Source organism: Populus alba, chromosome 10 (genome assembly GCF_005239225.2).
Source record: "Populus alba chromosome 10, ASM523922v2, whole genome shotgun sequence".
Classification (NCBI taxonomy): Eukaryota; Viridiplantae; Streptophyta; class Magnoliopsida; order Malpighiales; family Salicaceae; genus Populus; species Populus alba.
The window spans coordinates 20,084,923-20,155,879 of NC_133293.1; the positions used below are offsets into that span (position 1 = coordinate 20,084,923).

Here is a 70,957-nt window from a genome sequence, read left to right on the forward strand (position 1 = left end):
TAAATTATCCTTCAAAACTATAACTCGAGTATGGCTTCGAAACGAGTTTTATATCTATAATCCACTCACCAATACAAGGACAGGATTGTTTTAGTTTAGTACTGTGGATAACTTATTATAAATGTTATTCCATTCCCTTTGTTGTTAAATCATTGTGGTTGTTAGTCATGGCTTTTGCACAGCTCACCATCATGTACATGCAGCAAACTTGGTAAAATGTCAATGACATGTTTGCAGCATTTTTAAGATTATTAAAACAGGACCGAAGTGGCATTTTTCTCTTTTTTTATATGATTTGGATAATCTCCATGAAATTAAATCTTGTTTGCGCTACTTGATTCTGGAAAGAACCACCCTCTTCTCTTGTCCTTCATGGAGGAGGAGCTTCAGTGGGTCCTGTAATCACAGGCGAACTTGTCTTATTGGTCGGTCAGCCAGCTAAGCAAACCCGCATTGAGCACATGAGAGACCACCAAGCAAGACCCAACTAACCCATACTGACCTCACAGTGTTTTGTCTAACAACTTTGTTAATTATGTTTAGTCATCAATTATTTTGATTTTCCTCGTTAACCAGGAACTTGATCATACTAGGGGGGGAAACTGAATACCTCCCCGTCCTTCTCTCATCATCCCCTTGAAATTCATAGAGTTGAGAGAATTCGAAGCATAATTATCATGTTCGATTTCAGAATTGGTTAGGAAAAAATCATTACTTGTCAAAATCAACTTATAATTCATCAAGGCAGCCCCTTTTTTTACTCTTTTTTTTTAAAAAAAAATTCAACTCTTTGGAAGATGAAATGTTCGAGTCAGATTTAATGGCTATTTGAAAATGCATTAACTTTTTAATTTATTGGTGTTATATATATATATATATATATATATATATATATATATATATATAAACTTGTAAAAAATAACTATGGCGACAAGAACAAACAAACATATAGAAAAACCGATGACGTAAATAAGGACCTACACGGCGACCAAGCCTCTGGCTGTAGCATTTGGCGGTGTTCAAGGATGTCGGTAAATCAAGATAGCCCCGGTTCACGAGGACATGGCTTTTACTTATCCACGATTGTGATTCCTGTATTTTATTTGATGCAAGAAGGCATGCACAGTAAACCCATGCTCCGACAGGTAACTAGAGCCGGCCACCCGCCGAGATGATGATATGCTAATTTAATTGCAAAGCAATCATTTTCTGTTTTTTTATTTATTTAAGGCAACAATTTTTCTTTTTGTTCACGTCCAAATACCATTGCATAATATCAAGTGATATAAGATTCTGTCACAGGATGAATTATTCGAGACAGCTCGGAATGAAACTTCAAGGGAAAATCAGTATCCTCATTCAAATCTCTGACATATTTATTGTATTTAAAAAATAATATAAATTATATATTAAAATATTATTTAATAATTTATCGCTTTTGAGTTTTATTTGAGGATTTATATTAAAAAATAATATAAATTATATTTTAAAATATTATCTAATAGTTTAAACTATTGGTTAAATTGATTTTTTTGACCTTATAAACACTAGTTATAGCAATTGATTTTTTTAATTAAAAATATATTAAAATAATTTTTTAATTTTTGATATTAATATAACACAATAATAAAAAAAAAATCATTTTGTTTTTATAAAAACCAACTTGAAAAATATTTTAAAAAATAAAAAATTACATGTTACCCACAGAATATAATTTAAAAAAATTAAAGCTATCAATCATGTGATAAACAGTAATGATGATTAGAAATCAACATCGAATCTCATAAAATCAAACAGACATTTTGCAAGGAAAAAAAAGAGATTGATATCCTGGAGATGCATGAAAATAATAATAACAACGTGTTTCAAATTTGGCAAACCGACAAGCACAGCCAACTTTCGACAGCCAACAACTGGTTACGTGCCAGGGCTTGAGTCCTTTCCATCCTAGTTCTTCAAGGACTGTCACTGCCGACTGGACTTGAAGCATACCAGGTGTCCAGACATATCTTTATCGGTAAGTTGCTTTATCGTTTTCACTTGGGTTTGGTCGGTTGATTCATTGCCATTACTGCTTAAAAGAGAATTCAAATCCTACTTAAAGAGTGGAAACGAAATGTAGCACGTGACCTTGATATTAAAAGGGTTGGCTTTGTACCCAGGAGAATTCAAAGACTTTTGGTGAATAAATGCTTGAGCCTGACTCCTAGACATGGGAGTTGCAAAGATGCAGGCAAGCAAGAGTTTGCGATCCCTAGAGATGCTAGTCTTGTTTTCTAATTCAAGCCATCAATTGAAGAGTAAAAAGAAGTAAAGATCAAAGCCAGGCACACACGGCAGGCCTTGTTAACACATTAACAATAATTTTATTATTATTGTGATAATATTTATTTTTTTAAAATTTTTTTATTTGAAAATATATCAATATAATATTTTTTATTTTTAATAATTTATTTTAATAATAATAAATAAAAAAGGATGTAAAAATACAAAAACTTGCGAAAAGGTTACTATCAGACTCCCGGGAGTTAGGTACGCTTACTTTTGGTTTAAAATTAACCCATTCTAATTTTTTAATGCCCTTTTATTAAAATTCAGCATATCTCCATAAAATTAATTGAGAGTTTTGGTTCCGCAACTCAAATCCACAATCTTTGAACAAGCTTCATGACGGATAACCCTGTATTAGCATCTCAATAATCTTCTTAAAATGAAGTTATTCATACTAGGACTGGAGGATTTGTAAGAGATTATTTCATCTATAATTCAGTCCAATAATCTGCAGGAGTAAATAAAATTCACTCTAGAATCAAGGGAGAGTTTGAACTTATTATGTGGCGCGGCTACCTCCATGATATCATCTTGTGGGGTTTCGTTATCTTTTTTCCATGACCACTGACAAAGATGGTTAACCGGTGGGTTCTGGCTAACCTAGATAAAACCACAAATGGAATTATCACGACAAACCAAAATAATTGACTTGAGACAACACAGGTTTCTTTAGCCAACGTTGCCGGCTCCTGCCTGTAACGGGAACGAGAAAATAATGACGTTGTTACAATACAAGTTTTATTAGCCAACGTCGCCGTCTCCTAGACAATCACGAAACCCAGGAAACAATGGGTTGTTCAGTCTTTGTTATAATAGGATTGTAATAAAAAAAAATTAGGAAAACAGTTTGAAAAGTCAAAAGAATCACCAGAGAGTCTGTCTCATGTGTCATTTCGAGACTTCAGAATTTCAAGCGTCATCAACAACTCATTTTTTTTTAATAAAAAAAAAAAAAAAAACAGGATAGAAATAATTGTATTAAATTTTTTTAAAAAACTATTTTAAAATTTAAAGAATAAATATTATCTTTATTACAACTACATAAAATGTAATAAAACTTAATAAAATCACTTCTATCATATTTTTTAAGTAAATCAGAGACGACACCTTCTACTCTTCAAACCGTGATATTTACTAAATAAGTTTTCGTGTTATTTCCCAGAAAACTTTTCTTACCTTGCTAGCTCGAAAGAGAAAAAAGAACTCGTGATAATAAAGTTCATTGACCAGCATTAACGTCTCGTGAAAATAGTTATTTCCCCAGAGAGTTTCAAGAATACAATTTGCTGGACCCCTCTAGAAAATTTATGAAACTTCAAGCTAGCCGTTATCAATTGCAGGCTCCTTCCACCTTACAGTCGGCTAAAATAAATACACAGAGCTTTCAACGGGGTCCATGTCTTCAAGGCAGCAATCGGTATATTCCTTAATTTTCAAGTAAATTTGGTCCAAGCTTGAGGAAGACAAAAAACCCGTGGGTTCGATCCAAAGGCACAGTACAACTTACATCTACTTGTTGCTACCACTACAGTTTTATGACCTGAAGTCAATCACGGTCTAGATTTCGAACAAAGCAAACCACCCAGTAACACATGAATCTTATTTTTCACTAGAATAATCCTCTCCTTTTCCTTCTTTTTTCCTGAAGCAAAATGATATCATTAAGCATAGAAAATCCAATATCAAGTAGTTGGGCTTGCCTTTTCTTTTTCTTTTCAAGGTTTCATCAAAGGAAAATAGCATTCCAATTATTCCCAAGCAAAACAAACCTTCTCATCTTTTTATGTCATATCAAATCGTGAAGGGTCATAACAGAGATCCTGTAGACACCAAAAAGAAACTTTCCACAAAAAGTTGAACATTAAAGAAACAGATATCACATGAACACAGTTAGAATCCAGTAATAGACAGAATCTTTTCCTACCACCCTATAGTTTAGGAGGACTTGAACCAGAAGAATAAAGGAGATTATATTTCACTACATCATTGTTAACAATAGCAAGGAACAAAATAAAGATTGTTAAAAAAAATTGGCATATACAACAGCTGGACTAAGATCATCATTGTTTTCATGGTTATTCGTGAAAGGGAAATAAATTGGATAACCATAATGTTATTTTAAGGACATGCAAGTGCACATGCCATTAATTCAGCCGCTCACTTTCGTCCAATGTTAGCTACTTAAGCATGAGATGCATGAACATTAAATGTAAAGCTCTTTTTTCCCGCCAATCATCTATAAAAATTTACCAGACATCATGCGTAGTTAATCCTGCAAAATACCAGGCAGACAACTCTACGGTCTCAGTGTAAAGCAGTCAAAGGAAATTATTCCTTGACCGAAATACCACCACATATCCTTGCAACAATCAGAGGTACAATAACTTTGCAAGACTCAATGTACACCCCTATTAGAGATGATGACCAGTTTAATTTTTGCACTCAAATCTTTGTTTTTTCAATTAGTAACTTTCAAATACTTTCTTAAAAGAGGATAAAATCCACTTTGTTTTTAATGTGTCAAGGAACGACATTTCGTTTTCGAATGAAAAACCATGAAAGGGCGCTTTTAATCACAAACTGGCTTCTGTACAGGATATACATAAAACCCAAACCTGGAATTCTGACACGAACAATGTACATCGGGTACAGCTAACAAGTTGGCATGGAGGTGACTGATGATGATGTTTGGTTACAAGAGAAATGCTAACCAGCTAAGTGAGCATTGAGCATTTACAAAAACAGAAGAAAGAAAAGGAGTTTTGAAAGTTAAGCAGAAAACCCAGATTCCATCGCTTGCAAGATTGCAGCAGTATCAAATCTAAAATTTCTGAAGCTCTTGCCAGGGCCCATGTCAGGAGGATGAGCATCAAATACAGGCTTAGTTAAATGGCTCTCTGTTATCACTGTGCCGCTCCCTAGAGAAGTGTTCTTCGCTTTCCACACACACGTAGCTTGACAGAAATTAAAAAAAAAAATCATCAGAGAAAGGGGCTGCCACTTCATTGATCCTGTTACTATCTTAAGAACAGAGGATCACGTATAAGACCATCCTATATGAGGCTTCACATCCTCATAAGATAGTAAATGCCAACATTTAGGAAAGTGTAATCATTGATATCCTAATATAAAAGGCATAATTCTCCACTAAATCTATTAGTATATTTTAACATTCTGAGACTGGAAAGAGAGGTCAAACCTTTGAGAGGCATATCAGGTCTTGGGGCTGCAGGGGGCTGGTGTGACAAAATCCACGATTTCAAAGACCTGTATGTAGACATAATATTTATCAAAAATAACAAAAAAATAGTTCAAGGCCTGATACGTCTGTTCATATAGTGTACCAAAGTACTCACGCTAAAAACGGAGCAACCATGTAAAGCTTGAGGCCAGTGATGCTGCGAGATATTACTTTGTCACTTGCTGGCTGAAGTTCATCAAGCCGCTGCCATGCAATTTCCTGCAAGCAGACAACATAATTGCAAAATTCTACAACCAGCCAAGATTTGATGCTCATTATATACAAGCTAGAGATGGATTATCACAGGCTAATTGGTGAAAACATGCAACAAATACAGGCGAGGCCTATAAAAAAGTCAAACAGGTCATTCCTCATTGACGAAAACAGACGCAGACAGTCCTAAGATTCTTCAATCGAAGTAAACACCCATTTTATTGATGTCTGTCAGCATCCTATATCATTGTTTGGTCAAGTAAAGAAAGCCTTAATTAATGATCTGAGACCATTTTTAATGTTTCTATTTAAGTAGATACTAAGATAATGAAATTACAAATAAGGCTAGATGATTCTATACAAGAAGTCACATACACTGATCTCCTTTTTTGTAAGAGGTGCAAAGGCAGTGTCATCCTTCACACCAGCAATTATGTAAAGCCGAACCCTCTGCTGTCCAAACATCTCTTCAATGTAGTCATCTTTGTTAAGAAGATTTGAAACATCAAAGCCAGTTTCCTCCAGCACCTATATTCCACAACAGAAAAGGCAGGTTAATAACTAATTTGTGTATGTGTTTGTGGGGGTGGCAATCATTTGCATCATCCTAACAGTTCTTTTAATCACTTTTCTGAAGAAGTATTCAAAAGCATACAGCAATCAATTAAAGCCCTTTCCTAAGAGAAGGTCTGCCCCCCAGCCATCCGAGAATCAACTAAAATAATTTACAGTGATGCTTGTGCAACAAATGGATTAAAATAACTTTCTATCAGTAATAGAACCTTTTTCAACTGAAAAATAGTTGAAGAAGAGCTTGTCAGCATTTGGATTGGAAAATCTAAACATTCTAAATCTAATGATGCAGCCAAGGAAAGAGAAATTTATAAATTATTTTAAATTGATTATAGATTTTAAAATTTCTCATCAAACTAGTCCATGTAGGAATTCATATACTCGGGAATAATTGATAATAGTTAAGATTCTAAGCTTCCCTAAGAAGTAAAATATTAATTATGAGTTTTCTAATATTTATGGTTTTCTTTTCCTATCTGGATTTCAATTCCCTATTTCATCTGTTAAGGCTTTTAGAGCCTCCAGATGGAACATCTAGTCTATGTAATCAAACGACTTCAATAATGGAATTATGAGTATTTTAGTTTAGTTTAGAATTGTCGCCTTGAGTTTTTTTCTCTTTTCTTTTCTTTTCTAAGCACTGTTTTCTTCTATTTCTTTCTTGTAGGTAACTTCGGTTACTATTCACTGTTACATTAGAAACCCTAATCTCTTTACTAAAATCCCTGTAATTCCAGATCTAGCCCTGCATCATCTAATAGCAGAATGCAACATGGACGTATCAAAGTATGACAATTTAAAACCCACAAAAGAGAACAATTTTGAGCCTGGCAGGTATTGGTGATTAGGTCAATGCAACTTATGGTCAACAAAAGTAGAAAGATGAAGGACAATTAACAAAATACTCCTTCAGAGACAAAATGATGCGGATCAGCCCATTGCGTGATCACGTGGTTTGCATCACAAAACATAATCTGTCTCTTTCTTCCTGCAGATATCTCCAAATGGGACAGAATTTTAGGATCCCAAGCCCATTGTTGCATGCATTTATCAAGCTGTCCACTATTGAAACATCTATAGCCAATCTGTGTTTCACTGAATCAATAGCACCATTCAGCACAAAAGTAACTATCACTGCTAATATCTAAAACCTTTATAGATTGTCACTATCACCAACACCCTGATTTGGCCAATTAGGTTATTGCAATCATACCAGATTAGAATGCTTTCTAAGATAAATGAAGGAGCACACAGACATTCATACACGTGAAAAAAGCTTACTTCTCGGATAGCACAAGCTTGGTCTTCCTCATCTTTGTTCTTTTTTCCCCTTGGGAAACTCCAGCTCGTCCCTTTCCATCCCTTCACTAGCAAGCACTATCAATTACACCAACCAAGATAGGAAAGTTGATAAAGGGAATTCACAAGTTCACAATAATTAACTAGAGTGCGGAGTAAATCTGAAAAAGTAAATAGTTTAAATGTATTCCTTAAATCATTCAGAAAAGCCTTCATTGAAGCCTCGGAATTAAAAGTTAAAACAGGGACTCAGGTAATCATGCTTTAAACTTCAGAACCAAAATTTACTAAGCTTGCACAAGTTATTGCCATACACACAAAGTAGCGATGCTTTAAGAAAATAGACATCATCTTAACTATGTCCACAATTTAAAACACTTGGGTTCCCCGAACACCTAGCCTCTCATCTGAGGATCATTTTCCCTTCTTTCCTTTCACTTGCAAAGATTCGATACTCTCGTCTCAGCAAAGAATATATCTCGTATCTGTGGAAGATAAATGCACCACTTGCACCCATTCACAAAACAATTTGTGCCATTGAGCTTCTGAACCTGAACTAAAGTTTTCTCCAGCTAAAAAGTACCAGACCCAACATCACTAATCCTCCAAGCTTCTTATTAAAATGTCCTTAAATTCAGTCCAGCGTCATAATAAAACTCCCATTAGTTCAAAATTCAAAATCTTGATCATATACCAAGTACACTGATTTCCTCTCATTCTTTTTAAATTAGTATCACAATAGGAATGACTTTCTTCCCGCCTTTTCTTTAAGAACTTGAAAATATTAACAATCAAGCACCGAGTAACCCAGACAAAATATGAGCAAAAACTCTAATTCACCGCAAATCAATACAAAAACAAATACGATTACTAGCACTACTACGAATCACTATCTTTCACTAACAAAAGTCCTCACCCGTTCAAAAGTCTCGTCCAAAATAATCGCACCGGTCACCGGAACTTTAACTTTGTAAGAAGTAAAATCCTTAAAAATATCATCAATATGAGCAACATACGGTCTTAAAACATCACAACTGTTAAACACTGCATCTTATTAAGGAAAGGAAAAAAAACCTAAAAAATCAGAAGAAAATAGCCAAAAATTAAAGAAACGATAAATTTTTTTAAAAAAAAGATACTCAAAGAAGTGAATTCCTTCAAAGTGAAGGACTTTAATGAGGGATTTTTCTCGACAGAATTATCTTCATAGAACCAATACGCGGACTCGACCAGAAATAGAATTCTCTCGAACGATTGCTGGTCTTCTTTTGGAACATTTAGAACAAGCCTACTGCAGAGATCGTCGAGGAGTTCTTGTGGAGGAAGACAGCCGTTCTTAAACGGAACGCTACTTGATCGATTCAGGCCGGACATCAATTTCTCGATCCCTAAACCCTAAATTTTTATTTATTTTAGTGGAGTAGAGAAGGAGCTCGCTCTTTCAGTCTCTCCTTTCTTAGGGAATTCGGGATCGAGTGAGGAGCTTCCAGTTCCACATCGAATAATTTTATGCCTCTGAAGGAGGGGAGAGGATGTTGATTCTGAGTATAATTTATAATATTGGGATTTCATAGTGGGCCGGAGGTAAGATTTCTGGACCGGAATGGGCTGGATGAGAATGAAGGCTGATCGGCCCATCATTCATGTAGTACAAGCTAATTTGTTCATATGTAATAATAACCCATCTCCAAGAAAGAATCGCTGAGACCTGTTTGTTTTTGTGGATTTAAAGTATTTTTATAAAAAATAATTTGTTTTAAATTATTATTTAAAATTTTTAAATTTTTTATATGGTAGTATCAAAAATAAATTTTAAAAAATAAAAAATATTATTTTTAAATATTTTTTAATAAAAAAATACTTTTAAAAAAACAACTGGTACTGTAGTTATAATGTTTATGCTGGTAAGTAGTAATAAATAAATGCGAAAACGAACTCAAAACTACCGTCAAAATGTTAATAACAGAATGGGAACAAGCAGTCTTCTGAGTTGAGTTCGTCAACAAAATCAGGAATTCAGGATCTGTTTGGTTCGTATTCTCTCGACCGAAGTGGAGAGGACAACGGAAAATGCGTACGTGTTATGAGGCGGATGTTTTTACATGCGAAAGTTGGCGCGAAAGGGTTATTTACGGGGGGAAAAAAAATATACCCAGGTGGAGTGATCACATGATGCTAAGCATTTTCGTGACGGTAACACCACCGACGCCTCGTTTGTGTTTGATTTACTTTTTTAAAAGAAATTATACGAAATATATTAAATTAATCTTTTTTAAAAAAAAATAAAAATTATTTTATTGTATTTTTAATTAGAAAACGTTTTTTTTTTTAAATATCATATTGACAAGTACACACTAAATTCGAAGCTTGGTGTATAACTAAATGCTCGTCCTTCAATTAAAGAATCATCCTTGTAGTAAAAATAAACTACTATATTTCAAAACACTCGCAGCTCTATTCAGGGTTTAACTCTATTGAGACATCGAGTCATTAAATTATCGAATTAATTTATAGACTATTGATTAACATGATAAATTATTTTATTTAAAATAATATTATTCTAATTTTCTAAAAATCACGCAATCAAGTTTTATTCTAGTTTAATTAAATTAATCAAATTATGAGTTAAATTTTTAGGTTACTTGAGTCCAACAAGATACAATAACAAAGCCATGTCCAAATAAGAATAGAGGTTACTAGATTAACCTAGTGTGCTGAACCAAATTTAATAGTTATTTTTTTTTTTGTTTGGTTTTTTTTTTAAGAGTTGTTGAGACATGAAAATTAACAAAATATAATAAAATAAAAAATCTTTGAATGATGGTCAACTGGTCATTGTTCAAGTTAACAAGAAGAATCATTTAAAGCTTATCTAGAAGCATGATTGCAGTTATTTTTAAAAATGTTTTTTGTGTTAAAATATATTAAAATAATATTTTTTTATTTTTAAAAAATTATTTTTAAGATAAATGTATCAAAACGATCAAAAACATGTATAAAAAAATAATTTTTAACAAAAAAATATTAAATTTTTTTAAAATACAGGTATAACTGTCAAATGACCTCTTGTTAATGCCCACATGTTTTCTATTTTTAAAAAAAACAATGTACCTTCCAATCTCATCGAAAAACTAAATGGTCGTCCATGTTAACACGGACAATGAATTGGTTGCAATTTTAAACAAACATATTTTAAACAATGAAGGACCAACCAGTCTCAACTAGCGTCTAACATGTTATTGTTTTTTTTCAGTTTATTTATTTTTTTTAAAAAATATCTTTCATTATTTTTATTAGTTTTGAACTAGTTATAATAATCTATTTTAATTTTTTTAAAAAAAATATTATAAATTTGAAAAATATTTATTTTTGTTATCATACAAATAAATAAAAAAATAATTTTAAAAAACAAAGTTTTCAAGTCTAGTGATGTCCATGACAACAACAAGTTTTACCGGCTAAGAACCTATATATTTTTTCGTTTTAAAAGTATTTATTAAAAAAAAATAAAATTTTTATGTGTTTTCAGATTATTTTAATGTGTTAAATGTCAAAAATAATTTCAAAAAATATATTAAAAAAATATTATTTGATGCATTTTCTTGTAAAAAGCACTTTAAAAACACAACCACTACCATACTCTCAAATATCCCCTAAGTCGCAAAGTTTGGGTTAATTTAATATATTATTGTTTTGATATTAAAAAAGATGATATCTTAAAATTTATTTCAAAGTCAAACCATGCTTCATTAGGTGTTTGGGTTGTTTTTTGAACCCGTCAAATTAACTAGGTCACCTTAAATCAACTCTCATTCAAATTAATTCTAAACCCGAGTCCAGGTAAAGAGTTGGGTCAAAAATATTTCAAAGTTGGCATGTTGGTGGGTTTAATAAAAATACCAAATAATCTCCTTTATATTTTTAAATCTCATCTCCCAACTTTTTTTTTTTTAATATCTTGGTTGAATTTAAATTAGTATTTATGATTTATTTGGACATGTTTTCTATAAAGTTATTGTAATTTCAAATAAATATTCTGGTTTTTAATTAATATTCAATTTTACAAGTGTTTATTTTTATTATCATATTATTAAATTTAATGGAGTTCTTGATCTAGGTCACAAGTTTAACGGGTTAAAACTATAAAATCTAGACTAATTCAGTATATTTTTCAAATTATTTTTAGATTTATTAAATCGACTCTAATACATCATGATAAATTTTATATAATTTAATTTGGAACTTGTGTAAAGTAAAAAAACAAATCAAGAGTTTATAAATTTAACCTCTCATGCTGAATTTAATAACAACACCAGAAAAATTCTCCATAGTCTAATCATTTTTTCAGATTCATCAAAATTTTAATCCGACTCCTATCGCGTGCAAGGAAACTAGTAAAATCTATATTCCATTACATGGAGCGAAGAAACCACAAAGTGTGTGTGTGTGGGGGGGGGGGGGGGGGACAAAAAAAACACGTGTGTATTATATATTACATTTTGCTAGTTACTACGCAAGAAATGTTCCTTACATTACGATGTTTAACTGAACCAAAACGAAAACCACAAAGAATCTCCATTTCCACGGAGGAGACGAGATAGAATCTCGCCTGTTGGTTTCCACAAGAAATGCGGTCCATACAGCTGGGATTCCCAGTATCTCCCACATCTATAAACAACAACCTTCTTAATTTCAATTTCAAGAAACAATCTTTTTTTCCTCCTTCTACAAGGGTTTCTCATCATCAATACTCTCTCCCCACAACAGGTACGTTCCTACCTACCTACTTCAAAATTCACCTTACCCTTTAGAGCTTTTCATTCATATCTTGTTGGATTCGAAGTTTCTGTAGATTATCTTTTGCGGGTTTTCTTTCCTTATATGTACTATTCTATTGTATCCATGCTTTATTGTGCTGTTGTTTCACAGTTGATTTGTAGTCAAAGATATAGCTGACTAACCGAATCGTTGTCGTTTTTTAACGAATCTTGATTCTTAAATTTAGACTTGACTTCGACTTGAAAAGGATTTTGATGTATTGGTCACAAACAAGGAGAATCACCTTCTTGCATAGTGTGCGGTGTAGAAATTGCTCGATTTCAAACCATCCGTGCTCACACCCTCATTCTTCAGAAAGTGAACGGGGCAGGCAAAATCTCAGAATTGGTAAAAACTGGAGTTAGATATGTTGCAATGCATCGGCTCCAGGAACATTATAGCAACCGTCAATGTTAGCTAATTTAGCTAGTAAAGTCACTTGGCATGATAACAAGCGATCTGGGATTGAATCCTGCTCACAGTAGATTTGGGAAGGGCTCGGCAAGGGAAGGCTACCTCCATTTGGTAAACAAAGGCTTGATGGGATTCCCTATGAATGCAAAAGATTATAACAGCTTTATGAAAACAAGAATCCTTCCTTTCAAGCTAGCAAGACCGTAAAAAAAATATATGGTAGAATGTGGTTATTTATTATCAATCCCTTTTCACTTGCTTGCGTAGAAGAATCTATTCCTGTTTAACCTGCTTTCTGCAATGTTTCTTGAATCTTGATATCTAAACAAAGGAACACGGAGGGAGAGAAGTATTTAGCTTATCTATCTGTACTTTACTCAGATGAATAGTTAGGATATTAAAATTTATTTGGATTATTCTGGTCTTTGAGTGTAGGACTATGCAGCAGAGCGAGTCAAGTGGTTGAATTGTTCCCTACTGTATCTCCAGGGATAGTTGTAAGGGAAGCAAGATTAGAAGATAGCTGGGAAGTGGCTGAGACTCACTGCAGTTCCTTCTTTCCTGATTATTCCTTCCCTCTACATTTTGTGCTAAGGGTTGACAGGCTGGTAGCAATGCTATCAGGATTCACTATACCAAATGGCTGCAGAAGAACTTGTCTGGTTGCTGTCATTGGTAGCACAGGTGATCAAACTTTCTATATTGGAAGTGAGGATTTCAAATTTGGAGGTTCTGATGGGAATTTCAGTCTTAATCGAGGCTATATTGCTGGGATATTGACCGTGGACACTGTTGCTGATTTTCTCCCAAGGAAAGGCCCACTCAGGCAGAGAAGGTAAGTTTGGTTTGCGCTTATGACAATTAGGTCTTTGTGATCATGTAAACTTTGCGTTGCAATCTAGCATGCAATTGGTTTTGAGTAGATTTGAATGAAACTCTTTTAGAGGGCCAATAAACCAGCACGGTGTGTTTGTTATCGTAGCTACCAAAGAGAATTAACTACTGAAAAGTTGTTGTTCATCAATCTATATTTTGGATGGATCGTGTCTGGAAGAAATACTTTTTGGAAAATCTGTGTTGACCAGTCCATGTTGATGTTGAAACAAGATATAATAAAGAAGGTCAGTCCTAACACAAATGCTCTGATAAACAAAGAAGTGATCGTTTATATTTTGAATGTTCTTTTATTCCATACGTGCACTTAATTCTTTTACAAGCTTCTTTTGCCTACACTAGTTCAGTTGCGTTTAGTTTCTGAAATTTTATTCCTACAAATGTGATACATGTTCTGCCAAAGGACTGGAATTGCATATATATCGAATGTTGCTGTCCGGGAGAGATTTCGCCAGAAGGGGATAGGTAAAAGGCTCGTAGCAAAGGCAGAGGCTCAAGCTAGGAACTGGGGCTGCCGTTCCATTGCTTTGCACTGTGATTCGAATAATCCTGGAGCCACCAAACTGTACAAGGGGCAGGGTTTCAAAAGAATCAAGGTACCAGAAGGTGCAAACTGGCCGCACCCCAAGACCGCTCCAGATATCAAATTCAACTTCATGATGAAGCTTCTAAACACCCCAATCACAACATAGAATTTTTAGGAGCACACGAAGAATTGACAAGATAAAACCTTGCAGGAAAATTTTAAAATTGCATCATATAATCTGTGTATGTATGTATATATCATCAAGGTAATGTCTGGTTACTATTTCGAGATAAAAGATACAAATTATTATTTCAGGATAGAAGACAATGAGGACAAAGAAAACATTTCTGCACAAAAATTTATTTCAAAACTGTCCTTTATTTAATCTCTCTTTAATCAAATATATTTTTATACAGAGTGATGCCTGTAATGCACCCTGTGCCTGTTTGTGTGATAGATGACATTTTTGTAAAGCTCAAGGGACTTAGATAAGATGATTTACTTGCTACTTCTGCCCCTTGATGTTTCAAATCTATTTTATTTCTTGCTGCTTCTGCTTCTTCAATTCAATCACGCGATCACTAAAATTTGTTTGACACCAACTTAATTTAAGGGCTCTCAAAACCTTACAGAAACAAACATGGTATGAATATGATCCCATCCAGTAGACGAAAGGAAAAATCGAGAGAGAGACCATTGTTACTCTTGATGCACGAGGTAGCGCGTAGCTGGCCAACAGAACATAATTGAGGAAAAGCATATGAACTTGGATAGTAAAACTGCAATTTATTGTTATTGACAAAGACTCAAGCACATAATGCTATTTATTGTTATTGTTCGTTTAATCTGTAATTAGTATCTCTACAAATTTAAACGTGGATACTTTTAGTTCTTACACAACATGTGGAGCTTGGCATTCTATATTCATAAGCAAAATCAGATTTAACGAGAAACACTCTCCAGAGCACCCTGGCTTTACTGCCAATAAGCCACACTAGAGGGATGCCGAATTCAACAAACAGGATTGCGCATGGAAACTGAAAGGGCCGCAACTCAAAACTCAACTTATGGTGTTCGGAGAAATTTATCCACTGCAGAAGTATCCAAAGCAGGGAACTTCTTGACAGCAGAAGCCACAGCAAGTCCAAGCTTCACCGCATCTTCATGGCTAGATGCCTGAAGACACCATTACTCTTAGTTGCTGTATATTGAGATAATAATGGCAGTTCATGCAGAAACTGAAAGCAAATTTTATACCTCAATGTTAAGGGGAAGAACAGGATCATGAAGTGAGAGTCTAAGAAGGAACCACCCACCAAAACCAGAAACTCGAACCTGTTTAAGTTTAGGAAAAAGGGAACAAGGATGGGAGAAAATTTATTGTGATGTCTCGAGAGCATGGCACTAGCCATCAAACCACTAAAGTTACAAGTACTAATGCAGCCTACATAATATTTATCTGTGTCAAACTCACCCCTTCATAATTAACAGGAGCTTTCTGAAGCTTTGGATCTGACTCTACATGGTTCTCCAAAAGTTTCAGCACTGCCTCTCCATATTCTCGGAAAGATCTGGATGTTCTAAGTGATTAGTTATACTACAGGAAAATAATATAAAAATGTGACAGACCAGACAGAGAGCCATACCCTCCTTTAAGATCTGGATGATTCTGATCGATTTTCAGTCTCAATTCCACAGCAACTCCTGGTTCCTGGAGACCCTCTACCAGATCAGTCAAAACTTTGCTGCCTCCAGCAATACCAGAAGCTCTGGCTGAAGCCAGTTTATTTAGAACTTTAACCTGCATGTACAAACAGAAAATGGTAAACAAGAAAGTAGATAAATTGATAATGCAATAAGCTAAAACAGCTTGACCCTTGCTCTGTTTCATATAATGCCTACCATGAGGTATGCTCCATCATCAAGCCAGTGGTTTTCCTTGAGAGCTCCATGGCCACTGGTTTCAATAGCCAGATGTGATTCCTCACCAACAGAGTTCTGCGAGCAATGTCATTGCATTTGTTTGAGAATTCATAAAGCAAGAGCTACAGAAAAGTAGATCATCCAAATTGTGATATAATAGCACTGAAGCCCTCTAATACCAAAGAGGGAACAAGAAATGCTTGGTGTTGAAAGATGTTAAATAAAAAAATCAACAAAGGAAAAGTCATTAAAATTCTAAATTATAGACAACAAGATCCTAGACCTGTTCAAGACGATGTAATAGGGACTACACAACATATGATGAGGAGCTAAAAATGATTTGCATCCAACCTTCATATTGATTTGCATTTCACACAAAAAGCAAATAAAAAATACCCCTAAACAAATTCAGTCACATTGTATATAAGGTTTATCATTCAATGACAATTTCCTCAAGGCAACTTTCATATTGATTTGCATCCAACCTTCAGAAATACCAAAATCAAATCCCATTTGGTTAGAAATTTCATCCAGCCAGCATTATTACTACTAGTCCAACAATCTACCCCAATACAGGGCACAAGGATCAAGCTTGCATATGGAAATTTCCCTATTTGGTTTCTTGCTTCTGTAAGCTGTCCCCAAACTCAGCAAGTAAAAGACAGTTCAGAATCTCAACTTACCAAACGAACAGCCTCATCGATGACATTTTTATAGCCTCTTTTGAATCGATGGTGCTTTCCCCCTAAAAAAGACTGGCAGGTTACAAGCGCATTCATATACAGGGAATAAACAATATGCCATTTTGGTTTTCTGCATACCAAGTTTATTTTCAATAAATGTAGTAAGGCCATCGGAAGTCACACTGTCTGTAACAATAGTTGTTCCTGGATGCTAAATGGAAAACAGAGCGGGCCAAATTGGTAATGAATTTACAGGGAAAAGAGCAATGGAACAGAAGTCATGTACTTTAACGGTGGCACTTGATACAACTGAAGTAGGAAGATCTTACTTCCTCTAGAACAATGGCAGACATCAAGGCAATCAGCCGATTCCGGTTGAACTCACGAGCAGTGGAATCCACAACAGCAGATCTACAAGAAATGATTATACATTAAAAAGAACTGATACATGAATGTGCTATATGATTGCACAGATTGGGATGATGAACACCTGTCAACATCAGTATCAAATATGATCCCCAAATCAGCCTTGTTCTCAAGGACTGCCTGGGTGATAGCTTTCATTGCAGTCTTGTCCTCTGGATTAGGGATATGATTTGGAAACATACCTATTTTGAAAACCTACTTTAGCATGTAAAGAAAACACATAGCAAGTCATAGAAAATTTCTAATATCAACATTACCATCTGGTTCCAAGAACTGGCTGCCAGAAGTGATAGCTCCCAGAGGCTGAAGAACTTTTTCCTGAAAAAAACATTTGAAACGTTAACATATTAGAAGACAAGGTGATGAAATGGTTGAGTGATAGAAATGGAAGGAAGTTCTTTAGCAAAATAACTGTAGATATGTTGTTGATTGTGTCTCCCAAGTCTCGACAACGAAAATTTAAGAAACTTGGTTAAGTGCTGGTGGAGGCAGTGGTGTTCAGAAAGTTTATTACTTGGAAGCATTAAAGGGACATCAAGTATAGATTTTGCTACAGACAAGTACAATAAAGTTTTATATAAATAAAAGAAAGCCAAATAAATCACAATATGACTTACAGCAAAAAATCCTCCTGCTCCATTTCCCGCATCAACAACAATATGGAATCCCGCCAGTGGCTTCTCTAAAAGTTCAACAATTTCCAATCAACAACTAGCAAAAGGGATCACACCACCTTAACATGCAAAAACTCAATAAAACAAGTACTAGTAACATTGAAGTAAATATCCCCATGTAAAACATCTCCATAAAAATGCAAAATATTTTTTACAAACAAAAGACTCCCAAGGACCAACCCAGTGATTAAACTTGGGATTTTTAGAATTAGGTTCAAATCCTAAAATGAGTAGGTAGGGTTAGAGGAAGACAGACGACAATTACCTATTATGTGGACCAAGACCAGGGGGTCTCCTAATGGAGCAAAATGAAAATATTTAATGGACTATGACGGTAGCATACCCAAATTCACCCATTCACGTATCAAACCATGGGTAACAGAAATTAATCCCTGAATACAATTTATTATGACAACTGTTTTGGAGCATTTACCTATATTTCCTGCAGCTTTGCGTACTGCCTTCACAAGATCAGATGTATACACAGTCATGTAATCAACTCTTTTTAAGGATTCAGAAGCTTTCCTTTTTGATTTCATTAAACCTTCATCTGTAAAACTATTATATATGTCCACAGCACGCTCTAAAATGTTTTTAATGTCAGCCTTCCCAAGCCCTCCAGCATTTGTGAAGAATTTGAACCCGTTCCTGTTGTAAGGAAGATGACTAGCTATTTGCACAATAACATGAACCAAAAATTTGATTAGATGTAAGCTAGTCAGAAAGTCTACTAAGATGATCTAAAGTAACGCAGTGTTTACACAAAAGTTCAAGCAATGAAAGTGGCAACCATTATGAGGCACCATTTCCAAATCCCACAATTATAGTAGGCCAACGTGGTCTAACAGAAAATCAACCAGTTACCTGTTATCATTATAGCCCCATCAACTGGACATAAAAATGCCTCATCTTCGGTTAGTGTGCTATTAAACATTGCAGGGGTGGATGCCAATCTGCAAAAGGTAAGATGCTACAAAAGTTAAGAACAAATCATGAAGGAATGACGGTTAAACCATATCTCAGCCACTGATCCATTGATCTCATGAGGTCACTGGATCATACATTCAATCGGTGGAAAGTACACATCATAGAAAAAACAACCATTTTTTAACTTGTGTAGAAACCCACAATTTATGCTGAGATCCTTCATGATCTTCCAATAGGAGAAAGTGTCATATAAGTTGTTCCCTGAAAAGGTCATCACAAGATCCAGCCAAAGAGAGAACGCTCCAACCATGAAATTTTAATGGCCACTAGCTGGAGATTTTTGGCCCAATAACATTGAGTTTAAAATATCTTAAAGAAGGGTATGGCCAGTGAGATGTATACAATTGTTAGAAAATCAAACCATGATGAGAAATCATAAACCCACCCATATTGAACAACATTCAGGCCTGCACTGGCAATACCTCGAGTAACCGCATCCTGGAAGTTAAAGATTAAACCTCAGTTATTTATGATATTAGTAGATGAGGAAATTCCAAGACATAAAAGCTCTAACACTGCACAGTAGATGTATTGAGAGTAGCACTCTTTCTAAATGATTATATTCCTTAAAGTTTGAATGACATTTTTGATAAAACTGGTAAAGTTAGCTGCTACAATTTTTCACAGGAAAAGAAGAGACAGAGTCAATAGTGAAAAGTGTAAACAACTAAACATCAATTTCCAAGCCAAAACAAACTTGATAGATCAGATCAGAAGAAAACGTGGTCCTCTTTGTTGGACCATCAGTTACCTAGTAATAGTATAATTGATGGTCCAGCGGCCAAACTAATACAACCATGTGTCAGTATGCTGATGAAACGAGCATTATATGAGCTTGAAAAGACTCACAGAACAGTTGATCAACCAGAAATGATGGGGGGAAAGGACTTAAAAGTTGTTTGCAGATGGTTTCAGGTAGCCAAAAGATTTATGTACAGCAGGAAAAAGAACTACCTGCAACACCTGTGCAGATATGCGGGAATCGTGACCTACAGACACCTTCAGAGGTTTGGATGCATCAACTTTTTTCTTTTCCGATAACCAGGCAGAAAAGGCTGTTGCTATTGCTTCCGTAACTGGTTCAGTGAGGGTAACAGGTTCTCCCTCGACCCCAGGAACAGCCACACCTCGAATATCACTATGTTCCCATTGGGGAATAAAAGAAACACGACCTCGGAGTTACACCACTTACAATCAACGCTAACATTAGCTTGGTTCCAACTTCCAAGCATAAATCACAGGTAATTCTGGGTGATTATTTTTTCAATCATGCGTTGACTTTCAGTTGATAGGATTGTCGGGACATCCATAAAAGAAAGGGCAACACTTTTGAAACCCAAACAGAAAATAAATAATTCCTGCTGCCAAATAATTCTGGATTATACCTATAACCACAGAAAATCCTCACCTGCCATTTTGAAGCTTCATAAAATCAACCTTATCGAGATATGGCAACGCGGTCGTAGATGTAGCAGCTGCAAAAAAGTTAAATTTTTTTGCGAAATTAGAGTTGTTATGGCAACCAAATCTGTCGTCGCAAACAGAAAACCCAAAGCGTGCTGATACATAGAGAACGAGTGTTTTAAAATGCAATTATCAATCAACGTGGAAAAAGGAGAGTCTAGAACAGACCATTGCAGTGGTAAATAGGTGGTCGTTTAACAAAAGCAGTCTGGTATTTTGGTAAATGCATGGAAGATATGCCACTCCTCCATGCCAATAAATTCTTCCCTCCATGAAAGGGAAGCAAGTTGCGGTAGTGGTTATAAGGGGCCGCCGCCGCGAAACAACAGTCCCTACCACTTTGGTGGGAGTAGTATTCATTGGTCCCCAACTGCCTATTCTTTGCTACAATTACATTTACAACAATCGCTGCACCCACCACAACCCAACAAATTTCAAAACAAAAAATTAAATTAAATTGCTATAATAATTAGTAAAAAAAAAAAAATTGTATTCAGCTTGGTCACTGTGCTGGTAGCGTCAAGATTAGGTTATAAAATTCGATTCTGTTTCTGTAGTTACTTGAATTCGATCAAAGATTAGGTTATAAAAATGTATTCAGCTTGGTATTCAATTCAACGTACCTGCCATTTTATTTGACGGTTACTGACGGCGACGCCGAAATGGTGGTTAAGACAGAGGATGGGTAGAGTTAGTAGACGAAGAGAATTATGAAAATACTAGGTGCTTTATGGGATTTTTATATCCCGCGGATGCTCGCAGCCTAGCTTCCACACGTGTTGGCTGCGGAGGAGTTTTGTTGCCACTTACCAGTGAAGAGATGTCACGTGCTTGTCCTCTAGTATATTCGAGTTTTATACCCTCTGTTGTCGGGTGTATTTTTTGGTGGGTAGATTTGCGAAAACACCACTCTAGTTTAGTAAAACTAGAATATACTAGAGGAATTGATCATCCTTTGTAAACGCACATGACAATAATAATTGTTTTTAAAAATATTTTTTATTTAAAAATATAATAAAATAATATTTTTTTATTTTAAAAAATTATTTTTAATATCATTATATTAAAAAAATTAAAAAATAATTTTAAACAAAAAACAAATTTAAAATTTCAAAAACACAATTTCAAATACATTTCAAAACAATCCTTTGATCATTAATAAGTTAGTGAAAGTGTTTGTGAAGTGGAAAAAATATGAATTCCAGAAATATTATTTTATTTTACATGTATCAAAAGAAAATGGTGTTTTTTTTATATAAAAATGACATAATTATAATTTTTGTTGATTTTTTTATGGCAGTGGCAACAAAATTATAATTTTTAGAGTTTTTTTTTAGGTAACGAGTTTTTTCTTATATATATTTTTTTTCTCTTTATACTTTGCATTTTTATTATTTTATAGTTAACCTATCTATCACCATATTTATTTTATTTTATTTTTTAAATATTTTTTTAGTTTTTCCTTCTTCATTTTTCCTTGTGCTTTTTTGGAAAAAAAATTATTTTTTTTATTTTTTACACTTTGAATATTTATCACTCTATACTTGACGTATTCATATCATTCATTTTGTTCCTATCTCTATTATTTTATAATTTTTCTTTACACTTTTTTATGAAAAAAAATAAAATGTTATTTCACTATAACAATTAAAACATTGTTCCACTTTTTTGCCATGTCAAAAACTAGTTCGAGAACTTACATGTTTTTACAAGTATATATAATTTTAATTGTATTTTATTATATATAAGTATCAATTTTTTTATTCACGGTTATATTTTTTATTCAATATAAAAAAAATATTGATAACACCTACATATTAATTCTCTCGTATTGTAAAAAAATTATCTGATTTGCAACAAGATGAGTTAAATAGATACGTTAATATTTTGTTTGTTTTTTACATTTATTATCACATATGATTCTCAATATATTTAATTAAATATATACTTAGAATTTTTTTATTTATAATTATAATTCAGAAATATTTTTTAAGCTTGCATATTTATTTATTTGTTGCCAACAAAAATTATCCGAAAAGTGGGCCAAATAATTAGTTTATATACCCCAAAAATCCTTGGAGTGATTCAAAAATATTATGAATATTCTGGGTATAAAAAGAGGTATTGTAAAATTCGTTTAAATTTGAAGATAGTTTTTATCATATTCTTAACTTTTAAATGATCATGGCACGTCAAAAGATCTATGGCATAAAATTTTTCTAGATCATCTAATAATCTTTCAACTTTATCTAGTCATTTTTTGCTAGATGAACCTTGTCATATATTTACACTCATCATGGCCAAGTCTAAATCATGAATTCTTCAAGTTAACTTATGAATCGAGCTATTTAATCTATAAAAAAATTCGTAATTATATCTTTTTAGTTAAAAAAAATATATGGTTTAAAATACAACTCTAAAATGGAGTCCTCCAGCCAATAAAAGTTTTATAACCATGTTATAAAAAACTCAATTCTACGAGGGAGAAACACTGTAATCGTAGACACGTTTCACCATGGATTTGTTATGGCAATTTTTTCTTTTATTTTTTATTTTTGTTCCATGAACGTTTTTTTTACTAGCTGCATCCTTTTGGGGCAAAACTAAACCCAGTTGCTTTAAATTTATCGAGCATGGGAAAAAAAATGAAGGAAAGGGGGTTAAAGTGGAAAAAAGATGAGTCAATGGTTGGCGATTTTAAAAATGACGCAGCAAGTTCGTTTTGGTTTTCATACGTTTTCAATTATAAATTTCCGGTCCTTTAATTTTTCGAGAAATCAATCTAATCTAAAACTTTATTTTATTTATTTTTGGGTCATTGGCTTGAGAAACAAAAAGGAGAGTAGTTGGATTCTCGTGTTTGGACAAAAAAAAAAATCATTTAACACTGATTTTTGTAAAGAAAAATGATGATTTTGATATCAATGAATTTTATTTGCCTTTGAGAGTTTATCATGTTTATTATTTGATCTTAGCTTTGCAAGAGATCATGTATTCAAGTTTGAATTTTTATTTTTATTTTTATTTTTAAATTGATTTTGGATCCATTTTTTTAGTCCATTGATTTTTCTCCAGCCTTTTTTTTTTCCCTTCAAACTTTATAATTCAATGTTGGGTTTTTGTTAAAAAAATGTTTTTTTTCTAGCTTCTATAGATTTCCATGATATTTTTAAATAAAAATATAATTTAATTTTTACTACGCTTCCCAGGTTTTTTTTCCCTCGTGATCTTAAGAGGCATTATTTCTATGCAACCTAGCTTGTTTTTTTTTTTTTTTTCCTTGTGAATCTTATCGAATCACCAATGCGTGTTTTTTTTCAATATTGTTTTATTATATAAAAATATTGGTTTGAATAAACAATCATGTTAGATACAATTAAGTTTATGACTTGTATTTTGAAATCAGATATCATGTCAACATCTATTTATAGACTTTTCAATTTATTCCCTGGTCACATATCATTTGTTTTTTTACATGAAATGATATTATTTTTTTATAACATGTACAATATTACATAATATTTTTTTTACCCTTTAATTTTATCTTTTCAATTTCATGTAAGTGTTAAATTTTTTTATCACCTAATTAAATGAATAAATATTTTTTTTATAATAAAATCATTAAATACAACTGGATAAATATATCGTGTTGTGAAATAAAAAATATTTATTTATATTTATTTTTAGATTTTTCTAGTTTTGTATTTAGTTATCATTGTCATTATTTTTTCATTTACTGACACAAATAGTTATTAACTAAATGTACAAGTAATGTTTTTATTTATATCTTGGACTTTTATATAAAAAGGTGCTAAAAAAGCATGAATGTTTATTTTTTTAGCTATAAAAAAATCATATGCATAAAACACCAATTAAATAGACAATATCCTAGCAATATATGACTAACTGTTATGGCATCTCAAAGAAAAAAGCAGAAAGAAAAGCTAAAAGAAAAGGAGAATTTTTTCTGGTTTCCATCCCTTATTTTTATAGTTCTAATGAGAGAGCTACATTGAAGATCCAAAATAACATTTCTAAGTTAAAGAGTTATTACAATCAAAAGAGCTAAAAGTCTCTTTAATATATTTTAATAATAAAAAAAGTTTTGATTGGAATTGTATTAGTTAGCTACTATGAATAAATAACTATATTAATATCAAATATATTAAAATATAATTTATTTTATTAAATAGTTTTTTCCCCACTGGATTGCATATAAAAAGATATTATATTTACACTATTAAAAAAAAAACATCAACATGGCGTCATAACATCTCACTTTTTGTTCATTCTTTCACATGACATCCATCTTTTCGCTACCGATCAGAAAAACAAAATAAAAAGAAGTTAAGAGCCCAGTTCCAAGACCCGGCGTTAACTAAAGCCCACTAAAGAGATCCAATTTACAATTACACCAAGCACTCCCCGGCCCGGCCTGACATGAGAATTAAAGGCGGTTAAAATTCATAATAAACGACATCGTTTTCCAGTCAGCGCGGAAACCAGCCCAAGGCGGCTAATGCAATTTCCTATTAATAAAAGGCCAAACACATCAAATATCATTTTCCATTCAGTTTCGCTTTCTCGTTGTGCAAATTAAAAAAAAAAAACCTCCAGGGTTAGGGCTTGGTAATTGTTTTTTTGCAAGATGTTGGAGGTGGTGTTGAACGACCGTTTGGGAAAGAAAGTGAGAGTGAAGTGCAACGACGACGACACCATCGGTGACCTCAAGAAGCTCGTGGCGGCACAGACCGGTACCCGGGCTGAGAAGATCCGGATCCAGAAGTGGTACACCATTTACAAAGACCATATTACCCTCAGGGATTACGAGATTCATGATGGCATGGGCCTCGAGCTCTACTACAACTAAAACAAAAATGTAATTTATTTCTCTCTCATATTTCGTTTCCTTTGTTTTTTGTTTGCTGTCTCTAGGGTTTTGATGTTGATTTTTTTTAATGTGGAATTTTCTTATGATTGTTTGTCGTGGTTGAAATATCTCTCTTTTTTTTTCAGTGCTCTAGGAGTACATGCTGTTAGGTTATTTGTAATTGGATTTTGTGCGGTTGAATTTTAGCTTGCCATGTTGCAGGAGTTGATCTCGAGCGTGTAGACAAATTGGTCGCTGATTACTGGGTTTGCAATTTGTGCCATCTGTAAATATAGAGAGATGTTAGACTGCATTAAACTTGTTAATCGTGGGTATAGTTCCTGAGTTAACCTTTGTCATGTATCAGTGAGGAATACACTGTTAAAAACAAGCTTCGATCACATTTGTTTGAATGAATGCATGGTATTGTCTTGTGCCAGTGAGGCCTCAGTCTTTTTCTTGCTCTGGATTTTGCGAATTGAAGTTGGCCGCTGTGTGGTGAATTTGTTCGGCAGGGCTATATCTTTCAGTTCTTTCACATAGTCCGAATTATTTTTTGATCCATTGTGATAGTTGGCTAATTTTGGTTTTCGTCGCATAAGATATTTTTTATTTTGCTTGTTTCATTATCTAGCTTACATTGTATTTCATGGAGCTTTTTGATAGATGACTGTATTAGAGGAATATCTTACGATGTGGTTAAGTCACTTTCTTTTCGTTTCTTTCTTTTGATAAATTTGTTACTTATTAGTTGAGAGAAAAGCAAAAAGGTAACTTACAACGTCGCTTTTTTGGGCTTTTCCTTTTTGATTCAGGTACTGCCACTGAGTATGGCAAGACATTGTTGAAGATGAAGCTGCCCCCTACTTTGCTAGTAATTTCCTTCTCTTTGCAATAAGCATGATGCTCTGTGATTGATGCACATATGCTCTTATGAAATATGTAAAGATTGCGATGACTAGACCTGGTCATGGCATGTTAACTTGCAGTGTGTTCTGTTTGTGGTACATCAAGCTCAATTATCTGTGAAGTGGTTGTTTTATAACTCGGATTCTTAGGGTTCCAACACTTAATAGTTAACTTGAGTGGATGAAAAACTGGTCGATTGAAAAAACAACTATGCTTATTTGCTTATAGCTTATGTGTGCTTTACCTGGCTGTCAGTATGAAAAGCTTTTGTGTTCTCTACTCTTTCATTGTCCAAGAAGACATTACAAGAATGAAATTGTTGCTTGTACCATGTTTTTTCAATCACTGGTGGCCCCTGGGACTACTACTTGCACACTGTCCATGAACCATTTTATGCATTAGAACTGCTCAAAGGCTTTCTTTAATAGGAGTCAGTGTTTTGAAATTTGAGGGAGATTGTCTCATTGCAGTCTTTTTTTTATGTGTTTCGAATGATCATGTGGGTTTGTGGTTAGGTGTTACATGAGTATGCAATATGATTCAGATGCAAGCTGATCAATCTTGTGAAGAAGCATACACTTCCCTTTAAGGCACTCAGTTATGAACCACTGTTATTCAGTACTCGGTGCACATAATATTCAACTCCTGGTGATTTTTAATGCAACCTGATGTCCATTGCCAATGGACTTTTGTTCTGTTCCTTTTTTAGAGTGCATACTTAACTGGAGAAACATTAGCAGTCTCTTACTGTCTATGTGCCATGAAGGTAAGGTATCAAACATGTGAGGGAACCTTTTCATTCTCTGGTGACAGTTTCAGAAATTACGAGAGTGTGTTCACACTAGAGTTTCATATGAAGTCCACATGTTCTGGTGCTTTAGCTGGATGTGCTGTGTTGAGTGATTAAGAACTAAATATACAAGGTTCATCCTGTAGGTTGTTAGCTGGAATGAACCTGCACAGCAACTAGTACTCTGTGATCTTTAATTGATGTGCATTTTTTCTTGTTATTTTTGCTGGCATCCGTTTATTCATGCGGGAAGGGACCGAGGAAGGTAGATATATATAAAGCTAAACATAGCGTAATATGGATTAGCTTAACTATCCAAGAAGATGAATTACTGTCGTGGGTGATAGAAAATTAGAAATCTCTGGTGGTGGCTCAAAAGAGCCTACAACGAAGCTTCAACCACAGCTAGTAAATAGTGAGGCTCAGCAAGATGTGGGTATTTAAAAAACATGCTGATGGTGGAGGCTCGTTTAGATTTTGAAACCTGAGCAAGGGAAGCGGGTTTCTTTACCTATAAATATGGTGCTAGCACAACTAGTAAATTGACATATCCCTTTAGACTTGCTTGTTCTGTTTTAATTGAGAAATACTACAACTGGAGACTAAAATTAAATGGACCTTTTAATACATTAGAATGGATCTCTCACGCACACACGCTAGGGGAAAGAAAAAGCATAGGGACATGCCTATTTTGTTTCATTTGCAACCCTATTCTCTCCCACGGGGAAAATGTCACTTAGCATGTGGTTTTAGGCATGGACAGTGCTTTCACGTAGGCCTATTCTTCTTCGTATTTGGGCGTTCGATGAGGAATGACCTCAAACCTCGCTGCCAAGAAAACTTTCACAAAACGCAACATAGGGATATTTCAATTCGGTGGTTGGTGCTTCGTCTTTTAGAGATTGAGAGTGTTGGTTAGGGATTGCGCGAATGTAGTTGTTTTTTTAAATTTTTTTTTTTTAAAATATATTAAAATAATTTTTTTTTTATTTTTTAAAAATTATTTTTGAAATTAGTATATTAAAATGATATAAAAATATAAAAAATATTAATTTGAAACAATAAAAAAAACTAATTTTTTTTAAAATACTTTTAAAACGTAAAAACAAACAAGGTTTTAGACGTAAGAAAACTACATGTTAGTTATTACTAGTTTTGAATTAATTTTTTTTTTTCATGTAAAGAAAATGCCTATATATATTATCATTAAATTTGGTTTTAATCTATTTTGTTTAAAATTAAATTATATAAAAATTATTTTAATATTGATGGATTAATTTGAAGTGTCCAAATATAACTTAAACGGATAATAAAAAGTATAGTTTGACTTAATTATTTTTTTAAAATAGTTTAACTCGTGAAGTTTGTGATTTGAATAATAAATTCTATTGGGTTTTAATATAAAATTATTTTTTATTTAATTATATAATAATAAAAATAGATATTTATGATAATATTGTTTGAGAATATAATAATCTTATAAAAAGAAGTAACAAATTTAAAATAAAGCTTGGATCAATATCATGTGTAATTCAGAGGAGTGATGAGGGCAATATGTATATTTTTCTTAACAAAAATCTTGAAATAGATCTTGAACAAAATAAAAAAGGATTCCCATGGACGGCGTTTCCTTTGCTTTGAAGTCTAGCTACATCATTGTAATATAAAATTTGATTGTCAGGTAATGGCGTAATGCTGCTGATTTGTAATGGGTTGCCAACTCGGTGAGGAGGTTTCCCTGGCTTAACATAGAGCTCTGTTGTAGCCGTCATGCCGGGTTCCAGTGATGCACTCTGAATGCCTATATTCTCAATCTGTATATGAATAATACTTTTCCTGATTTCAGGTCTTACATTCAATACCTTGTTTAGGATTTGTTGTTTAGCTTGGAAAAACATCTTGGGATCAGTGTAATCTTAAATTTATTTATATGTATATCACCCCTCTTGAACACGCACCATGAACCATATATGATTCGAGAGACTACTCGGAAGGTTTCTTCCCATGAATCATGAAGGTTTGAAACTGGGGGAGATTGTCGCTCTTAGTCCTTCTCCAGTGGTTTGAATCGGTCGCTTAGTTTTGTAATTAGGTAGTAAAACAAACGTGATTTAGACTGGAGCTGATCAATCTTGCGAAGAAGCTTGCTCTTCCCCTGGTATTTAACCATCCCCGTTCTATTGTCCCCATGATTTCCAGTGATAGATTCTCTTCGCAATGCTCTTGTTTCCATGGAACGAAAATCAGACTTGCACAGCAACATCAAGAGTTTAAAGTTTAAACTTATCTAAAGGGTGTGTGGAATACTTGAAATTGAATTCAATTATCATGACAATGGTTAAATTAACATTAGACATTCTGCTGTTTCAATTTAGTATTCTTTCTAGTCTTCCTTTTCTTTCGAGCTAAAGTAGGAGTGCTCTCGGGGTAACAAGTCAACTTCTCCGGGAACAACTTCAAATCCATTGCCACCTCTAGCTAGCTCAACCATATCAGATAGCTGCATCAACTGGAATAAACCAAGGCTATTCTCCGATGGATTCCAAGCTCTGTATGATAGATATTGTAATAGTTTGATAGCTCAGCACCTCATGGATCACCGTTAATTATAGGGCTATCTTTTGATGATTTTATTTTCTGGGTACCTTTTCTTGTCTAAGTTATGGAGTACTCTACGATGCGTAACCGAGTTTTAATTGCCCTGTCTCTGTTTTATTGTGTAATATAATAATATATCATTTAAAATGGGTATTTCTTGGACTTTACCAAAAAAAAAAAAAATTATTATGTTAAATATAAACAATGAAGTGTAGTTAAACTGGCATTGACATCCATATTTTTCAAGAGATTTATGAGTTCAAAGCTTTTTTAATCAAAAAAGGAAAAAAAAATGAATCATTGTTAGAGGGAGGAGGATGCTGAGAAACGTCATTACAAGTGTAGTGTTGTATATTTGGTTTATAAAGAAAGCATAGCTTTGCAAGTTTGAGCTAAAGATGAGACAAACAAGAGATCAATAGAGTCCAAGAAAACAACAAAGTTGTTGTTAAAGATTTATGGTGTTTATAGAAAAAGCAAGGGATTATTACTATATATCAGTTACGAGCATTTTTTTCTCTTTAAAAATAATTTAAGGATAAAATAGTTAAGATTGCTAATTTAATTCATTTCACTTCTATTCCAAACAAAATTATTGAATTTAGTTATATAATTTAGTTTTTTATTTTAAATATAAAAATTATAATTGGTTCTCAATTGAATTCAAATTACATTTGAAATTAAATTGAATTCTATAAATGATTTGATTATAAATATAATGTAAATATCTAATTGAGCTACCGACTAAAAGAGATTAATCATTCAAGAAAATGGATTCCATTTGTGGCCATTTACAAGGAATATTTCTGTCCGTTAACAACTTAGAAGACACAATAAAAGTTCAATTCTTAACCACTTCAGGGTTAACTATAAATATATTTTTAGAAGGTATTTAAAAATATAGTTACGGTTGTTTTTTAAAGTGATTTTTATTTGGAAAAATATCAAAATAATATATTTTTTTATAAAAATTATTTTTAATATCAGCATATCAAAATAATTTGAAAACACTATAAAAATATTAATTTTTTTTAAAATAAAATATTTTTAAAACATAAAAATAAATATTCCATTCAAAACTCATGGGAATGCTACACCTGAAACTGGTGCTGTAATGGCCTAGTGGCCTGGTCAACATTTTAAAATCTGATTAAGGGCAGGTTTCCGGTTTTGAAAAACGAGTGAGAGAAAGCGGGATTCTTCTTCTTGGCATTACAAGGCCGAAGCCCAATACTTTCAAAAGGGCTAAACAGGACCAAATCCTTGAAGTCGAAAGGCCCATAACATTGAGCCAGCAAAAACGTCCTTTGGGACCATCCTGCGGCCCATATCTGCTTCATACATTGCCTTCAAATCTCGTCTACCAAAGTCTCCAGGGTCCAATGCTTATAGGCCTGGGCCCTTCTACTATTGATCCTTTGGTTAGGCCCTGAGCTTTCTTCCTTGTCTGTCATGTTCTTATAGGAGAAAAAAGGATGCCGATTTGGTTCCATTTGCAAGTTTCTTCTCTTACAAGACACTCAAAACGTGATCAAGGCATATACCATGCATATTAAGAAAAAGAATAACCCCTGCCATGGAATCCCTGTTAGGGTTCGTCCAAGACCTCTTTTAACTTGCAGATCAATGAATTGACTCCTTTTTTCCAATCTAAGATATCGTCACTCTTGACAATTATAAAAAAATAAAACAAAAGTTATTTTTTTTGACTAAAAATTAAAAATAAACTATCCTGGTCTCATCGAAGTTTTAATTGTGTTTTACACGGAATTACAAGTTGACCTTATAAATTTCTCAGGTTCGACCGATCGAGTAAGGTATATATACAGTCCAAGAGGAAACCGGCCCTGATCAGCAGCAGGAGTTTCGGAGCACCAGTATATACAGTCAATTCTTTTTAACAGAGGGTTCCGGTAGATGAAGTGTGGCCTCAAAGCTCGTAGCCAAGAAACAATTTCACAAAACACAACATGTTGTGTTGACCAAAAATTGCTTGGTTTTTGACAGTTGTAAGAAGAAGACAAATTTAAGTTATTTAGTACTTGGTTCGAAATCTCATTGTTAAAATAATATTTTTACGTGCTCTAAGTTTCTGTTCCACTCCACCACGCACATTCATTAATTTACAATAAAAAGACAGCTTGGAGGCTTCCAATTCCCATGTCGGAAATCTGATTTCATGGGTTGACTCGCGAGCCATATCAATGGAAATTCTTGGATCTTGGTCTATAAAATAACATCAAAACAGCTTTGCCTCGTTAACATGATGTATTGAAACTAACATGACTCATCATATTCAATGCTTTGTTCCCTTTCACACTTGTTTTCTAAGAGTTATAGTTGGTTTGTTTTTATGTTTTAAAAATATTTTTAAAAATATTAAAATATTTTTATTTACTTTAAAGTAATAATTTTTTTATATTTAAAAATTATTTTAATGTATTAATGTTAAAAATAATACATTCGTTCAATAATTTTTCTTCCCAAATAGTCAAACTCAACCCTCCTTTTTACAAAGGAAAAAACTGAAGCCTACCTCGTATTTATCTTACAAAGGTTAAATTAATGTACTTGGTGTTGTTAGCCCCTTTACCTGGGATAGAAATTGTCGATGGTTGAAAATTTGGACAGCTGACAAGAAATATTTGACTGTTAGTTGTACACAGAATTATCCGCAGGGAAGAGCTCAGGCTCGGCCATCAAAACGGCACATTGTATGAATGGTTGACCTTGGCCTCATGTGATTAGCTATTAATGAATCTATTATTTTATATTAACAAAAATTATATGATGTTATCTGGTGATGAGTGACATTTTAAGTTTTTTTTCTTTTATGATTATACGATGGATCCCACGCCAGACATGCAGAATGTGTCTTTGCCTCTTATCTTTGCTGTCTGCTGCTGTGTGTTTCTTGCGATCGGTGAGTGACAAGCTAACAAATGTCAAAGACATGCACCATTTCCACACTATTATAATTCTTTCCACGTAGACTCAAATATATATATTTTTAATTTTTCTCTGTTATTTCTCTTATTTTTATATGTATCTCTCATATGAAAACAATAGTAATAAAAATTATTTCTGAAACACTAGATTTTTCCAGGCCTGCAACAATCAAGTATAATTTGATTCCCCCCCCCCCTTTCCTGATAAAAACCCTAAAACAGGATTTGGCACTTCAAAATATATGTATAGAAACACATCGAGCTTTGTAAATTTAGTTTGTATCTAGTGACTAGTTTTTTCACTGTTCGGCAAGTCAAACTCGTTTCACAGCTTATAAGAGATGGAGATTTGCTTGAGGTTGGTGTTGGTGCGTGTGTACAGGCAAGCTAGCAGAGGTAGTGTGGGGTTGGCATTCCTTGACTCACGAATCTCTGTCTGCCTGGTGTAATATTAAAAAAGAAACCCCGCTTCAAAACCTTGATCCTTTTTACCTGCAAACTTTTCAACATTTGTATAATCTGTATATGTTCACGCAAGCTAATCCTTTCTTTAATTCGTGCATGACGAGATCACTCGAATCCCAACGAGTATTGTTCATTTTCTCAGTATTTGCGGCACAAAGATCGGTTTGAATATTGTAATTATTTTACCAGTCCACCCGGCGACTCAAAGCATTAAAAGAAAAGGCAAACCACCTCATCAAACGGAGATCACAATCTGAATTCAATTCTGAACCCTTCTCCTGCCACTGGGCTAGATGTCCTTTAATTATCTCTTAAAACACTAGTCGATACGCTTTTCATTGCCTTCACCAAAATATGTCTGGCGCTTACTTTATAGAAAAAAGCCAGCATGTATATTATTGCAACATTAAAGAAAAAAGAAAAAAAAAAAGCTCCAAGGAGAACTGTATTATCATTCTGTAACATGCAAGCTTGGCATCTCCAACAAGATGATCCATGTGTTGGAAAAGAGCTGGCATTTGTAGATGCAAGAGAGATGAGACAGTGAAATTCGAATGCCCGTATTGGATGGCATCGGTGATTAACATAAAAGTCATTTCCTTGGAAAGTTAAATTTGCGCTACAGACAGGGGAAAACATGTCCTAAATGTGGATGAAGTGGGACTTATCCCACAGCTCCCAATAGACAAAAATAGGTGAAATGTTACAATCAAAACAAAAGACTTGCGAGCTGTACATTTTGATGGAAGTTCCTCGTTGTCTATCTTCCTACGTTGTCGCTACTTGCATCTGAAAGAATCGTTAACCTTCTAGCTGTCTTCAAAAACTCACTGCACAACAATCAGAAGTACAATCTATGAACAAACTGTATAACGATGAAACAAGCCGAAAATGTTGTAATATGGAAAAAAAAAAAATTGAAATGAAAATACCTAAAGGGTTCATCTCCGGCGTGCTTGGTGGCGCCAGCTGCATTCCGGTAAAGCACATTGCTCAGCATCTCTGAACTCTCAATGCCAAACATATTAACCAACTTTCTGTGCAGCTCTTCATATGAACCAAGGACTGATAGGTCAAGGGTTCGACCCACATCCTCTGATTCCATGAACACCTTGCAATGACCGGCCTCCAGGCCAAGATCAGTTTTTTGGTAATCTTTGTACCAAGGACACTTCCCACCTGAAGAATTTTCCAGCGGACCATTCTGTTGTGACGCAGAACCACCAGAACCATCTGAAATTGCCTTCCCTGGATGTCCATCTGATGAACTGTTTGCATTTGTATCACCCGAGCAGCTTTGAGAACTCTGCTGATCGGTGACAATGAGCTGACCAAACAATAAAATGTGGGGTGTCTTAGTGTCACTGCTTTCCTTCATACCCTGTGAGGAATTTCCCATTGTCAGCAAGCAAGAAATACTCTCACTGTTTTGAGTATTGCCAACGAAGTTACTATTGGAGATTCTAGAAGGAGGGGCAGCACGATCAAGCCGCTGAAAATCAACCGGGAACAGCCCCGCCTGCAGTTTGTTGAAGTGGAGATCCGAAGAAGATAGTCCAAATTGAGCATGCCTGGCTCCCTGTATGCCTGCAGGAATGTTATCTGAGACACAGCATAAGGGACTGTTCGATCTAAGAGGGTTGCCAGTAAATGACGGCATTGGGATTTGACCAAGTAAGGGAAAATCCGGGGGTTGTGGAAGCCTCAACTTCTTTCTTGGGGGTGAGAAGGGTGATAGGTGGATGGCTGGCATGTTTGATACCAATTCAACCAACCATGGGCTCACACGCTTTACATTATGGAGTAGATCTGGCTCATCCCATGCTACCTGACAAATGACAACATGAAAGAACATATAGTCAGGAAAATAATGATCAAAATGAAGAGATTCAAGCCCAAGGGGGGGCATTTGCAACGTGCTCTTATTGATGAATGTGTATTAGCTACATTCTTCCTATCGCTTGCAAGCAACTAAACTAAGAAAATAGCAGGACATCCACAAAGACAACAATTTTGCTATCAACGAGTGACAATAGCAGGACATCTAGCATCTTGGACTTTAACTGAGCACTTTCAGATTCACCGATCCAACTACAACATCATTCGTTGCCCAGATTCAACAATTACATGCAAATATATCACTCCACATCAACATTAAATCAAACAGGTAACAGGAAAAAGAAAAAAGGAAAAAAAGGCACTGAGTGTTGACGATCTACAAGTACAAAATTCCACATCCAAAATTGAGATTCACAGTACCTGCAGAAGCCGCCAGGGAGAATTGGGCCAGCGGATGGGGTCAGCAACCTGAACAGAAGATATAGTTCCCATGAACCAGCTAATCCGAGACGAATCCTCGGTCTCAAAAGCCATTTTGAACCTCATCCCTGGACACCACTGAATCTGTATTGCACTCCTCACAGCTGAGGCCTTCACACAAAATTCTGGAGTACTCGCTCTTGGATAATAGACAGCTTCAAAAGGCTGCCCATTGGCTGCAAGAGATGCAGCTTCAATAACAGACTCAGCCTTCACTTTCCCCTTCATATCCCCATTGCCATTCCTCCTCGTCAATTTACTCTCATCTTCCCTCAAAAACCCAGAATAGCCCCCAAATGAATTCCACCCTGATGAGCATTCATTTCCACCAATCCCTCTCTTCGCACGTCTAATTCCAACACAAAGGTCCCCGTTCTCTGCTCTCAAAAACACAATAGAGTCCCCAGCCACAAGTTTCTTTTGGTTCACAAAATTACTCCATCCAGTAGTCAACAAATGGCGACGAGGCGTCCCTCTATAGATATGCCTAAACTTCCAGGTCTCTCCGTGCACATCCTTAGCAAGAATGGTCTGCACAGGAGGCTCAGCCGTGTAATCCAATCTTGGGAATATAGTCTCGGCGCAATAACGCGGCACAGAGAAACCACCACCGTTATTAGCATCAGATTGGAGTCAATTGTCTTAGCAAAGAAGCAGGCTTCTCTTGAGACTCAATCCCACTGTGCAACCTATCATCATTATCCTCACCACAACCATGTCCAAGCATTAAATCGCTATTATTCAGTGGGATTAGCCTAATTTTGGCATAAACCTCGTCGGTTTCAGGATCTGCCATGTACTTAATAGCAGATACCTTACAGGGGACTAGTGCAGGAATCTGGAAATGACCAAATTCTACACTCCCTTGAGCATGTTCTGCATGACCCTGTGGAAAGTAGAAAACTTTTGAGTTAACTGCTGGCATTTGAACCATGCTACCTGCACAAGCATGCCATAATTGTGAATCTAAGCATTTTTCTGCCACTCTCATTTTTTCCTTCTGGGAATTCATAACTGCAAATTCCCTGATCATTGGACCACTCTGTAGTTTTGGGATTTGTAGAATCTGGGAAGAACCTGGAATTTGCAAAAGAAAAAAAAAATCAAATTACATGAGAAAGGAACAAAAAGAAGACATCTTTATTACACATGGCAACCGCATAATATTTCTATCACATGATGTTTTCACTCTTGATAAGCCAAAACAGGAAGGAAAAAAAACATGAGAAAAGGATCAAATTTTAACAAGGAAAAATTTCAGGAAAAAAAAATCAGACCAAGTGGAGGAAGAAAGAAAACAGAAACTTTTGAGAAATTGATAAAAACTCATGTCCTCTATCGATAATTTACAAAACATTAAACAGTCTTCTAATAAGTTTCAACGATAATGAAATGAAAGAATAACATACAGTCTCTTAGCTTTGCCTCAAACATCAAACTTGAGCTTCATAAGGCAACAAAAAAGTTGCAAGCTTTTCAAAGGGTAGAGATCAGAACTGTGAATCTTGGAGAGAATCCTTGCAAAGAGAGTAAGGAAGTAGAGGGGGTATGAAGCGAGGGACTTTTCTTAATGGGTTTGAGAGTGTGTGTGAAGTTGAAGCTTCCTTTCCTTCGTTGCCGACAAGACTCACAGGGAAGTCTTTGACGAAAGAGAAAACAAAGGGAAGAGAGACGGTAATAGTTTTATGTGATTTCTTGAAGGAGAAAAACTAGATTAGATGGCTTTTTAATGATGTTTTGGATCACAAGAGTCCACCACCATAGACAATCTTCAGGTGAAAATGAATCATCATCTCCGTGATTTTTTTTCCCTCTCTATCTGCTAATTTTCTACTTTATTCAGTTTTATATATAGAAACATTAGTACAACAGAGTGTTTATAAGTACTTTCAGTTCAGTTTGGTCTTTATTTGCGCCTGTAGTGCACGCGCTCTCTCTCTCTCTCTTGCAGTTATTTTTTAATTCTATTATGGTAAGGACTTTCTTCTTTTACTAAGCAATTATTGTGTTGTCTTTTCATTTTTACATCTCAGTATTTTGAGCCCAGCCTCATTAATTTTGAATTGATTCTCTTGACATTCTAAATTGGTATTTTCTTCTTTAAAATATGAATATAAGTTCCTTAAGATTTGATAAAAAATAATTCTTACTAATTAAAATAAGCATCATTATTATTAAGAATGAGATTTACAATATGATATTTTCAATAACTTAGAATGTTTTATATCGCCTTGTATTATATTTTTTAAAATTATTTTTTTATTAAAAATAAATTAAAATAATTTTTTTATTGTTTTGATATTTACACATTAAAATCATTCAAAATAAGTGACAAAGCACACTAAAGTTTGTTTGGCTGGTTTTTTTCAGTGTGTTGGAATGATGGGATTTTTTATCTTTAACCTGATAAGTTAGAAGCACAAAGCGCACCCATGTCAGTACTAAATTAAATTGTACAAAGCTTTTTGAAAAGTGGTATCGCTTTTTTCTATGTTTTATAATTATTTTAAAATAAAAATTATATTTTTTTTTATTTTAAATTAATATTGTTTGGTGTTTTTAAGTTATTTTAAATTAATATTTTTTTAAGGTTTTTTTTTTTTCAGTGTGTTGGAATGATGGGATTTTTATCCCGAAAACAAGTTATTTTGGCTTCGCATTACAAAAAGTTTTTGTCAAAAGTTGTGAGTTGTTTAGGCAAAGCTCTGAAATCAAGGCAACCAGACCCAAATCCTAACCAGATACATTTGACCACAGTTAAAGCTCATTCAAAGAGGGTGAGGACCAGAGCCCTAACTCTTAGGGCTAACCATGGTTAATAATTGACTGAATACCGAGGTTATGTTTAGTTAACCATGGTCATTAGTCAAAACCCTAGACTCACTTCTCACTTGTTATGTGTGTTTCTGATTTTTGGTCGGAGGAAAAGATTTGGTCATGGTAAATTTAGGGTTAAGGGAAGGATATAAGCGGGAATTATTCAACACAATATCTATTTTTGTTTTTACATACTTTTCAGAAATGTTTTTAATTTGAGAAAATATTAAATTTTTTAAAAATATCTTGATATATTATAAAACAAAACTTTATTTTAAAAAATCACGTTACACAAATGATCTTATAAATCCCTTAACAATCGCTTGAAATTTGAGTCTTTACGTTGAAGTTACACAAATGCACTTTGGAGTTTGGGTTTGATTAGATTAATTTTTTCGTGTCGGGGCCCAAATGGAGACATTTGCTCTTTCCACATTACTTGTTGGAGATTAAGCCGAAGATTACGATTTTGGATTAGGGAATTTGGTTGGTAATGTTTGAGGGTGACATTGAGATTAAAGACAAGTTGATCTTGATGATCTTATATTGGTTGCATAAACACTCCAAATAGTTTGTTACCTAGTCAGTCTGATTAGGGGACATTCATATATTTGACATTACAGTGTAGCTTATTTTTTAAATTGTTTTTTTATTTTGAAAATATATTAAAATATTTTATTTATTTATTTTTAATAGCAATATATTTAAAATATTAAAAAAATCAATTTTATATATTTTTTTTAAATACGAGTACACTTTTAAAAAGTACCCACAGTAAAAATTACGGCACTTCTAGAAAGCCAAACAAGCTCTTAGATTGCTAATCTTTCAGGCTGCAAGTGCAGGGTAAAGGATTCCCACGAATCCGATGGCTTAGATAATTCTGATCTTGTTAGGTTTACATGCAATAAGCCATTTCTTTAGGCAGCCCACCAAAAAAAACAGTGCCTGTAGAACGTGTATGTACTGTAGATTTATTTCTCATGATTTCTAATTAAATTATAATTGAGGGTGGGTGCTTTTCATGTATTAAATTGTTGTTTGCAGAAAAAGAAAAAATAAAACCTACACTGGCAATGAAAGTCTGTCCACGGTGCTTACAATAAAGAAACTAAAGCCGAGAGTGAGTTTAATTTCATTAAAATGCCACACGAACTGGCCACGGATCGAACCAAACCAAACCATTTATGTGACTAGACTTTGCATAATTAAGATGGAGATGTGGGAGTTGAAAAGGAATAGTTCTGTTGTTGCGTGCCTAAATTTCTGTTAAAAACTTTGTCCAAAGTTTTAATTGTCGACAGAGACACTGCACCAATGTGGAAGAGGCAGCATGTGGACTGGCTATTATTGATTGAAGGAATTAATGATGTCATTTTATTGTTCAAGTAATGTGTATTGCATAGAAATTACGACTGGATGGCTCATGTCTTTTCAATGGCGCTAATGCTTTCCAAGGTGGAAACTCTTTTTCTTGCTAGTGCTGATAAATCAAGAGGAGGGTGAAAAGGAGAGAGATAGCTAGGGGGGGCGGAAACCCACCTCTGATCCTTCTCTCAGGTATCAGCCATGGAAAAATGAATATTTATATATATGTATATATATATATATGTAGACACGCACACACACACACACACACCAACTCCTGCGCGCTAAAAACATTCCTGAGAGTTTCCCGCAACCCTAAAGCACCAAGAAAGAGACCCTCTAACCAGACATACAAGATAAAAATGGACATGAATGGAAGAGACAGAAACAGTTGGAAGTGAAACAAACATTGACGAAGACAGTACCAGTATTTGTCCAGGTTATCGTTCTTTTACTTTTCTCCAACAAACTTTAAGCAAAGCTTGACCCATCAATTAATGTTTATCAAGTGACCTCTCAGCTATGTGTGTAGGTGGGTTTGTTTTCTCCAACCAGTGTTTGCTTGCTTGGTCCTCACACCACCACAAACCCTAGACGTGGAGCATCTCTAGAAGGAATTTTATCCAAAAGTTAAATAAATCGTTGTCTTCTGGTTGTCTCTCACAACGCGTGCCTTTGATAAGGACGACGCAGTTAAATTACTAAAAGAAGACAAAAGCTACCATTGTCTCCTGCATGCACTTAATCTTCCTGAATTATGAAAAGTTCAATTCAATTATTAATTTCAAGTAGTCTTTATTGATTTGAAATATATATTGCTCGGGATTTTTATTTTTTTAAAGAATTGCTCAACCACATGAGCATGTACGTACTGATGATCACAAGACATTAATTTTTCATGTTGTTTTGCTCCTTTTATTTTTATTTTTTTGAGTTTTTCTCTGCGAAAACATTATATATATAGCAAGGGCATAACCGCAGGCATCATTACGATGGGGACGGTTTTCATTGACATCTCATGAAAGAGTTATTTGGACACACTGAGATTTCTATAAAGTTTCAAGGTTCAAATCATTTGATGGTTGCTTGCAAGCATTTGATATCCGAAGCCAGCAGCACAAAAGAGGCGTCCTAACCACCCAAAAAATCACATAACAATATCGTTGGCATCGCGAGAGGGTTGTTTCAAAATATCAAGGGAAAAGGAACGGAAAATTCCGGGTTTGAATTTAATGGATTAACCTGATATTATTTTAAAAATTTATAAAAATAATTAAATTAAATTTTATTTAAATTTTGATCAAGTAAGTTATGGTTTAATTAAGTTATGATTTAAATTCTAGATCCATGAATTACTGGATTAACCAGTTAATCCAGGCTGGATTTTAAAATATTAATTCCAATCATTAATCTAGTTTTTATTGTTTTTTTCAGAGGTTCAGAAGACAGCTAGTTAAAATCCTTTGAAATTAAAGAAGGGGAAAGATAACGATACTTGAACTAAAAACTTAATAACCATCATTGCTCCATCGTAAAAATAAAGACTTTATTTTTATCATAAAAAGAAACAAGATATTATATATTACATATTTTTTAAAAATATTATTAATTTTTTCACTTTACTGAGGTAGGGTTTTTATTTATATATCTTTTTAATTCAATTTTAATCATTAATTAGATGAGCAACCGCCAGGGCTAGTATGGGGTCGAATTGCACCCACTACCGGTACTAATTCAGACGGCTCAAATTATAAATTAAATGAAGGATGTTATTATAAGCTTACAGTTAAATAGAAAATATAAAATAATAAAATAATAAATGAAGGAAAAAATAAATGACACATTTGAGCTTCCCTGGGTGGTCACACCATTGATCATGGCCTTTGCCGACACATTTTTATATATACTAGCCTTGGTACCCGCGCTATGCCGCGGGTCTTTTTTTTTGTATAAAAATATATAAAAAAACAAAAAATTTCAAAATCTTGGGTTTGGCTGCAACACCTGATCTAAAAAATAATATTTATAATATTAATAATAAAATTAAACTTGCATGACCGAAGTTTAAGTGAGCCTAATTGCAACACCGGACTCAAGAATTTTGGATGTGGGTCTGGCTATAAGGTCGTGTTATAAAAATGTAATAATTAAATAAACTAATAAAAAAAAACAAAGAAAAAAAATCAACAGAAAGGAAAAAACTAATGAAGAAAAAGAAAAAAAAATAAATTAATTGGGTTAACCCTTAAACCAGGTTATCCCGTAAAACCTGAGATTTACGTAATGAAATTTTGATAACTAAATAGAAAAAAAAATGACGGGTTTACCTAGAATTAATTGGGTTAACCCATCAAACCAAGTTAATCTGTCAAGCTCAGGATACGTACCATGAAAGTATGGAAGTCTGATAACTAAATAGAAAGAAAAATTAACTTTAACTAATCCTTGGTACCCGCGCTATGCCGCGGGTCATTTTTTTTGTATAAAAATATTTAAAAAGAACAAAAATTTAAAAATCTTGGGTTTTTTTCAAGGTCATCTCAAGAATCTTGGGTTTGGCTGCAACGCCTGACCTAAAAGTAATATTTATAATATTAATAATAAAATTAAACTTGCATGACCCAAGTTTAAGTGAGCCTAATTGCAACACCGGACTCAAGAATTTTGGATGTGGGTCTGGCTATAAGTCGTGTTATAAAAGTGTGATAATTAAATAAACTAATTAAAAAAAAAACAAAGAAAAAAAATGAACAGAAAGAGAAAAACTAATGAAAAAAAAGAAAAAGAAATTAAATTAATTGGGTTAACCCTTTCATGAAAGTTTGATAACTAAATAGAATTTAATTTTTTTTAATGAATTTTTTTGTTTGATTTAGTTTGTTAATGTTATATATTTTTTTTAGTTATCAGATTTATAATATTAATAATATTAATAATAAAATTAAACTTGCATGACCCAAGTTTAAGTGGGGTGGCTGCAATACCAGATCCAATAGTCTTGGATGTGGGTCTGGCTGCAAGGTCGTGTCATAAAAGTGTGATAATTAAATAGATTGATTAAAAAGAAAAAACAAAAAAAAAAACTAACAGAAAAAAAAAAACTAATGAAGAAAAAGAAAAAAAATGAATTAACTGGATTAACCCGTCAAATCTGGAATTTGCATCATGAAAGTTTGATAACTAAATAAATGAAAAAATTAACGGATTTACCTAAAGTTAACTGGGTCAACCCATCAAACCAAGTTAACCCGTCAAGCCAGGATACATGTTATGAAAATCTGATAATTAAATAGAAAAAATTTAATACAACAAACTAAATCAAACAAAAAAAAAATTCATTAAAAAAACAAAAAAATTAAAACGAAAAAAATAAGACAGTTAAATAATATATAATATAATATAATAAATAATATATTAATAATGAGTAAAGTGAGGCGTGGAAAAAAAACACTCTCATGCTTAGGAATAATATAATATAATATAATATAATAATAATAATATATAATAATAAGTATTGTCGCACCCAAAAAAAAAAATCAGTCGGCGCGCGGCATCGGCTGGCGACTTAAATCTCGTATGTTGCGTTCATTGCTTGAATTGGTTCGTTGGAGTCGCCACCTAGTAATTTATTGAGGGCTACTAGGAAACCTGATGTACTGGTCTTGTTAGAGATTCGCGGGTACGGGACTGGTTGTGGTTAGGGAAGGTATTAGCACCCCTAACGCACCCTACCTGAGGTAAGCTGCTTCGTGGCTTTGATGTGTTAAAGAAGTTTTAATAATTGTCTTTTCATCGGAAATTAGAAATATCACTTACGTATAAGTTAATAAATTCTTAACCGTGATCCGATCAAAATATTAAATTCTTCTTTAATATATTTGCAATTTTATCCTGAAAAAATAAAATAAATAAAATAACAAATTCATAAAACAAATACAAACACACACATACACTTTCACTATTTTTATTTTTGTTTCTTTTCTTTTTCTTTTCTTTTCTTTTCTTTTCTTTTCTTTTCTTTTACATCCATATTTACAAAATACAAGAATTCAAAAACAAATAAACAAACATTACATTAAAATTACAACAATAGCCCAAAACAATCTGAAATTACAAGGAAACCCTTCTGCAAGCCGAAACAGTGTGCAGGAACAGTGGCGGCGCGTCCTCCCACGCGCCACCACCACTGGCGGCGCGTGGGTTCACGCGCCGCCGACCATGCCGGAAACGGGCGGATCTGCCCTGTTTCTTCTCCCTTTCGCCTCCCTGCAACCGGTGAAGAGTTACATCATCTGCAACAACAACAAAAACGCATAGACAGTCGATTTTAGATTTTAGATTTCTTTGTTTTTGAAATCTGCTTCGGTTCTTTTGCTTCTTCTTGTCCGATCTGGCTTCTCCTTCTCTGTTTCAGGCGGCCGGATGTGTGGATGTGTTTCGGTCAACGACTGCGCAGCTGCTGGTGTCCGATCGTCGGCTTCAGCTGGCTTTGCTGCTGCAACCCGAGCCACTGGAGCTGTTGCGGAGATGGGCGAGGTTGCTGGGGGCGTTGAGGCGGAGGAGTGGACAGATCGGTGGGTGTCTCTGCTGGAGGCGGTGAGTACTGCTGGAGGAAGGAGGCGGTGAGTACTGCTGTGTTCGGGTCTGTGAGTGCCACTGTGTTCGGGCTGGTCGGGGTCGATTATGGTGGAGACATCGCTGCCGGGAGGAGGAGATGAAGACGGTGAAGCTGGGGAAAACTGAAGAGGAGAGCTTCTGCAATTTCGTGGCTGTTGTAGCCAGGGGAGCTGGCGGCTGGAGGAAGGAATGGAGAGAAACCGAAAAATTAAAAAAAAAGGGGAGTGTGAGGCTGGCCGGTCGGTTGAAGGGGAACGGCCAAGGAAGGAGATGTTCGGGTCTGGTTTCTGCTTGGATCCGGGTTGGGGGTCAGCGGCTATGGATGAAGAGGATGAGGGGGAGCTGTGTTTGGCTGCTGGGCCGAGGGAGCTGTGTGGGGGAGAAAAAAATGAATTGGCTCCGGCGGCTGGGAAAAAAATTAAAACCAGGGGGGGGAGCGCTGCTCTTCAAAAAAAAAGATTAGGTTTAGGTTTTTGTATTTTTTTGTGTTTCCAAAATTAACCCCCTTTTGCAAGTGTTAGAAACCAGTAATTTATAGGCAAAAAATATTACCAAGTTTTCAACATTGGTCCCTTAACTTTCTTTTTTGTAAAATTTGATTTTTCTTGTTTTTTTGTAATTTTTTTGAAAATGAGCAATATCAACGTCGACTCGATGCGGAAAATCAATGATTTTAAAAACGACGCGTGAAAAGTCGAACGCGTTTGAAAGACCCTTAAAAAATTAAATTCTTTTTTAGACGACGTTGAAAAATGCTAAAATGACGAAAATATATTAAAAAAACATATTTTTGATTTTCTTTGCTTTTCTCAATTTTTTTGGATTTTTTGAAAATATATCAAAACATGGGTCAAAAATTGGGTAGCAACAGATGCCCCCTCTTTACAATGCTTACGAAGCAAAACTCCTCAAAATTTTGCATAGTAAGCTTTGTAAAGAAAACAAAAGGAAAATGATTTCATTATCTTGGGCGACCTGCCCACACACTCACACTGATCTGTTTTGGTCTATTTTCACGGGCGACCTACCCACACGTACTCACTCAAGTCTATTTTCACGGGCGACCTGCCCACACATACTCACTCAAGTCTATTTTCACGGGCGACCGACCCACACTCTCCCAATAGTCTATTTTCACGGGCGACCTGCCCACACATTGGGTTTACCTGAGATCCCATCTGGCGACCTCATTCAACTGGAACGAAATATGCGTAACTCGGTTAACCTGAAATCCCATCTGGCGATTCCCTTTAACCAAAGCTACATGAGATCCCATCTGGCGACCTCATTCTGGAACAAAAATATGTGTAACTCGGTCAACCTGAAATCCCATCTGGCGATTCCCTTTAACCAAAGCTACATGAGATCCCATCTGGCGACCTCATTCTGGTCTCATTGTACGGGTGACTAACCCTAGAAAAATGCTGGTCTCCTTGTACGGGTGACGAACCCTGGTGCTGCTGGTCTCATTGTACGGGTGACGAACCCTAATGCTGGTCTCATTGTACGGGTGACGAACCCTAGAAAAAAAGCTGGTCTCATTGTACGGGTGACGAACCCTATGTTGGTCTCATTGTACGGGTGACGAACCCTATGGTGGTCTCATTGTACGAGTGACGAACCCTAGAAAAAAAGCTGGTCTCATTGTACGGGTGACGAACCCTATGTTGGTCTCATTGTACGGGTGACGAACCCTATGGTGGTCTCATTGTACGGGTGACGAACCCTAGAAAAATGCTGGTCTCATTGTACGGGTGACTAACCCTGGAAAAATACTGGTCTCATTGTATGGGTGACCGACCCAAAAATGGAAAAAATGTGAAGAAGTGTGGTCTCATTGTAATGGGTGACCTACCCACGTGGAAAGAATATGAAAAGGTGGTCTCGTTGTGATGGGCGACCTACCCAAATAGAAAGAATGTGATATGCGGTCTCATTATAATGGGTGACCTACCCAAATGAAAAAAATATGATGGAGTGTGGTCTCATTGTAATGGGTGACCTACCCAGATGGAAAAAATATGATGAAGTGCGGTCTCATTGTCATGAGTGACCTACCCGAAAATGGAAAAAATATGAAGTGGGGTCTCATTGTAATGGGTGACCTACCCAGATGGAAAAAATATGATGAACGGTCTCGTTGTGATGGGCGACCTACCCAAATAGAAAGAATATGAAGTGCGGTCTCATTGTAATGGGTGACCTACCCAAAAATGAAAAAAATATGAAATGTGGTCTCATTGTAATGGGTGACCAACCCAGATGGAAAAAATATGATGAACAGTCTTGTTGTGATGGGCGACCTACCCAAATAGAAAGAATATAAAGTGCGGTCTCATTGTAATGGGTGACCTACCCAAAAATGGAAAAAATATGAAGTGTGGTCTCATTGTAATGGGTGACCAACCCAGGAAAAATGTTGGCGAGGGCTCAAAGGCGCACTCGAAATGAGGTAGGGTTAGAAAACGCGCTACCTGAGAAGTGAGGGCTCAACGGCGCACTCGAAATGAGGTAGGGTTAGAAAAACGCACTACCCGAGATGATAATGAAACACCGACCTGACAATGTTAAAAGCAATGCATTATGATCACTATGCATGTATACTTACCTGAGAAAAAAATATAGGTCCCCCCCCTCCTTGATGCTCCATCGTCATAGGGTTCCCTTGTTTGCATCCCAAAGCTTTCTTTGTTCTTCCGAGGCATTGACTCATTCATGTACTGGCCATCCACTCAGCTGTAAACGCAGTGCCCATCCCGGGCTGTCTTTGACAATTACTGCTTGCATCGTTCATCAAGCTTGACCCTGCCCCCAAGTGTGGTACTGCTTGATTCATTATGAAGGATTTTCTCTCCTGGCTTCTTCTGAGAATTATCCTCTGATTGATTGTGTGCATCATGCCAATACCCATCAAGATTGTTAATCAATCATGAACTTGCCTCTAGTTGAAACAGTACTCTTCAAGTACATGTTATCACCAGCCTTCTTGGAACTCATTCAGTCATCCAGTCATGCATCTCTTAGCTTGCAGTACAAAGGCTTATGGTTGTATGCTCAGTGCTCTTCTCATAGATTCCTTTCAACTCTTCTAATCAGATTGTGAAAAGTAATGTCTCAGCCTCATCAATGATGCTGCTTTTTATCCCCCATACTCATGCGGTGAAGCGCTCGTCTGGCTTCAGAATAAGATGTCCCACAATCAGTCTTCGAAGTGGGTGCCTTTCCGACATTCATTCAGTGCAGTTGTGTGATAACATCTGTCTATAACCATGTTTCAAAGAATGACAATATGAGATTGTCCTTTAAGTGCGACATTGTTCCACAATTAGTCTTGGTGGTGTGCATCTTTTCACCATTCAATTCATCTGTGTATCTTCATCGATTGCTAGCCATGTTTCAAAAGATGATGATATGAAAGTGTCCTTCAAGTACACCCTTGTTTCTCCATTGCCGACAGGGTTCACTGGAGCATGGGCCATTTTGGAATGACATTGCCCCCAGGATGATCTGAATGTGCTCATTCATTGATTATCTGTCTTTGAACATCATTGTCTTCCGTTCACTGATTCATCATTTAATCATTGCCTCATAGCTGATATGAGCACCGCTTGTTTTTCCTTTTCAAGGTCTACTGTATTGCCCCCCAGCTGCTCAACTTTTGAAGGAGTATCGAGGAATGTTGATGTCATTTTTGTCGAGGATTTTGCAAACTCAACTGATGTTCTTGCTTGAAAATCTTTCTTGTTCTGGAATCAAATCTCACATTTCAACGATCATGTCTATTCAAGTCTAATTGTTGAAATGAAATCAGAGAGATGTCTGTTTTTTTTTTTTTTTAATTATTTTTTCTTTTGAAATTCAAACTTCTTTGGTCAAAGACCCAACACACTATTCAATGCAGTCCTTTGATTGTCTTGTATTTTGAAAACAGAAATGACCCAATGTAGGATTAAAATGGCTTTTTCCATGGTTCTTTGTATAATTTTGAATCCTTGATATTAGGTATATCATTTGACAGTCTATGATGAGGTGACCTTTTTATGAATTTCAAAAACAAGATGCTCAGGCTTTATCAAGAAAGGTTGTTTCTTAGCATTTATTTTATCAGCATGCACAATAACCAGTAGCTTATTTCATGAAGTCACGACCCTTATGGAAAAGTTCTTGAAGTTTTGAGAGCGCCATTTATCGATTCAAATTGCTTGCTTGATTAAAAAGGGCTTTTAAAAAAACACGTAATGCAGGCTATGGTTCATGGCTATGAAAAAAGGAATTTCACAGGCTCAAAAGGTGTTTGAGGGTTTCAAAGACCTAGGATCAACATCAACTATTCATCAACTCTTTTCTATTGTTGTCTTTGTAGAGGAAACGACATATAACCTTGTTAACCTCAAAGTTCAGACTTTTCTTAACATAAGTTATAATGCAAATCCACCTTTCCTTGATGAATAACCAACCTTAATCATCTGATAACATCATAGGCTTTATAATGGATACCAAAAGTCAACGCTTATAGCTTAATCTCTTTTTTTTTTTTAGTATTGACTTTTGTTGTGCCTTTCCTTGATTGAAATTTCTTTTGCTCTTCATACACTTGATAGGCGTTCTCCTTCCTTTATCTTTGACTTGTATTTAAGTGAGGGCAATTTCAACTTTTTTTTTCATTCTTTTTTTTTTTTTTTTTTTTTTTTTTCATAGCCTTCCTCAAAACTTTCTTATATGCCCCCAGTCTATGTGTCTTCTTCTAGCTCTCTCTCAATCATTGGACTTTTGTTCTAAGCCTTTCCCTTTATCCATTAATTATATCAATATCTCCAAAATATCTCTCATTTGCCCCCAGTATGGGGTGTGATCCTAGTCAGGGTTTCTTTTTTTGAAAGAAAATATTTTACCAGGCTCAAAATGGGACTGCAAGGGATATAATCTTTAGAAAGTGAAGGGATATCAAAGATGGCCTTTTCTCATTTCAAGCAAGGTTGGTTAAAACCGATAAATTTTGACCTCATCTACTGTAATGATTGGGACTTGTAAGAATCATGATTCACGAGTCCATAACTACCGAATCCACTACATGTCATTATGCATACTGTTAAAACTTAGCTATATGATGTGTGGTTCAGTTTCAGGGGGTATGAGTTCAAAATTGTTTGGTCACCTCATGTTATTTTCAAGTATCGAGTCATTTCTGTAATCAAAACACTTTTAATCTTTCGACTTGATTAACCTTTATTGCATGTTGGAGTTTGATCAAAACATTTTGTCAAAATAAAATGTTAAACATCTGTTGATTTCAAAACAACAAAAAGACAAAAGCAAGGCATGTTTCGTTGAAGGATGAGATGTGATATCAAAACAAAAATGCAAAATCCATAACAAAAATGCTTGACAATTTAACTCCTTCTTGGATCAGCTTCTCTGGCAATATCTATGTTTTGCCGAGCAATTCCAATCACTTGTCATTCTGAAAATGATTGATGACATCACATCTCTTATCTGGATTATACCACCTAGAAATTGGTGGTTGCATGGGATTTGTCGGAGTCAAGCAAAAATTCTAGAATCTGGCAGGTGTTGGCCGACAAACATAAGTGGCAGAGGAATGTCAATCTTGGCAAAGACACTTGAGCAATTGATGCTTGAGCGAGACTTGACTAGGCAAAGTAACTGAGGTTTCTCAATCGAGAGTCATCTTCTGATGCACCTCTCATCATTGTTCTGGAATCCATGGCAGATCCTTCAATCCTTCACTTCTTCATAGCTCGCTCAATTCTTTCAATGATCTTCACAACATCATGTCAATCTTCCAATGTTGTCGTGGTTGGTTGAGGATTGTTAGAAAACTTTCTAACAGCTTGGTAATCTTGGCAGCGCCCAGAAACTTGTAGTATCGCCACTACCGACGTGTGGAATCACACATTGTCTCTATTGGAAGAGCACCTGATGAATCTAAAACTCTTTTGTCCCCTCTTTGATTTCTCACTGACAGTGCAGCAAACAAACACCTATAGAGGAAGTCCTGCTCTGTTAAAGTTTCAGTCTTCTTCATGTTTTTCAATCTAGGCATGTCTCTTCTCTCTACTCTTGCATTTTAATACTGACACTGTTGGAGGAAAATCATAGCTGATCTGAAACTACTGTATTCCTTCTTGGATTTCCCATTTGCGGATCTACAAACAGATTCCTGCCGAAAGAGCTCTGCTACGTTGAAGTTTGAAGTCTGCTCGTATTTTTCAGACCAGGTCTGGATCTTCAATGTACTAAGATGTCTCCGTGCTGAAACTGATGAGAGAAATATTTGTAGCATATGCAACTTATAAATTCCCTCTTGCATTCCCAATTTGCAGAGCCATAAATGGATTTTTATGGAGGGAGCTCTGCCACATTGAAGTTCAGTGTTTAATCATGGTTTTTCAGACCATCTTGTGCTGCTGAACCGGAGTTGAGCTCATAATTGGGGTGGCTTCCAAGAAGACTAATGCGCCATGTACAAGAGGCTAGTAGTCGTTTGGTTCTATTAGATGAGGTGGATGCGATGAACACTTAACAGCGCAACTGGACAAGAATCAGAATTGTCATTAGTTGATGACTGAAGGCGTTGTTGCTTTTGTTCATGACGAAAAAAGAGAGATACAGCTTCAATTAGATGTGAACAAGCTGGGTTCCCACAGAAGACTGTGCAGATATTCTCTTTCCATTTGATGCTCAACACTTGTTCGAGCAGATCTGAGTCCAGCTACTTCACATTTAATGCTCTCAACCTTAATCTGATAATGAGCCTCTATCTGACATCTTTCTTCGCCTCTATCTGACATCTTTCTTCACCTCCATCATTTTTCTCCAATCACTTGCAGCACAGCTTGTGCGGGGGACCTACCTTTCAACCCGGTTCATGTATGATAAATGTATGAATATGTAATCTATATGATGAACTCACCCTTCGAGAGGTGACAATATGGTCGTAACTCTTGTATGATGGACAAGAATCATGATTTTTGCCCAAACTCTACAATGAAAATTTTCGGAGCAACGGCTAATGTGTCACCCACAAGTCTTGAGGTCAAGATGCTTCAAGAAGGGTTTGCCCTTATGCAAAAAAACGATGGCACATACAACCTAAGGACAGGTTCTATTCATTATGTGAACATGGGTAGGTTTCCTATCTGGTCTCAAAAGGGTCTCATATCTGCCCAGTGACGTTCTTCGTAAAGACAGTATGGGGGCGTTGCAAGGAATGGTTAAGGCACGTATACCCACCATTACCAAGCAGGCACTCAGATATGAGTTGGGTGTTTCACGCATCTGAACCCTGACCAATAGTCTTAGGGTAGATCGCTAGTTCCCCACCTAACCTAGAAGCTTGTGTGTGCTTTTAAAAATAAATACAGGTGATGCATGAGACAATTCTATAAAATGCATGGAAATAAATATTAACAAAAAGATAAAAATGCAAAAACTTAAACACATCAAACATACAAAGCTTAGTCCAATAATGTCAGAAACAGTACCTTCCCCAGTGGAGTCGCCATTCTGTCGCACCCCAAAAAAAATCATCAGTCGGCGCGCGGCATCGGCTGGCGACTTAAATCTCGTATGTTGCGTTCATTGCTTGAATTGGTTCGTTGGAGTCGCCACCTAGTAATTTATTGAGGGCTACTAGGAAACCTGATGTACTGGTCTTGTTAGAGATTCGCGGGTACGGGACTGGTTGTGGTTAGGGAAGGTATTAGCACCCCTAACGCACCCTACCTGAGGTAAGCTGCTTCGTGGCTTTGATGTGTTAAAGAAGTTTTAATAATTGTCTTTTCATCGGAAATTAGAAATATCACTTACGTATAAGTTAATAAATTCTTAACCGTGATCCGATCAAAATATTAAATTCTTCTTTAATATATTTGCAATTTTATCCTGAAAAAATAAAATAAATAAAATAACAAATTCATAAAACAAATACAAACACACACATACACTTTCACTATTTTTATTTTTGTTTCTTTTCTTTTTCTTTTCTTTTCTTTCTTTTCTTTCTTTTCTTTTACATCCATATTTACAAAATACAAGAATTCAAAAACAAATAAACAAACATTACATTAAAATTACAACAATAGCCCAAAACAATCTGAAATTACAAGGAAACCCTTCTGCAAGCCGAAACAGTGTGCAGGAACAGTGGCGGCGCGTCCTCCCACGCGCCACCACCACTGGCGGCGCGTGGGTTCACGCGCCGCCGACCATGCCGGAAACGGGCGGATCTGCCCTGTTTCTTCTCCCTTTCGCCTCCCTGCAACCGGTGAAGAGTTACATCATCTGCAACAACAACAAAAACGCATAGACAGTCGATTTTAGATTTTAGATTTCTTTGTTTTTGAAATCTGCTTCGGTTCTTTTGCTTCTTCTTGTCCGATCTGGCTTCTCCTTCTCTGTTTCAGGCGGCCGGATGTGTGGATGTGTTTCGGTCAACGACTGCGCAGCTGCTGGTGTCCGATCGTCGGCTTCAGCTGGCTTTGCTGCTGCAACCCGAGCCACTGGAGCTGTTGCGGAGATGGGCGAGGTTGCTGGGGGCGTTGAGGCGGAGGAGTGGACAGATCGGTGGGTGTCTCTGCTGGAGGCGGTGAGTACTGCTGGAGGAAGGAGGCGGTGAGTACTGCTGTGTTCGGGTCTGTGAGTGCCACTGTGTTCGGGCTGGTCGGGGTCGATTATGGTGGAGACATCGCTGCCGGGAGGAGGAGATGAAGACGGTGAAGCTGGGGAAAACTGAAGAGGAGAGCTTCTGCAATTTCGTGGCTGTTGTAGCCAGGGGAGCTGGCGGCTGGAGGAAGGAATGGAGAAGAAACCGAAAAATTAAAAAAAAGGGGAGTGTGAGGCTGGCCGGTCGGTTGAGGGGAACGGCCAAGGAAGGAGATGTTCGGGTCTGGTTTCTGCTTGGATCCGGGTTGGGGGTCAGCGGCTATGGATGAAGAGGATGAGGGGGAGCTGTGTTTGGCTGCTGGGCGAGGGAGCTGTGTGGGGGAGAAAAAAATGAATTGGCTCCGGCGGCTGGGAAAAAAATTAAAACCAGGGGGGAGCGGCTGCTCTTCAAAAAAAAAGATTAGGTTTAGGTTTTTTGTATTTTTTTGTGTTTCCAAAATTAACCCCCCCTTTGCAAGTGTTAGAAACCAGTATTTATAGGCAAAAAATATTACCAAGTTTTCAACATTGGTCCCTTAACTTTCTTTTTTTGTAAAATTTGATTTTTCTTGTTTTTTTGTAATTTTTTGAAAATGAGCAATATCAACGTCGACTCGATGCGGAAAATCAATGATTTTAAAAACGACGCGTGAAAAGTCGAACGCGTTTGAAAGACCCTTAAAAAATTAAATTCTTTTTTAGACGACGTTGAAAATGCTAAAATGACGAAAATATATTAAAAAACATATTTTTGATTTTCTTTGCTTTTCTCAATTTTTTTGGATTTTTTTGAAAATATATCAAAACATGGGTCAAAATTGGGTAGCAACAAGTATAGTGAGGCGTGAAAAAAAAATGATGTATAGGAGGCGTGGGGAAGCTACAATGCTTTGGTACCCGCGCTATGCCGCGGGTCATTTTTTTGTATAAAAATATAAAAAAAACAACAAAAATTTAAAAATCTTGGGTTTTTTTGCAAGGCCATACCCAAGAATCTTGGGTTTGGCTGCAACGCCTGACCTAAAAATAATATTTATAATATTAATAATAAAATTAAACTTACATGACCCAAGTTTAAGTGAGCCTAATTGCAACACCGGACTCAAGAATTTTGGATGTGGGTCTGGCTATAAGGTCGTGTTATAAAAGTGTGATAATTAAATAAACTAATTTAAAAGAAAGAAAGAAAAAAAAACAACAGAAAGGAAAAAAACTAATGAAGAAAAAGAAAAAAAAAATAAATTAAGTGGGTTAACCTTTTAAACCAGGTTATCCCGTAAAACCTGAGATTCGCGTAATGAAAGTTTGATAACTAAATAGAAAAACAATGACGGGTTTACCCAGAATTAATTGGGTTAACCCATCAAACCAAGTTAACCTGTCAAGCTCAGGATACGTATCATGAAAGTATGAAAGTCTGATAATTAAATATAAAGAAAATTAACTTTAACAAACTAAACTAATATAATTGTCAGGTTAACTTGATTTCGTTCTAAACTCATAATATTTAGATTTGACTTGATTTTTTAAAATATGTTTTAAAATAAATTTATTAACCGGGTTATGAGCCGGAATCGATAATAACTTTGATCTTGGCAATCCTGACAACTAATATAATAAAAAGATGTTTCGTAAACCTGATTAACTCGTGAATTGATAAACTAAATCTAGAATTAGTTTGGTTCCAGAACAAAAATGAGTTGAACGAATCCACAATTATATGAATTTTTGATTTAGAGTCGATTTGAATCAACCTGTGTTTTTTAAAATATTAATTTTATTTTTTATTAAAAAAATTATTTTATATTTTAAATTATTTTGATGCGCTAATCTTCAAAATATTTTTTTCAAAAATAAAAAATATATTCTTTTAATGTATTTCAATATAAAAAGTATTTTGAAAAATAATAACCATAATACCAAACATGTCTAAAAAATTAAAATGATTGAATTGGTTTGAGATCAACCTCTCATGTGTTAATCACTTGATAAAAAATTATGAAAAAATAATACTCTTTTAAGATATTAAAAAAAAATAATACTTTTTCATGAGATGATTTTATTACGATTATGGTATTGTTATGAGATGATTTTAAACAAAAATTTTATATTTTCTATATTTGCTATCTTCATTGTATTATTTCGATCTCTATTATTTATTACGATTATGGTATTGTTACAATGTCTAAGATAATAAAAGATATTTTTTCATGTTTTTTTACATGAAAATATATTAAACTAATATTTTTTAATTTTAACATGAAAATATTATAACATCAAAACAATTCTAAAATATATAAACATTGCTTGTAGGCAGCCGATTGCATTTTTCATAACGGCTGTAATTAGGCTACCACCCTACCCTTCTTTTAGTTTAAAACAAAAAAAAACAAAAACAAAGGAAAAAGATGGAAGACAACTCGCTTCCCTTTCTAAGGCCGTGTTTGATTGCAGGAAAGTGAATTCCTGGAATTCACTTTCCTGCTTTTCCTATGTTTGGCAACAAAAAGAAAAAATGGTCAAAGGAAAATGAATTCCAGTCAACCTAAAATTAATAACGTTTCGAAGGAAAGTGTTTTCCGCTTTTAAAGAAAGGAAAACACTTTCCTTTTGGCGTGCGTAGCGCACGCCTGCCCAATGAATTAATTCACTTGCTACAGTAGCAAGTGATATAATTCACTTGCTACTGTAGCAGTGAATTAAAATGCAAAGAGAGATTACTTGTGGTCTGCTGCTTGAAGACGAATTATAATTCACTTGCTACAGTAGCAAGTGATATAATTCACTTGCTACTGTAGCAGTGAATTAAAATACAAAGGGGGATTATTTGTGGTTTTCTGCTTGAAGACGAAGCCGGTTCTCTCGATTTATTTTATTTAAGTCCTGGGTTTTTGATTAAATCAAAGTTTAATTAATTCCTCAAACTCATTAATTCTTCAATTAAATTCTTGATTTTATTAATTAAAATAATCTAAATTTTAATTAAATCAATTCTCCAATTAAACCCTTGATTTAATTAATTAAACTAGTCAAGAGCTTAATTAAATCTTTAAACTTCCAATCATGTTGCCTTTAACCCAAATTTTAATTCATCCTTCATTTATTTTATTTTTATTTTTCATCATCTTTTTTTTTTAATAATAAAAATAAAAAAAGGTCAAAAATTGGGTTATGACAATTGTAAGTGATTAAATATTTTATATATATTAGATAAACTTGAAAAAAAATTTAATTCATTAATAAATTATTTTCCAGTTCATTTTCCATAACACAACCAAACACTGGAAAGTATTTTCCAGTTTATTTTCCATAACACTACCAAACATCGGAAAATACTTTCCCGGAATTCACTTTCCAGGAATTCACTTTCCCCGGAATTCACTTTCCAAAAGGAAACCACATTCCTGCAAACAAACGGGGCCTAAATTCTTTTGACTTCTCCAAAGAAAAGAACATGGCTTTAATTTCAAACAGTTGCTTGCACATTGCACTTTAATAAAGTTGCTTCCACTAAGAGAGAGAGGTCTTAGTATACCATTGATTTTCTAATTTTTTATTTGATAAAGTTGCTTCTACTAAGACTAAGAGAGAGATCTCAGTATACAATTGATTTCCTAATTTCTTATTTGATAAAGTTGCTTCCACTAAGAAACTTAAGCACGCCCCCGAGCAAGTTTGGCGGGTAAGCTACTGGTGAAATGGTAACATTAATTTTTTCCCCATGGTTGCATATCTCAAGGCTCATTATTTAATTCTATAGTTGTAATTAATGACTCCTAACCTACCTGTGGCAATGGGTCCCATTTCATCTTACCACTCACAGTGGATCATTTTGAAGTGATTGGCTCTGCCAGTCTCTTCCTCTAATTGTATCCAGTCCGCCAATTTCAATTCAGAATTTAATTTGGGTTAAATCTTAATTTAAATTATACAATAATTGATCAAGTCAATCTAATAAAACAACTCATAATCTGATTTATATGATTGAAAACTATGTTGTATATAATAATTGATCAAGTCAATGTAACAAAACATTCTGAAATCTTATTAATTTAATCAAAAATTAGTTCGTTAATAAAATAATTGATGGAAAATGTATAGCATGGTTGAGATTCTGTATAAAATATATTTTGATGGAAAATGTATTACAAATAATATTTTTAATATTACTATATTAAAATAATTTAAGACGCGATGAAAAAAAGATAACCTTACAAAATATGTGAAGAATCCAATAAAACCAGGAAGAAGAAGAAAAAATACTAACTTTAAAAACACAAATGAAAAGAAAATCAAAGAAAAATGAAATAAGCAGGCAATTTCGATCAACAAATAACTGAATGAACAACTCATGCACATAAAAAAATAAATACTTCAACTGATTACAATATGTCTACATATGTTAATTAAATAAATTTTCGACAAAAAAAACATTGATAATGATAGTAGAGTTGATACAATCGAAATAGTTTCATATATTTATTTTAATAATATATTATTTTTCATTTAAAAAAAAAAATTTCATTCTCATTTCTTATTTTTATTCCCATCTAATAAAAATATGTTAGCTTTTTATCTTCATTCTCTTTTTTTTTCTATAATTATTGTTTTATTACTTTTTAATTAAAAACATTTTCCATCTTCTCTGCAGGCCCCCCCTTTTTTATTTTCGCTTTTATCACCCTCTCTTTCCATCAGGCAGCAAGCAGCAACAGAGAAGCAAAGATGCCGCCGAAGTTTGACCCATCTCAGGTGGTCGACGTTTACGTGAGGGTAACCGGCGGCGAAGTTGGTGCAGCCAGTTCCCTCGCTTCCAAAATCAGACCACAACTACCTCTCTTCCTCTGATCTGCCTCACGACTACCAGCTTCCATTACCCCTCTCACTCTCAACCAAACAGACCGGCTCCCCTGCACAGCCGCCTCCAGCAACAGCTCTTAGCCGGCGACAGACCCACGGCTTCCTTCTTCAACCGTAGCCGCCCGTTCTTCATTTCTCACCGACGCCAGCTCTAAGAAAGAACCAAGAACAGACTTGTAAACAAATTAATTAAAACCAACTGCTGTTTGGGTTTGCCTTTTTCTTTTGTTTCAGGTGAAGATAGATCTCCACCGGTGGAGAAGATTTGCAGGAAAGTGAAGGCCGAACTTTAAGGCAGCACCGCCGACGCAGAAGCAAAGAAGGGACCGTGCGGCTTCGATCCAGTGGGCTGCGTTCTGACGAAGGCGACGATCTGCGGAGGAGAAGGAACCGAGTTTGAGAACGGATTTTTAAAAGTTGATTGCTGTAGAAGACTTTGCAGTCTGCTTCCTCTGGAGTTGACACCATCTGCCGGAACCAGAAAGAAAAGAGAAAACAGAGAAGCCCCTCTTTTGGAGAACATGATCTTAGATTGAGCCGGATTGCAAAAGAGAGAAATGGAGCACCAAATATATGTAACCAATTGTTAATCATTATTACAAATTAATAATTAACCAAATGGCTATTTCCTTTGGTAAAGCAGATTGCAAGCAACAGATAATTAATTACTCATGTATTCTACAGGGTTTGTTGTTTTTTTTTACAGTATTTATGCATGGTTTGCGTGGAAAAGCAAGAAGAGAAGAAGCAACCTGGCCTGCGGGAGGTACTTGCTGCTGTTGCTGGTCTGTCGTGAGGATGGTGGTCCACAGTGGAGCTGCTGGTGGTCGACGGTGGAGGTGCTGGTGATCCACTTCAGCCACTGGTGAAGGCAGAAAAACAACGGTGGATGTTGATTGCTAGTGTAGTAGATGTTGATTGCTAGTGTGGGTTCTGGCCAGGGAAAAGGAGAGCTGACAATGTTTTCAAATATAAGAAATGCACAATGAAAACGGAAATGATGCCAAAGATTGAAAAGACTGGCATTCTATTATTTTAAAGGTGATAAGATAAGATGTCAGACAATTTAGAATTCGGCAGCCTAATTTTTCAGACACCATCATGATGTCGTTGACAGAAGAAAAAAGAAGACCTAATTACAGGGGAAGAAAACAAACACCACATCATGACGTCTTTATTTTTTTTTAATTTCGTGACAGAGACGATATGTTTTAGCAGGGAAAACCGTGGGGAAAGCTACAGTACTTTCCCCACGCGTTTTAGAGTTCTGTAATATTTGGAATTTTCTATCATTTAGCTGTGTTTACATTGCGAAGATTTAGTGCCCATTCTTCAAGTACATTGTTGAAAATAATTTCTTCCCTACATATGAAAATTAAGTTTTCTTTTTTACCAAAAAAAAAAAGTTTATTGTCCTTTTATGTCCTTGAAATTATCGGACCCGTTTTTTTGTCGCAGACACAGCGAGTCTCTGTCATGACAGCGAAGAAGCAACCACCGGCTCCTGCTAACATGCGCCGGCGGGTAAAAGATAAAAACCAAGTTAAAAAGTTAAAAAAAAAACTAAAATTGGCCGTGCTAGCGTGACAGCATGAGGACAAAACACTGAACCGTACGTGCAAGAATTTCAATCGCGGGAGCGATTTAAATTCCGACACCTGTAGAAATTAACACAAAGCGGGCCCCTGTTCTATGTGAATCTCGTCAGTGATGGGACATGACGCGTGGGGCCCAAAAAGTAACGGGGCCGGATCCCGAATCTCTGTCGTTACTTCTGGGACTAGTGAAAGTCTTATTACAGCTTTGTCGGAGATTTTGTTACTTTGTATGACTTGGTTTTTTTTTTTTTTTGTGTTCACATTTTTATATATTTTCTATGAATGTTTTTTTTTTTTAACAATGTTTTGTGGGTCCTTGATTTGTCTATCCTACGATGTAATTAGCCAAACAAATGTTGTATTTCGCTTGTTCTCCCTTCTCTCTCTTTTTTTGGAATGGTAAATTGAATAAAAAGCTCACAATTTTTTCGCAATCTTTTTTTTTTTTTTTTTTACAATTAAGTGATAACCCACAAATTAACATGGGCAATGTTTTTCTTTAATCCAACCGTATTAATTATTTAAAAAAAACAATTTTTATTACAATTTTATATACTATCTAGACATGTTTTGAATTGAGCTTGAATTTTTTTAAAAAAAAAATATGAGTTTTCAACACAATTGCTTTTCTAAAAGAGAATTTACAACAATTTTATTAATCATGATATGATAATACAAGCTTTTGATATCAATAATAAATCAAATGCAGGTTACATGAAGCATAATGTTAATTTCTTAAGCTTTTTTTTTTTATATAGCAAACAAAAATAAACCTTGAGTTCTACATAATATTCCGCTATTAGCTAATATTTGAAAATATAGTTATAATTATTTTTTAAAATATTTAATCTCGTGCATGGTTTTACTGAAAGAAATATAATCGAGTCTTGCATATGAACATGAATTTAATTCAAGGTAATTGATGACGGGATTCGAATTGTACAGTAAAGTTTTCTTTCACCATCTTGACAATTTACAGCTTGGTGTTTCAAAATTTTTGTAGTTGAGTAGGATGAGTTACAGAGCAACTAAGAGGCAGTTTAATATCTTGTTCACCTTGTATTTAAAAAAATATTAAATTAAAATTTTTTAGTGTTTTTAAATTATTTTAATGTATATTGATATTAAAGATAAAAAAAACATTTTTATATATGTTTTTTTTAGAAAATACTTTAAAAATATCATGCATCGTTATAATAATGCTAAAGAAACACTAAAAAGAGTCATGATAAGGAGGTTCACTAGAGCCACAACCTACTATAAATATCACCATGTTTCCTTGTTGTTCCTGCCCAACCGACCACTCAGATGACTCCATTGTCTCATCACTACAATATATTCGTATATCTCACTCGTATTTCCATTCACATTTTTTAGTCTTCTTCCTACTTCCCTAGTCATGGATTTATTTATGGCAGAAATGATTATACTTTGGACCGTATTTGATCGACTTTTTTAACAACACATGTCCTTGGTCGTATTTGTCAAGTGAGAAATTATCAGCATGGACTTAAACCATTGTTTTTAGGTTGGCTGGTTCAAGACTCGAATTTTGAGTTTTGACTGGGTTTTCGGGTTAATATTTTTAAATTAAAAAAATTAAAATATACTGTTTTAGTTAAAAAAATAAAAGTCAACGTTTTCCAACCTGATTTTTGATCGTGTCTTGTGGGATCAACCGGGTCACCGGGTTTATACCTGGTTTTTTTTTTTGTTTTTTTTTCAACCCAGCTCGGTTCTAGTATCAGATCGGTTGGATTTAAATTGTGTTTAAAATATGATCACATTTTTGTTTGGTTACATTAATCTTGACTGTTCTAGATTCCATTCAATTCCATTTCTTTAACGTTTATGATTTATTATATATGTAGATTCGTGGATATACATTTCACGTGCCAACAGCATGCCCGAGTTGATGGTTTTGGTATCATGATTCATGAATAACAAGATAGTTCGTATCTCTTTCTACCTTTTGGTTAAACAAGACCTAGTTCGTCCTGCTGCTAAATATTTACATTTAAATACATCTTAGTGAAATTGGATAATTATTTTTTGGTTAGTGTTAGTATAGTTGTGTGTTTAAATAAAACACAATTGTTACAAGTTTCTTCTTGTTCAATATTAAAAAATTATCTCAACTCAATAACTTAAATCGTTTAGGTAAGATTCCAATACATGATTTATATTATTTTCTAACATATCCTATCAAGTGAAAGCCCTTTAAACTTGTATAAGTCTACATTATCTTGTGCTTAATTTTTATCAAATAAATAAGGATTATAAGATTTAAATTCGTAACCGCTTGTTTATCAAAGCTCCAATACTATATCAAATAATCATCTCGACATAATAGCTTCTGTTAGGTAAAAATTTTAATATATAATTTATATTATTCTTTAACATTAAAAAATATGATCCGGGCAATGCCTATTTTTGTTTTGAAACTAAAGCAGATATTACTTAATTATAAAGAAAAAATGTGTTTTACTTTTGAGATAAAATATGATATAGATATCTCTATTTTTAATTAAAAAAGAAACACAATTGTTTATTGTGGGGTCCATTTTTTTTCTTTATTACATAATTTAATTTCATGGAACCATGTGTCTATATACAATTATACAGTACTCGACTACTTTTTAATTCAAGAATTATTTATATGAAAAATGCGTGTTCATGTATCATGCAAGTTTAAGACCAGTCATAAATTATTTAATATAAATGAAGCGTATTCGTTTAAATATTCTTAGCATATCCCTTGCTAGTCATTTTATATTTCAAAAGCACAGTGGTAAAATCTGCAGTTAAAAGACAATTCCTAAAAGCACTTTGCAGTGATGGGTGGGGTGAGAAACACACAGCTAGCTACGACAGCAGACAATAAAAGAAATGATCCTGAAAAACCAAGCAGCCTAAACGATAATCATTGCCAAAGCAGGATTATTGTCTGTGTGAAAGCATGACATTTTTGTGAAGCTTCCATCTCACAAATTCGACATTTGTTCCGAAGCAGACCCATCTTCATCTTCCATGTCACAGAGCATCGATGGAGTCAAACTCCTTGCAAATTTTCATGATTTGGCCAGCCGAAACACGACGTCGACACGCCTTTTTTAAAAATTTTCTATCGATCCTCGTCCAGCAGCTTTCTAGAATGGCTATGGTGTTGGAAAATCTGCCAGTTTACATCACCTAGATAATTATAGCAATTAGATTAGACGGCACTACAAGCAATCCTTTCTGTTAGGCCAAACTATCAATCCATTAGGGTTTGACAAAAACCACCAAATGAAAGCCATTGTACATGGTAGCTGGCCGGTGATTTTTTTTCCAAACAATTAATCATTTATTCATTCCTGATTTTTTTTTTCAAGAATGTGAATCATTATTGTCGAAGCTTATGGTTTGGTTGGTTAGGTTGGTAATCTATCGATCCTGAATTTATCCTAAATTTAATTTTAAAATAAAAAAAACTAGTTAAAATCGATCAATCAATTAAAATTCAGGAACTTGGTCAATTCTATTACAACTTGTCTTAATCATTTAACTTCTTTTAAAAATAATATTATTTTAACTATTAATTTTTAAAATAAAACTTTGTAATTTTTAAATTGACCCGTAATTAACGAAGGTCGAAAATCGTGAATGATACGAAGAAAACAACAATCATATCTAGTAATTGGACAATCAACAATTCTCGAGTGGGCAGATTCCATCACTCGATCGTGGCAATGGGACTCGTAATGAGTAGATGGAAGCACACAACTTGTGAAGGACTCTTCATCTATCAACCTAAGGTCTTCCTACTAAGGAAGGTTTGCCATGGAGTGTTGACCTGGATTTGGATGCAGTGCTTGTGCGATGGAGTTTGTGGCTTCCAGGCATGTGAGGGGCAACAAAGATCTGTCCTCTAAATAAATGAAGTAGGGCAGACACACATTAACTCTGCCTTGTGGTTGCATCATTATTGGCCGTCTCAGCATTGATTACTACACGTGTATGACACATAATCGGAGGCTGCTGATACGCCGTCACGGTGGCCGCAGGCGGCGGGATTGCTGGTGGGTTTCTTTTCAACTCAAATCTTCAACCTCTAGGACCACCTAGTTGTGATTTAATTAATCAGTATTAATTATATAAGAATGATATCATTTCATTCCATAAATTGTTAATCATTCTTCATATTCATTATAATTTTTATAAAAAGACTTAGTCACTCCTTGTTTTTCATATAAATTATGACATAATACAAAGTATTGAGATACTAAATTTTTTCAAGGAAATGACGCGGAAAACGTAACCGCAGCTAAGCTTTGCACATTTGCCCGAGTCTGATTCGTTTCTGTTTGGGCTCAGCCTGGAATTCTTGTCCTGGGCTCTATGCTCATCGTGGTCCGAGCTGAGGTCCAAATTTCCTTGGACCACACCAAGTGAATAGGAGTCGTCTAGCAGGCTAAGATACTACGGTTTCTGCCTTCTCCATCCCCTACAGACCATCAAAGTCCAAGGAATGCTGGGATTTCGAGCATCGTGTTTATTGTAAAACTATTCTCGGGTCAGCCCAATTTATTAAATGGGCTTCACTAAACCCAAATATCACATGTTTCACTATTGAATTCATTCCATTAGGCCCAACCCAAAAACAGCTGTAAAGCCCATCATGACCTTATAATTTATTTATGTTTTTTCCTTTCAAAAACGAGGTTAAGCATTAACTTTCAGGGTCACCATCTAGCTGCACAAAGTCCAAGTTATTATTTCAGCTATATAATTATTCAGTTCATATAAGGGGATATATACGCGCTATTGTGGGATATAATTTTTTTTAAACATAATTTTTTTTTCAAGGTATGGTGATTTTTCTTTTGGGTATTATTATCAAATTTGAAAATATAATTGTTTTTGGTTTTTTTTTTATAAGGATAATTTTTTTTATTAATATATCTCTTATTTATCTTATTTAATACAATATTTTTAACTGAAATTATTATTTTTGTTTTTAAAAAATAAAATTGTTAAAATAAATTAATAATAAATATAAAAATAATATGCCCATATTTTGTGTAATTAAAAACTTAACAAATAATAAAATATGATAAAATTATGTTCAAAAGTTTTAACAATAAAACATCAATTTTCAATCAAATTTTCATGAAAAAAATATTATTAATATCATTATTTCCATATCAGATACATAAAAAGTGCAAAAATAATTATTAAGATTTAAATAAAAATTTTATAATCATATTTAAGAACTATAAATAAACTAAAGTGATTGAACATGAAAAAAAAAATTGAGGTGTCAAAAAAACAAACCAAATAAAAAATGGAAAACACAAAAAATATTCAACAACATGCACCTAGCTTTTCATGTTGTCCACTCATTATCCGCCATTTATGTATTTTATTTAAAAAAAACATTATAACAATAAAAATTATCATGACACAATGCAGCCAATATGCACGTCCTGGCAAGAATCGTACTGGCGACTTCAATTTTTGCAACCACTTCAATTATACCATGAAACTGGTATAAAACAATTAAAAATATTTTAATGTTTGTTATTATTTATATGAATATTAAAGTACTAAAAAAAAAACCCAGTTATTTTAGAGTGTTCAGGCAATTATTGGTTTTTTTTTATTACTATTATTATAAATCAGAGATAGAAACTTGTGATATGGTAATTATTTTTTGTTTTGGTTTGATTTTTATTAAAAAAAAAATAATTAAACCAAAACCAAACTAAAACTGGTTTAAACTGATTTGGCTTGGTTTTTGCTCGGATTTTTCCAGTTTGGCTTGGTTTTTTCTTGTTTGGCTCAGTTTTTTTATTTGGATTCAGTTCGATTTTTTCGATTTCAAACTTATAAAACCAAAATCAAACCGAACCAGTTGATTTTTTTTAAAATTTTAATCGGTTTTTTTTTTTTCATAATTTTATTTTTTCAGTTATTTTTTTTATTTAATCAATTATTTAATTTTTTTACTCATCAGACCGTTTAAGTGGAGAAGGATATGGAATATGGATGGTAGTTGGGCTACAACTTTTTTGACAATTAAGATTACAGGTGGAAAACTAGATGTATATGGTTTCAAGAAACGAAGTTGAACAATGAGAAGAGCTTGTCTCTAACATTTAAATTATTATTTAAAAAAAAAAAAAAGCCATTGGTTTTTAATATTATTAGTTATAATAAAGAAAGTAGTACACGAAGTGAAATTTACAGAATTAATGTGTGTTTTTATTATTATTATAAAAAGAGATTAAAATTCTAGATTTTTTTTCATAAGATAGGGGTCCTCAGTGTTGCAAAATCAATGCTTAGCCTGCAATTAAAGGAGGGAGAAAAAAAGAAACCCTTCTGCTTGCATATTCATGCGTGAAATGAGAAAATGGGGTTCACTCCAAATTAGGTCGTTAAGGCCTTTCAATTTGGTGATCGAATAGACAATTCTTGCTCATGGTACGTTGTCATTCTTGCAAGATCAAAGCATAAACGTAGAACATGTCTTTGAACACAATACCACACCTTATGATTAAAATGTTCAATCGAACTTTAAACTTGTGGAAGCAAACTATAATGATTGATTCAATCTATTTTTTGTGTTCTTTTTCAACACTAATTATTCTTCACTGTGACTTTCTGTGGTGGTGTAGGGTCAGATTACGACGTCTTGCCAGATGCCCCGTTAACAAACTAAGGTGTGGTTATGATGATTACTACATGGGCTGAAGTTTAAGCAAGCAAATTCCTTCTGTCCAGGTTATGAAGCTGAATTCCTTCAATAATCTGACTTGTCTTGGAGAATTGGTTTTTGTTCAAATTATTTAGTGCTGGACATCATGGCTGGGCCACACCAACGAGCAGAAGCAAGCTTGAATTTCATATGGGAATCCAAAGATCCCACTGGTTCTTTTTCTCTTGCCAACTAGCTGCTAGCTTTTCCTTCTCCGGGCTATGAAGAAGACGAGTCTGCATCGCGTTGTTCCATGATTGCATGCTCTCAATCGAGGCCATTGTCTCATGGGGAAGTTCAAACGTGACGCCTGTTATCGCCAGGCTATTTGATTCCCACCACAGAGACATGGATTTCATTATTTTCATGGATGCAGTGATTCGTCAATATCCCCTTAATGTATATCCTGATGCCTGTACCAAAGATGAGCAGTTTTATCCTCGAAGGTGCCAGGACTTTTTCTCGATCTTGTGTTCCACCTAATTCATTATAACATCTGATGAAATCAACGGCACAGAGTTGGATTTCCTCATGAATACAAGGTTGTGATCAGATTTCCAATCCACCAGATCACTAGAGAACACATCCATCATTTGTGCAGTTCACTAGTTTGATGGTTCATCAAGATGATTTGTTAACTTCAAAGTGACCTGACAGAATTTGCGAATCTCCTGAATTCTCTCGACTGTAATGCTCTCAATTCACCGAGCATCAGAACTAGATAGAAGATTGATCCATAGAGGCGGTGCAAGAAGCTCAATTACCATTGAGCATAGAATCCAGGCATTCTTGGATACACTTCTCCAGTCAAGAAAGCTGAGGCCATTAAGGTATTGACAAAGCATTAAAAAAACCCAGGCTTCGCAGACAGACCGAACATAGCTGAAATGTGCGATCTAAAAATTAGAACAGTGCCGTGCATGGGAGAAGGAAATTGAGGATTGATGAATCATTACATGTGCTCAAAATCCATTACTCGTCTCAGGGTTTTTTACTAACAAATTGGACTGCAAAAAGAATACTCATGGCAAAAGAAAACAGGGAAAAGAATGCAAAAGAGAAACGAACAGAGACTCTCAATACCTAGTTACCTTAATTAAGAACCTACCCTTGATTGACTCTAAAACTCTACTACCCCTTAAGCTTCCATTACGCTCTAACCCTTTTCTGAGTTCTTCCTTACAGTGCTTCTCTATCAGCTAAAATTGTGGTCATCTAGTGCTATTTGCCCCATTCCATCTGTACAAAATCCCATGAACAAAGAAATGAAATAACAGCGAGCGAGCAGCATGACAGTGAAAATAGGGGGCCGGCAAAGTGAAATGATCCAACAGGAACACTGTTCTCTACATCCTCCCTCACATGTAATCCATTGCAGGGTTGCTCTCATTTGGAATCAACTCTGGCGAGTTGACCATCATTGTAGCAGGTCTGCTGGTAGTAATTTTCTCCCCAGTCTTTGCTCTCATCTCAACAACTTTCTTATGCGAATTAGAGTGCAGGGAAGGAACAAAGGTTGGACTGGCTGCAGGCCGGTACTCGGGGAAAAGCCGGCCCGACTTGTATCGAACACCGCAGGCATTGCAAAGGGTTTTTGGACCCATTGGTCCTGCTCTCCATTGTGGGGTCTTGGTTATCTCACAATGCATGCATTTCCTAACTGCTTGCTGTGGCTGTGAGTTTTGATTCATCTCCACAGTACCTGACGGAACAATAAACTTAATTTTCTTCTTCTTCTTATGTTCTGGGTCAACATGATCTGGTATCTTGATCACAAGTCTTGACTCGGCAAAGCTCTCGGAATCTGAAGGGACCCTAGGGGAAACAAATTGCTGGGGCACCTCAGTGATTGACGATGTTGGCGAAACGAGTTGCATTGCAGGGCGAGGAGTGAACGCAGCAGGGCGAGGACGCTTGCTGCGAGCACGCCCGCATTTGCCAGAAGCAACAACCTCGGGGCTACGAGGTGCATTTTTCTCTCCTGAGCAGTAGCCACTGCTCTCAAGGACAGAAACTGGGCTGGAAGTCTGGAACTGGTGGTGTGGCGTCGAGTCCTTTTTGTCGACAGACACAGACTCCTCTTTCTTCATTGTCAGGCTCCCCCCAGAGAAGGAATCCTCCACAAAGTTCGATAGCCATTCCAGCTGAACAATATCTTCGTACTGCAACACAAAATCACATATTTTAAATTCCAAAAACACAAATTCCAATCTGTATACACAAAATTAAACCAGCACACGATGAGTTCCACCAATTCAAAATCAAATATTGCTTCCAATTGAAGTCTAAACAACCTTAATTAGCATCTAACAGTTAAAACATTTTAGTCGATGACAGCTCATAATTGCTTGACAACATGAATCTTTTCATTAAAGATAATTAATTAGCAATCATAACCTGAACTTCTCAGTTGCTTGACACACAATTAACATTAACAAAAAAAACTCTCTCTGCTTTTCTGGTGGGCCTATAAAGGTTATAACAGCTTGCACATGATAATAATTTCACTTTAAGTAAATCACATGACAACCCACGTGACTTACACAGCTGAACCAGAACCAAAATAAAACAATCCAGCGTGTCGCCGACAATACATACAATTACTAAAACACCCCTGGACACCAGAAATCAAAGGCTTTCAAATTCTGACACGAATTGCCAGCGTGGCAGTCAATGACATCACAGCACACAAAATCCAACGGTTAGAAATTAGCGACACCGAATTACAGAAAAAGCCGCGTGTAGAATTAATTAAATCAACTCACCGGAACGGACAACTCGGCGGAGAGGTCAGAGGCAGAACCGGGGAGTGAGTCGGACTGAGTCGACCAAATACCAGGAAAAGAGTTATCGTCGTTGTCAATGAAACAACTAGCATGGTTGTTTGTGGTGGTGCAGTCAGGCAAACTAGCGTCGACATCATCAGACGGGAAGTCTAGGAGGTCGTCGATGTGGTCGAAGAAGCTTCCACAATCTATCTCGTCCATGAAACTACCAGAAGTATTTGTTTGTCCAATCATTTTCTCTTCACTTCTCTAAAACTTCTTTTTTTCCTGAGAAATTTTTTATCGTGAGAAAATAGAAAGAAAAATAGTAATGGGCAAAACGTAATACTACTATATGTGTAGTAGTAACGTAATAATTAAGAGTGGTTTGTGGCGTTTTTTTCTGTGGGTCTTTGAAAAGTTCAAAAATGAAAATGTTTAATTTTCTCTCTGTCAATCCATTATGGATTGTATTTTAGAAAAAATGCTACGCGTTTATTAGGTCAAGAAAGAAATAATATCCCTGCTTTACTTTTCTTATTTGGAATTTAGCGGTGTGGAATTTGAAATCTAATTTGGGAAGAAAATTACCTTGGGGAGGGAGGGAAGGGGGTTCTTGGTAATTCGAATTTTGGAAGTTTGTGCTTTCAAATTCCTGCAAAACAAATATATAATTAATTGATGCTTAATTGTTGTTTATGAAATGCTAATGGACAAACAATGCAATGAACCTACTCGGATTCTTGTAATTTGTTGGAGGAAATATCTTAGTTTAATGCTTAATTTGATTGCCAACAAATTTGAGAAAAGCAGAGAAGGGAACCCAGTTTGGCCCTGAAATCGGGAAAATACAGTGAGTTTTCTCGAGTTCTTTCCTTTGTTTCCCAGCAGCCAAACAAGGTTGCCATTCATCTAAATTAATCAATTAACCCTCAAGTGAAACAAACCATGCCGGCATTTGAAATTCACGTTTGAAAAACAATTTTAAAACCCAATTTGAGAAACAGAACAATCAATTCAGCTCAAAACCACCAAAAACGCAGAGCCAAAACACAAATGGATTCCCGCCCAAAACCCAAAACAATGCTGAATTTCTCTCGGAGAAAAGAAAAACCCAGAGGAAGTGCTCAGTTTCTCACAAACAAAGCAAAACCAAGCAGCACAGATACAGAAGCAGTACTATTAACCAGCATTTAGTGCATTACCTTATAGAGAGAGAGAGAGAGAGAGAGAGAGGGCGGTAGGAGTGAAGTACTGAGGTGAAGAGAGGAGAGGGGAATGTGTGATATGTGTTTTGAGTTTTGAAACAGGAAGGGAGAGGTGGGTGGGTAGTACTAATAGTGTTAGTAGCAAGTGATTGAAGAAGGAAAGGAAAGGGCGCTATATGGTAGTTGAGCCTCCTCCTTCATTGCTAGCTAGCTGTACTTTTTTTACTACTATCCTTCTTCTTCTCCTTCTCCTTCTTCACTGTCTTGATGTTGAAGTCTTCTCTCTCTCTCTTCTTACCCACACGGGCCCCACACCACCTCCCACCGCACCTCCCCTTTTTTTAAAAAAAAAAATTCCCTCTTTTTTTTTTTTTTTTTTCCTTTTATCTTTGTGTTTTGTTGGTGTTAATGGACATCTTGCTCAATCATTTAAAGTGAATGTCTTCAAATTACAAAAAAAAAAAAATATATTGTTTTCTTCTTCGTATCCAAAAAACATGTAGTGTGTTAGCATTTTTCGTGTGTTTATTTTTGAAACTGTATTTTAAAGGTGCACGTTATTTTAAAAAATATTAAATTAATATTTTTAAAAATAATTTTAATATATCAATGTTAAAAATAAAAAAAATAAAAAATATCATAAATTACCATACCAAACACTCGTTGACCCATTAAAATTAAGTTGAAGTCGTGACTCTCTTAATCTGATAAAAACCCAGAGATAGCAATACAGAGTAAAAATGAAGAATTTAATAAAAATAATCTAATCAATTCATTGTGACATTTTGCAGCTTAGTCCTCGAGAAATTACGAGTTTTCATCCTTTTTACATCATTTATGCGGAATGTTGTGAAGAGAGAACCAGAGATTGGATAACGTATAGATAATAGATTCACAGAAATAGAGAGAGCCTGTGGCTTTTGTCAGGTTTTTTCACTGCTGTGTGCACATTC

At 34.9% G+C, this 70,957-nt stretch overlaps 6 protein-coding genes and 2 long non-coding RNA genes across 11 annotated transcripts; 3 read left to right on the forward strand and 5 right to left on the reverse strand.

The window, feature by feature from the left end:
- Nucleotides 1-4,930: 4,930 nt before the first annotated feature.
- On the reverse strand, nucleotides 4,931-9,175 carry LOC118059985 (mRNA-decapping enzyme subunit 2). Its single transcript, XM_035073056.2, has 7 exons — nucleotides 8,797-9,175; nucleotides 8,574-8,701; nucleotides 7,640-7,735; nucleotides 6,161-6,313; nucleotides 5,688-5,791; nucleotides 5,531-5,598; nucleotides 4,931-5,285 (listed from the first exon to the last, which is right to left on the reverse strand). The coding sequence occupies exons 1-7, from the start codon at nucleotides 9,029-9,031 to the stop codon at nucleotides 5,101-5,103; spliced, it is 969 nt and encodes a 322-aa protein (XP_034928947.1). The 5' UTR covers nucleotides 9,032-9,175; the 3' UTR covers nucleotides 4,931-5,100.
- Nucleotides 9,176-12,165: 2,990 nt separating this feature from the next.
- On the forward strand, nucleotides 12,166-14,724 carry LOC118059987 (GCN5-related N-acetyltransferase 4, chloroplastic). Of its 2 annotated transcripts, XM_035073061.2 has the most exons (4): nucleotides 12,166-12,424; nucleotides 13,325-13,724; nucleotides 13,872-14,010; nucleotides 14,187-14,392. In XM_035073061.2, exons 1-4 carry the CDS (start codon nucleotides 12,286-12,288, stop codon nucleotides 14,250-14,252), a joined length of 744 nt encoding a protein of 247 aa, XP_034928952.1. In that variant the 5' UTR covers nucleotides 12,166-12,285; the 3' UTR covers nucleotides 14,253-14,392. The 2 variants fall into 2 exon arrangements, with proteins under 2 accessions (XP_034928952.1, XP_034928950.1); XM_035073059.2 differs by lacking the exon at nucleotides 13,872-14,010 and having other exon boundaries at nucleotides 12,170-12,424; nucleotides 14,187-14,724.
- A 351-nt stretch (nucleotides 14,725-15,075) lies between these two features.
- On the reverse strand, nucleotides 15,076-21,244 carry LOC118059986 (uncharacterized). 2 transcript variants are annotated; one of them, XM_035073057.2, is made up of 18 exons: nucleotides 21,090-21,244; nucleotides 20,635-20,874; nucleotides 20,411-20,477; nucleotides 19,957-20,140; nucleotides 19,388-19,440; nucleotides 18,880-18,968; nucleotides 18,449-18,685; nucleotides 17,959-18,023; nucleotides 17,599-17,659; nucleotides 17,406-17,523; nucleotides 17,245-17,326; nucleotides 17,054-17,126; nucleotides 16,916-16,977; nucleotides 16,212-16,307; nucleotides 15,956-16,110; nucleotides 15,784-15,880; nucleotides 15,567-15,644; nucleotides 15,076-15,485 (listed from the first exon to the last, which is right to left on the reverse strand). In XM_035073057.2, exons 1-18 carry the CDS (start codon nucleotides 21,094-21,096, stop codon nucleotides 15,375-15,377), a joined length of 1,875 nt encoding a protein of 624 aa, XP_034928948.1. In that variant the 5' UTR covers nucleotides 21,097-21,244; the 3' UTR covers nucleotides 15,076-15,374. The 2 variants fall into 2 exon arrangements, with proteins under 2 accessions (XP_034928948.1, XP_034928949.1); XM_035073058.2 differs by lacking the exon at nucleotides 20,635-20,874 and having other exon boundaries at nucleotides 21,090-21,222.
- A 3,777-nt stretch (nucleotides 21,245-25,021) lies between these two features.
- Nucleotides 25,022-26,524, forward strand: LOC118059989 (ubiquitin-like protein 5). The gene is made up of 2 exons (XM_035073062.1): nucleotides 25,022-25,345; nucleotides 26,152-26,524. The coding sequence occupies exon 1, from the start codon at nucleotides 25,115-25,117 to the stop codon at nucleotides 25,334-25,336; it is 222 nt and encodes a 73-aa protein (XP_034928953.1). The 5' UTR covers nucleotides 25,022-25,114; the 3' UTR covers nucleotides 25,337-25,345; nucleotides 26,152-26,524.
- A 7,058-nt stretch (nucleotides 26,525-33,582) lies between these two features.
- LOC118059990 (auxin response factor 18-like) lies at nucleotides 33,583-37,225 on the reverse strand. The gene is given in 5 exon segments (XM_035073063.2): nucleotides 33,583-33,876; nucleotides 33,979-34,874; nucleotides 35,306-35,995; nucleotides 35,997-36,442; nucleotides 36,775-37,225. Coding segments are annotated over 5 exon segments (2,127 nt in total). The 5' UTR covers nucleotides 36,800-37,225; the 3' UTR covers nucleotides 33,583-33,806.
- A 19,964-nt stretch (nucleotides 37,226-57,189) lies between these two features.
- Nucleotides 57,190-58,964, reverse strand: LOC118059991 (uncharacterized). Its single transcript, XR_004689374.2, has 2 exons — nucleotides 58,444-58,964; nucleotides 57,190-58,064 (listed from the first exon to the last, which is right to left on the reverse strand). It is a non-coding gene; the product is annotated as an uncharacterized lncRNA (long non-coding RNA).
- Nucleotides 58,058-59,019, forward strand: LOC140955983 (uncharacterized). Its single transcript, XR_012170849.1, has 2 exons — nucleotides 58,058-58,266; nucleotides 58,376-59,019. It is a non-coding gene; the product is annotated as an uncharacterized lncRNA (long non-coding RNA).
- A 7,971-nt stretch (nucleotides 59,020-66,990) lies between these two features.
- On the reverse strand, nucleotides 66,991-70,249 carry LOC118059992 (GATA transcription factor 8). Of its 2 annotated transcripts, none has more exons than XM_035073065.2 (4): nucleotides 70,002-70,249; nucleotides 69,388-69,451; nucleotides 68,797-69,084; nucleotides 66,991-68,193 (listed from the first exon to the last, which is right to left on the reverse strand). In XM_035073065.2, the coding sequence occupies exons 3-4, from the start codon at nucleotides 69,049-69,051 to the stop codon at nucleotides 67,390-67,392; spliced, it is 1,059 nt and encodes a 352-aa protein (XP_034928956.1). In that variant the 5' UTR covers nucleotides 69,052-69,084; nucleotides 69,388-69,451; nucleotides 70,002-70,249; the 3' UTR covers nucleotides 66,991-67,389. The 2 variants fall into 2 exon arrangements, with proteins under 2 accessions (XP_034928956.1, XP_073267716.1); XM_073411615.1 differs by lacking the exon at nucleotides 70,002-70,249 and adding an exon at nucleotides 69,532-69,895.
- Nucleotides 70,250-70,957: the final 708 nt, after the last annotated feature.

Coding starts and splice junctions, on each gene's coding strand:
- LOC118059986 (XM_035073057.2), bottom strand. Junction 18,024..18,448: donor CAAAGCTGCAGGAAATATAG/GTAAATGCTCCA, acceptor TTGAACTTTTAG/AGAAGCCACTGGCGGGATTC. Junction 15,645..15,783: donor CTCCTGTTAATTATGAAGGG/GTGAGTTTGACA, acceptor AAACTTAAACAG/GTTCGAGTTTCTGGTTTTGG.
- LOC118059992 (XM_035073065.2), bottom strand. CDS start 69,051: ATGATTGGACAAACAAATACTTCTGGTAGTTTCATGGACGAGATAGAT. Junction 68,194..68,796: donor CCGCCGAGTTGTCCGTTCCG/GTGAGTTGATTT, acceptor TTTGTGTTGCAG/TACGAAGATATTGTTCAGCT.
- LOC118059989 (XM_035073062.1), top strand. CDS start 25,115: ATGTTGGAGGTGGTGTTGAACGACCGTTTGGGAAAGAAAGTGAGAGTG.
- LOC118059987 (XM_035073059.2), top strand. CDS start 12,286: ATGCGGTCCATACAGCTGGGATTCCCAGTATCTCCCACATCTATAAAC. Junction 12,425..13,324: donor ATACTCTCTCCCCACAACAG/GTACGTTCCTAC, acceptor CTTTGAGTGTAG/GACTATGCAGCAGAGCGAGT. Junction 13,725..14,186: donor GGCCCACTCAGGCAGAGAAG/GTAAGTTTGGTT, acceptor GTTCTGCCAAAG/GACTGGAATTGCATATATAT.
- LOC118059985 (XM_035073056.2), bottom strand. CDS start 9,031: ATGTCCGGCCTGAATCGATCAAGTAGCGTTCCGTTTAAGAACGGCTGT. Junction 8,702..8,796: donor GAAGGAATTCACTTCTTTGA/GTATCTTTTTTT, acceptor AATAAGATGCAG/TGTTTAACAGTTGTGATGTT. Junction 5,792..6,160: donor TTACAAAAAAGGAGATCAGT/GTATGTGACTTC, acceptor GTCTGCTTGCAG/GAAATTGCATGGCAGCGGCT.